The following is a 72089-nucleotide window of genomic DNA, read 5'->3' as shown; positions in this document are numbered from 1 at the left end:
TATCGCTGCACCATAAGAAGTGTCAAACACTGGTAGAGTTCAATTGTTACTTGTTTGATTGCGTGTGACTCTTGTCTGCTCCATCACTGTTTGAAATTCATTAATCCTAGGCATGGCCACTTGGAGAAAAGAAACTAAATGTTGGGTAGAGGAGCAAGCATGAGGAGACAAAACATTTTAAAACTTTGAATAAAGCTTTTGCACAAAGAGAAGTTTGGTGTAACATCTCTGCATATTCTCAAGTCATAAAGTGTTACACTCCTGTTGCTAATTTTCCTATGATCCCTGTTAAAAAAAAACTTTGATTTGATCTTCTGTCCAAGCTCGGCACAATTTAATTTAGCCATGGAATGACACAATGCTACATTTGCTCTGAGCAGCCTCACTAAATGAGATGAAAATTCATTCAGGAAACCAGTTCCTGATCACCCATCCATGAATCCTCCAGGAAACCGCATATATTTATGGCAAGGACAGAGCAGGATCTGATTGTGGTATTTTCCTTTGTCAAATAGCCTGTTGGAGATTTTTTATTCATTCACATGTGGAGACATGCTCAGGGTATAAATTTCTGAAACAAATCCAAATGTGAATCACAAACTTGAAAGGAGAGAAGAAAAAACTGAAGAAATGCAACCATGCATATTGTAATATAAATAATTATATTTTAACAATTACAACTGTGTCATGTTGCTTTGCCTGATCAACAAGCATTTACAGAAATACTGGGAAAAATACATTTTCTAATTAGTTTAATTTCCATATGCAAATTTAATCTAATTATCATGCATCATGAATACATTCATTAATTGACATATTTTGCACATTACAGATATCCAGTTTTTAAATTAGCACAATTTACATCTGCAAATTGGATCTAATTAGTAAAATTAATTTACCATTTCATCTCGTCAAGTTAATGTGGAAATGATGATCTAAAAGAGGTAAACTTTTGCCCCATCTTGTTCTTAGATATTGAGGTCACACGAATAAAATAAAAGTACCACGTTCCCATTTGTTTGAGGTTTATGATTTCATGCCTTTTGATCATTTCTGTGTTAGTAATTTTGAAGTTTCTGCATTTGAAAATTTCAAATCCACCTCAGCCTGAGGGGATTAAGATCTCCTCTTCACTGGTGTACAGTGCTTGGTTTACATTGAATGTATCTGAGCTTATTCACATCTGTTCAAAATGAGTAATGGAGCCTCAGCACTGAACTACTACTTCTTAGACTTAGACTTACAGTGTGGAAACAGGCCCTTCGGCCCAACAAGTCCACACCGACCCGCCGAAGCGAAACCCACCCATACCCCTACATTTACCCCCCACCTAACACTACGGGCAATTTAGCATGGCCAATTCACCTGACCCGCACATCTTTGGACTGTGGGAGGAAACCGGAGCACCCGGAGGAAACCCACGCAGACACGGGGAGAACATGCAAACTCCACACAGTCAGTCACCTGAGTCGGGAATTGAACCCGGGTCTCAGGTGCTGTGAGGCAGCAGTGCTAACCACTGTGCCACCGTGCCGCCCACAATGTGATCCTAATTGGCACTACATCAAAATCTCAAGGGTCAACACAAGATGGGAGGTGGTGTATTAGCACGGATTAATAATTGACTAACAAACAGAAAACAGATTAGGAAAAGTGGGTCATCCTTGCAATGACAGGCTGTGAACAATATACACCAATGATTTGGATATAGGAACCAAATGAAATATTTCCAAAATTTGCAGATCACACAAAGCTAAATGGGAGTGTGTGAAAGATGTAATGGGGCTTCAGAACAACTAGGACAAGCTTATTGAATAGCCAAGAACAGGCAAATGGAATGTAACATGAGCAAATATGAGGTCATTCATGTTGGTAGGAGCGACATTTCTTAAATGGCACAAGTTTGGAAAGTGTAGATGTGCAGAGGGACCTAGGTGTCCCTGTCGATAAGGTCATTCAAGACTAACATGCAGATGCGGCATGACTTTATTGCAAGAGGAGTTTAGTACATGAGTCGGGAGTCTTTCCTTCAATTGTGCAGGAGCTTGGTTAGACTTCTCCTGGAATGCCATGTGTAGTTTTAATCTTCTTATCTCATCAGACTTATTCCTAGGATGTTAGGACTGTTTAATGAGTAAAAATTGGTCAAACCTGCTGTAATCTCTGGAGTTCTGAAGAATGAGGGATGATCTCCTCAACACTTACATAATACTTAAAGGAATAGACAGGCATGATGTTTCCTTGGTTTGGAGTCTATAACCTAGGGCACAATTCAAAAATAAGGTCTGAAATGAAGAGATTTGTTTTTTTTAATTATTCAGAGGGTTGTTAACCCTTACAATTCTCAATCAGAAGGCTAAAGAAGTTCTGTCTTTGAGTATGCTTAGTGTTTAAGGCAACTGTAGGCCAGGTAACTGATCTCTGTTGTTGAGATTTTGGAGTCCGTTATTAAAAGGTGGAGGTTAAAGAGTACTTGGAAATACAGATAAAAATGGGGCTGAGTCTGCATAGCTTCATCAAGGATAACTGATGAAGGGCTTATGCTCAAAACGTCGATTCTCCTGCTCCTTCGATGTTGCGCTTTTCCAGCACCACACTTTCGACTCAAGAAAAAGTTATGCCTGACAAATCTACTAGAATTCTTTGAGGAGGTAATGAGCAAGTTTGACAAAGGAGAGCCAGATTTCCAAAAGGCCTTTGACAATTGTCACACAGGAGGCTGATAAGGTATGATAAGAGCGCATGGTGTTAAGGCAACGTACTGGCATAGACAGAGAGGATTGGCTGACTTGTAGAAGGCAGAGAATGGGAGATAAAGGGGTCTGTTTCAGGATGGCAGCTGGTGACTTATGTGGTTCTGCAGGAGTTGATATTGGGACCACAACTATTCACATTATACATTAACCATGTGGATGAAGGAATTGCAGACATCTATACCAAGCTTTCAGATGACACGAAGGAATGTGAATGGGTAAGTAGTGTTGAGGAGACAGGGAGGCTACAAAAAAACTTGGACAGGCTAGGAGAGTGGGCAAAGAAGTGGCAGATAGATTACTATGTGGGAAGCTGTGAGGAACTGCGGGAGCATGAATAGAGACATAGACTCTTTTTTTTAAAACAAGGAAAGCTTCAGGAATCTGAAACACAAAGAGATTTGTGGATCCAGTTCAGGATTCTCTTAAGATTAACGTGCAAGTTCAGTTGGCAGTCAAGAATGAAAAATGCAATGTTAGCATTCATGTCAAAAAGCTAGAATGCAAGAGCAGAGATGAACTACTCTAGTTAGACTGAATTTGGAATATTGTGAGCAGTTTTGGTCCCTGTATCTAAGGAGTTCAGAGAAGGTTTACAAGAATGACCCTGAGGATGAAGGGCCTGTCAAATGAGGAGCAGTTGAGGACTCTGGATCTGTACTTGATGGAGTTTAGAAGGATGAGGGGGATCTAATTGAGAATTACAGAAAATTGAGAGGCTTAAACAGAATGGATATGGACATGATGTTTCCATACTGGAGAGACTAGGAGACTAGAGGACAGCCTCAGATTTAAGGGACATCTTTAGAACTGAGATGAGGAGAAAATTTCATCAGCAAGACACTTATGAAAGATTAAATCTGTATTGGTTAGGGATAAAGGGTTATAGGGAGAAGGCAGGGTAATGGGTTGAGAAGCATTAGACTCAATGTTCCTCTCCCTAATTACCTTCCAAAAGGCAGCTCAAGGAGGGTGGATATAATCAGTGATTAAAGTTTAATGAGGTAAGTCAGACAATTACAAGAGAAACATGTCACAATTTCATGCTCGCGTTTTTAATGAGATATATACTTAAATATGTGGTGAACATTTTCAAAATTGTAAAGAAATATTCACATTGCTTCTGAGAAGGAAGCCCATTCATGAAGATAAACAGAGTGCGTTATCTACTGACACCTTGACCCACACCCCTCTACTCAAATTGTTTGAGATTTTCAGATTGGCAAATCCAATCCAGAGAGAATGGTTATCTATAAATTTAAAACTTAAAAACCCTTGTATTTGTCTGCACATCCCTCTGCTGCCTCATTAATCCCTTACTGTGTCACCTCTTCTGTCCCTCTAACCTCCCAAGAATTCAGTGTTACCCTAAACCTGGCACCTGATACATCCCTAAATGGCTTCACTGTAGACTATACTCACAAGCAATCTGTTCCCTCAGCTCTGAAATCCCTTCCTTAAACCTCTCTGCCTCTCCTATTAGTAAACCTTTCTCTTTGACCAAACTTCTGATCACTTGTCTTAATATCACTCTTTGAGACACAATGTCAAATTTCCTCTAATAAACACTCCTGTGAAACAGCTTATAATGTTTACTGTATTTAAGACACAGTTGTCACTGGGGTTAATTTTGCTGTCTATTTCTCTGCAACTTAGTGAAGTTTACATATCTGCTGAGCTATAAGTTTACACTTTGCTCAGGTAGTCTAACATAAGAAGTAGATTGCTGACATGTGTGGAGGTTTTATTTTTAGGTGAGGGGTGTTGTGTCCAATTGTGCTGTTTCATGATGTGAGCCGATTTATTATTGATGCTCACCAAGCTTGATTAGTTAAGCTTATGCGTGGAGACACAGTGGTGTGTGGAGACACACAGTTATCACTGCTGCCTCATAACACCAGGGATCCAGGTTTGATTCCAGCCTTGGGTGACTGTTTGTGAAGTTTGCATAATCTTCCCGTGTTTGCGTGCATTTCTGTTAGATGCTCCGATTACCTCTATCAGTCCAAAGGTATGTAGATTTGGTAGATTAGTTGTGTTAAATTGCCCTGTTGTGTGCAGGACAGCTGGTTTGGCCAGGGTAAATGCAGGATTATGGGAAATAGGATAGGGGTTTGGGTCTAGATGGATGCTCTTTGGAAGGTTAGTGAAACTGGAAAGGCCAAATGGCCTCTATGATGCAGAAAATTAAATGAAGCTTTAGAAGAGTTGGAAATCAGAGTTAAAAACCACAGAACAAAAATTTTAAGCCACTATAAAGTAACCCTTCCAATACAGAGAAAGTAGTGTCATCTCCGTATGGATATGAGATATAAAATAAGGTACAGTAATCATGTCACAGAGTACCATAAGAGACAACTGGTGAATTTAACCTGAGGATCACAACACTTCAGTCAAGGGGAAGAGCTTGAGAAGGTGGAAACTTCATGGAGATGTCAGTCAGTGTGGAAACTGGTGTCAGTCTGCATTGCAAACCAGCCGTTCAACCAACTGGATTGAGCTAATTAGCCCCAAAACATAAAACATACTTTGGTATAATGGTGGGGTATGTAGATTGGAGAACAATCACTCTTGAAAGATTTCCAGGGTATTAAATTGGCAGGACAGACACTTACAGGGGTGTATGGTGAAATTTGTGGCAGAATCAGATGACACATATGATGAGTCCCATTTCAACATTGGGAGCAACTTGTAGCATTGTTTCTATTTTTGCTGAGCAGCATGGCAAGTCTCTTGCTTGACAGCAGAATCTTGCCAATTAAGGATGGTTAAATACCTTATCATCAACCCAACTCCCTTAATAATACTCAGCTTGGTCTTTCTGTGGTATAGAGGTTGTATTCCTATCACTGGACCGGGAGGCCTGAGTTCAAGTCCCACCAGCTCCACAGGTAAGCAATAACATCTCTGAACAGGGTGATTAGAAAAATAAGTTAGGTTTAAAATAAATCTTAAGTTGCCAGCTTGGTGATGACTGTGACTAGCCTTCATGTTGCTTAGCATCCAAATCAGGGCACAACCTATGGTCACCAGGCACATCATATCTTGTGGATGGATATTTGCATTTCACATTTGCCAATTGCTCAAAACAATCATGACATCTCTCCAATATACTTGAAGCCACTAAGGAAGAAGACATGGATTGCAAGGCACATGCACTAGCAATGAAAGACTATAGAAGGAACATTTTGCATGCAGGGACTGGACCCAGCTCACAGACTGGAACTTGCTCTTACAGTGCTCACTCACTTAGTGCCTATTTGCATGCTCACAGTATCCTGCCTTGACTGCATTGCACACTGGTACTTCAGCCAGAGCCGAAAGGCCACCACATTTGCTGTACTGAGGTGCTTTTTTATGCAGACACACAGACTGGCAGCTTGTCATTAGGGATCACGTGGCTGGGTGGGGGGGCGGGGTCATCTTGCTATAATGCACAGTACTTTGGAAACTGTTCGGGGCTCTGTCCCATGGTTCAATCTAGGAGAGGTCACTGGCTAAAAGGGACTCAGTTCTACCATTCAGGAGGCTTGGACACGGTCCAGCAAGGACACATAGTGATGAAGGCATCAGTGGAGGTGAGGTGGCAGTGCAGCAAAGGGGGCTCATGTCTGGCCACTAGGCCCATGGCCCATAACAAAGCACTTAACAACAGGACAGACTGTAAAGTTGGGTACTTTCTTTATTGTTCTGCCTTTATTTTCTATGTTTTAGATCATCTTTCTGTGTTTTAATATGGTGTTGGAGACTGGTGACATGATACAACACTTTTCACTGTATTTTGTAACAAGATACATGTCACAATAAATAAATCAAATAAATTAAAACATGTTCAGATGGCTGGAGGGGAGGGAATGAAGAGGTTATTTGTGAAGGTGGGAAAAGGAGTGTCGATGGAAGAAAATTCAAAGTGTCTGAAGAATTATGTGGAACAGCATATGGTGTTGGTGGTGGTTACCTGATGATTAGCTGGGGCTGGAGCGGATTGTGACTGTTATGAATTGTGATCCATATCTTCACTTTCCATTCTCCAGATACTAACAGCAACTGGAAACTGGCTGGGATAATGCCCAGGGTGGGTCAGTGCACCTTAAAAGGCAGAAGCATAGGATCTATGCTTAGTGGGCATCAGGACATCGAAGGGTTAAATACAAAATGTATCCATTTGCAAAATCCAGCTACTTAAATTTGTAAACCTTTCTTCACACATGTACAATGCTTGGTGAGTGTGTCAAGCTTATGTGTCAAATGTTGATTCTAGGTTGATTGGACTCCAGCCTTTGATGCTCGTAAACTAACATTAACATCTTTGTGATGCAGGAATTAGCAGGAATAACTTAAATAAAGATTAATGCTGTCCAGAAATTCCACATCATTTGGGAATCTTCCAAGGGTGCCTTGAGACAAAACAAACAACTCTGCATCCAAAGCCTCCTTGTCGATGTCAGACTCAGTTGTATTAGGTACAATGAGTCAAATAGGACCTGACTGAAACTATTTCCAATCGATCTTAGCTAGGTCCAGAAGACCACCATGATCAGTTAAATTCAACAGGCCAGAATTCGGTTGGCATTACAGGAGCGACCTACTAACTTTGTTAGTTTCATTTGTATTGCCTTTTTTTCTGGCTGTCAATAAAGGCTTATCTTTTGAATTGTCCAATTGCTTGCCTGTATGTGACATAACTCTTCTGGACAATAATAAATTTTGAGTGTCCAGTGGGCATTCATAACCAAATAGTGATGACTTAGAGAGGTGTTTAGCTAGATTGGAACTAAAGATAGGTAAAGCATATGGGCTGGTGATTAAGCAACAACTCGGGTGAGAGAATGGCTTCTATGAATGGGAGAGTGTCAGCCATGCCAGTTATACCATGAATAGCTTAACTTTGTGGCAACTGTGCCATTGCATTGCTGGTAAGGGGCAATGCCTGGTTGACAACCTGTTCTGGTGCACAGCGGCTTTTCAAAAATGGCACGGGAGGCAGGGATGCCAGTCTTTCAGTGAATATCCTCTAAGTGATATGTTGTTCCAGGAACGGTTTGCAGTAAGGTGTGAGGGATGCCCTTTGGGTAAATAGTTATTTAGTGAGATTAGTTTGGTACAATATGGTGAGAAATCTCATTCCTTTGCAGGAATCTCGCCAAAAACCTCAATGCAATTCACACCTATCCAAAAAAATCTTTGATTTCAGCGTATTATGTGTGCATCAGCAGCATCTGTGCTCGTTTTGATTTTCAGACTGAAGAAAGGGAAATCAACTTGAAGGATCCATTTCTTATTGAACATATGAATCTCTGAAAACACTGTGTACCTATTGGCAATTCTCTCTGAAGCAGTTCAATATGGATCAGAAACATCACGAATGAAGGCGACTTCAGCTTTGAAAGGAGCTGTTGCAATCTATTAATGGTTATGTAATAACAAAGTTAAACATTGCATTACACCATGTTATAGTCCAACAGGTTTAATTGGAAGCAGTAGCTTTCAGAGCGCTGCTCCTTCATCAACCACCAGATGAAGGAGCAGCGTTCCAAAAGCGAATGTTTCCAATTAAACCTGTTGGACTATAAACTGGTGTTGTGTGATTTTTAGCTTTGTACACCCCAGTCCAACACTGACATCGCCAAATCATGTAAAAACAAGGTGTATAATAGTGTGCTATCAATCAGTTATAAGAATATATCTTGCTAGTCAGTAACAAGCAGGGATTACAAGAAATTGAATGTTTTTGATATATCGAAAGAACCACAGTAGGATTCAATGAAGAAGGGTCAGATAAGGCTCAGACAGGATTAAATCTTGGCAAACATAGGGTAGGCTGAACGGCCTGTTGTTATTTTGCTGTAAAATTCTAAGAAATTAGTAACAGTAGCATAAAGGATGAAGCAAAATGGGAAAGATTTTGAGAATGAAGTTCAAAATTAGAATTTGCTCGGATTAAAGTAAATTTGCACATTCTTTTGGGACGCCTATCACAATAAGGTTGGCTACATTGGATCACAAATGAAATAATGAGAGGAAGAGCAGTTACAGTTACTGAGCAGTGTAGTTCATTTGTTTGTATTCAATATATTGATCTTTTGTTTTCCCTTTAGCTTTAGTACAGCTATAAGTCATAGAAAACACTGCTGAACTGTTCATTTTGGTTCTCTGCAATACCATCATTATTACACTTGTAAAAACAAAACAGAACATGACAAAAATTAGAGTCCAACTAAAGAGCACAAATTGCTGTAAAGGTTATTGGCATGAATCCTATCTAGAATGCATCAGCACCTTGCATTTGTATATCACTTTTAACATAATGGAACACCCCAAAACACATAATAGGGTCATAGCTCAGTGGATAACATTCTTATCTCCGAGTCAGAAGGCTGTGTGTTCAACTCTGAATCCTGAGATCTACGCATAGAAATAAAGCTGATACTACATTACAGTATTGAGGGACAAATGTTCTGCTGGATGTGCTGACTTTCAGATGAAATATTAAACTAAAGGCCTGACTACATTCTCTCAGATGAGTACAAAATATAATATAATAATATGTTCAAGAAGAATATTTCATTTTCAAATGCCATTATCAATATTTATGCCTCGATTGATATTGCTAAAAGAGACTATCCATCTAGTTCTTCTACCCTTTGTTGTTATTGAAAACTTGCTGAATGCAGTTAAAAATCACACAACACCAGGTTATAGTCCGACAGGTTTAATTGGAAGCACACTAGCTTTCAGAGCGACACTCCTTCATCAGGTGATAGTGGCAGGCTCGATCGTAACACAGAATTTAAAGCAAAAATTTGCAGTGTGATGTAACTGAAATTATACATTGAAAAATTGATTGTCTGTTAAATCTTTCATCTGTTAGAATACAGTGATAGTTTCACTTCTTTCATGTGTAAATCACAAAACCCTCTTTTTAAAGTTGCATTCTCGGGTTAGTTGTAAACAATTGTGATAGCTAGACAATATGTTGAAGGTGGTAGCCCCCTGCGTTCTCTGTCTTTGACCTGATGTTTAGATTGATTCTAATCTAAAAAGTGAGATAACAGAGTTTTACATAAATTCATGCAATTTTTGAGCTCAGAGTTCTACATGAATGTATGCAGTCAAACTGCATACATTCATGTAGAACTCTGAGCTCAAAAACTGCATGAATTTATGTAAAACTCTGTTATCTCACTTTTTAGCTTAGAATGAATCTAAACATCAGGTCAAAGACAGAGAACACAGGGGGCTAACACCTTCAACATATTGTCTAGCTATCACCATTGTTAACAGCTAACTTGAGAATGCAACTTTGGGGAAAAAGTTTTGTGATTTACACATGAAAGAAGTGAAACTATCACCGTATTCTAACAGAAGAAAGGCTTAACAGGCAATCAATTTTTCAATGTATAATTTCAGTTACATCACACTGCAAATTTTTACTATAAATTCTGTGTTACGATCAAGCCCTCCACTATCACCTGATGAAGGAATGTCACTCCAAAAGCTAGTGTGCTTCCAATTAAACCTGTTGGACTATAACCTGGTGTTGTGTGATTTTTAACTTTGTACACCCCAGTCCAACACCGGCATCTCCAAATCATTGCTGAATGCAAGTAGTCTGCTCATTCTCTTGTACTACAACAGTGACTATATTTTTTTAAGAAGTTGCAAAATACTTCAGGACATGCTGAAGTCAGGAAAAGTACAATAAAAAGGCATGTGTTTCTTTCTTCTCAGAATCCTAGTGGATTAAAAACTGACATTGAACCAAAAAGGAGGCATACTGGAGGCATACAAGATTCTGGATCAGTGGTGCTGGAAGAGCACAGCAGTTCAGGCAGCATCCAACAAGCAGCGAAATCGACGTTTCGGGCAAAAGTCCTTCGTCCCACTGATCCAGAATCTTGTGTATCTTGTACACCCTTCACCTTACTATTGGCCTTCAGCTGGCTCATCTCCCTCAATCTCCCTGGTTCTTTATCTCTCTGTCTCCTTCAAAATCATTGTTGAAAGTCATTACTTTAACAAAGATTGTGAACATCCTCCAGTATGCCTCCTTTTTGGTTCATACCTAAGATACACAAGAGTCTAAGGGAAGTAAATTGCAAAGATTGTAGATTGGACAAGGTTACAGGAAATGGGAAGGGGCAATGTCTTGGAGGAATTTGAACATTATTTGAGCATCCCGTTTTAGCTGATCATGTCTGTGTGAAGGAATTATCTATGGTAAAGGTGAAAAATGTTGTTGAAAAGAAACCATTTAATCATTTCTTTTTGTGATATTTAAGCCTTTTATGTCTATATTTACATATATTGGGCTGAATAGTTTCCACTTAATTAGCTAGAAGTAGCTCCAGATATTTTGGAAACTATAAATGCTACCAAGTGGAAAGATAAGGTTAAGCAGCTCCAGGAAACTAAATACATAATTTTAAAGCCTTTTACATCATTTCCTTTTTAGAAAACCAAAATAAAGCCCTAAGCCAATGACACAGCAAATTAGCATTTTAAAAAGGACTTCAGGTAAATATAAAAGATTTCATGGAGCAAATTCATGGTGCATTGTCTTCCAGTTTTCTAGGTAACATTTATTCCTAAATCAACAGCAATGTTGGACTGAAGCAGGCCATTCTGTTCAATTACAACACTTTCGAAATAATTCAGATGTGCTTTTGTATGCGTTATAGATCCCTCCAACTTTATTGTTTTCCTTCCTCTTCATCCACTTGATCTCCAACTCCCATTGAAGGAATCAAAACGGTAAAGTCAAAGCCACCAGTGTATTCAGGCAAAGGTTGAATACCAAGATTATTTTCTTATACTTTCAGGATATGCTTCAAACATTTTATTCTTTTTTTCACTTTCAATTTTCTTTTGTGTATCCATGTGGCAGAAAACAAGACAATTTATGATTGTTGCAATAGCTGAGCAGATTATACAGAGTTCTGCTGGTTTTAGATTTGTACTAAGTAAATGCTGCATGTCAAGTGTGAGGAGCTGAGAGGATCTGAAGTGTCAGACTCAAATAAATGATGCATCCAGTACAAAAGAAACAACCATTAGGCCTCCTTTCATTTGAAGAGTACATGTTAGAAGCCCTATCGGACATCGAATAGACAGGTTTAAAATCATTTCTCAAATTACTACTCTTCAATTGGACAAAAAGGCAGTTGTTGATAGTGTGAGGATATGCAATGGTGGATCAGAGGAGATAATTACATATAATAGTAAACGGATGGAAGGAGATTCAAGATGACCAGTACAGAAACTAAGACTATATGATAACTAAAAAGAAGGAGTTGCAAAATTATGATAAGCGAGCGAGGAAATAGCTTCATTTATATTGCTGTATAAGTCGTTCCAAGGAATGGATGTCAGTCACCAATGTAATTGATGAATTGCTAATCACATTCAGCACCCTTCCATGCAGTTTTGAAATGTAAAACAACATTGATTTATTTTGCCTTGGTTTGCTGCGCATTCTTTTCCCATCAGAGTAGAGCTATAGGGCAAAATTTACAATGCAAGGTCTCTTAATGCTCACATTAACTCATCAAAAATAAGTGGATTGACACCTGGTTTAAACAATTCTCAGCAGATCTTGTGTCATGTCGAATGAAGCTTTTGGGAGCTGACAATGTTGTTTCTCCCCAGTGATGTATATCATATAAGCAACATCACATTCTACCATAAATTTGATTTGTGACCCACTAAACACTGTCATCAGCTTTTCTTGTCGCCTGAAAATACCTTACATATTGCATTTCATGTTGAATTTTGAAGAGGCTGAAAAGTGCATTCAATATTAAGATCAATTTTATCCCATGCCTTGCAGGTTATTAAAAGCTGAAAAATGTGTTGCTGGAAAAGCGCAGCAGGTCAGGCAGCATCTAAGGAGCAGGAGAATCGATGTTTCGGGCATAAGCCCTTCTTAAAAGGGGAAGGAGTACATTTTCCTCCTGGTTGTTAAATCATGGAGGAAGGATTGTCTTAATAGCTATTAGTAATTCAGCTAATTCAGTAATCGGACAAGTTTTAATTGATTGTTGGAATAAGCCTGTTCCTACATTCCTTTCATGTTAATGATACTCTTTATATGTGTTTTTTAAACTTAAATCCATAGGGAGAATGACATGGTGGCAATGCCACTGACCTTGTAAACCGAAGGTCCAGACTGATGCTTTAGGAATAAGAGTTGGCAGCTAGTGGAATTTGCATTCAATTAATCAAATTTGGAATGTAAAAGGCCAGTTCCAGTCGTGGTGACCACAAAGCAATGTTGATTGCTGTGAAAATCCATATGGTTCATCTAGAGAAGTCACTCAGTTGCATCAAAATGACCACAAAGCCAAAAGGAATGAAACCAAATGGAACACCTAGCATCAAAGTAGGTCTTCGTTGTTTCTGCATCAAAGTCCTGAAATTGTCTTGTTTGCAGTTTAAGAAGATAACTCTCCGTGATCTTCTCAAGTGAAGAGCAGAAATTTGGCCTAGTCAGTGATGCACATCTCTAAAGAATTATAAAAAAGAACTACTCCTTACAGGGAACTAAGATCCTTTAGAAATTAAGTATTAAAAACAAGCTTGGCATTGACCTAGATTGTGAGGCCCTATCATTAGTGAATGAAATAGATTTATCAAGTTAGGACATTGTACTTAAAGACATAGCAGAGAATGATACATTGCAACCAAGCTCCTAAAAGATCCAAGATGTAATACTAGCTCCTAAAAGATCCAAGATGTAATACTAAGTTGAATTTTACTAAATATTGACCAAGCGTCAGTTTTGGAGAGTTTTATGGAGAGTTTTTCTCTGTTAGCTCTAGCAACCTATCTCATGCAGTTCTCTACAGCTCAACTCATTATATATATATATCAAACCTCTGGTGCTACTCTCACATTATCTTGTACTCACCACATGGAGTGGAGTCCCATTGACACCATATTTAATACTCAGCTTTGCACAGAATCTTCCAGCCACAAATAGGTAAAAGTAATGTCATCATAGTACCAGAGAATCATAGGGCTATTCTCTCATTAGAAAGAGATGACTGGATAATGAGTTTAACCTGACGGTCACCATGCCTCAGGAAAGGGGTGAGTTTGAAAAGGCAAGACCTTCATAGTAGCTTCAGTGCTAAGGAATTAAGCCCATGTTATTGACATTACATCACAATTGAGCTGTTCAGCCAACTTAGCTCTGTGACCCCAAATAGCACTTCACAGTTTACATAGGGAGAGAGAAATTAAGAAGAAAAACATCAGAGGGTATAAGTGTGGCATAGATGACACTTGATAGGAAATAGACTATCACATATATAAATGTACTGCTATTCTAGATCACCATCTGTCTGCTTGATCTTTGTAACTGCAGCTGCAAGAATGAAGTTACACTGCTTGTCCGTCCTTAGTGCCATACCGTGTTAGAATCTGGTTCAAGGGAATATTACTCTTTCCCTAATGTCAAGCGTAGCATAACATCTCATCATTTCTCAGGACTGACTGTGGTTTACTCCCAAGACCAACTTAAAAAGTCAGTCCCAATCTATGAGTGACCAGACCCCTGACTGATCTCTCTGCAGATCCAGAGTGTTTTATCACAATCCTCTGATAGGTTACACCGAACCTGCAAGACAGACTGTGACCCACTTCCTACATTGTAATGATGGTGCACTCTGTAAATCTGACACTCTAAACACCTGACTGACCATGCTTGAGATACTGGACTGAGATTAGATACTTCTCTTGGCTGAATGCAGATGAATCGCCTGAGTCACAACCGTTCTCCTTGATTTGACTGAGATCCACTTTCCTTAGGCATTGAGACATTGCCATAAGGCCGAAGCACATGCAGTGCATTTGTTGTGTAAACTGCTGGCACATAATGTAGGGGTGACGATGTCTCATAACGGTACCATACAGCAACATGTCCATCTATTGACTAACCACATTTTAGCGCAGGATGTTGTGAACATTCAAGGAAATAGAAAATGGGTGAATGCTAAGAAAGCATATGAAAAGAACTGAGCAAGCAACAAGCTGCCACTACACAAAATTTCATATCAGGCATTGTCACTACCTAGTTTTTCTCTGCATTGTGGGAGATTAGCAACTTGTGAATAAATGAAGCAAGATTAAGTGATAATGAAATTTTAAGACATGTAAATATTACTCTTGCTGCTCACCAGCGAGATTTTCATCTTGCTGTAAAAACCTTTGATGAAAATCGGAATAGGTTTTGAACAGATATAACAACTTAATACTGGGAATCAATGAGGCACTGTGAATTGTAGCAGAATTGTATTCAATTCTACTCAACAACCTCATAGCCCACACACCATCACTTTAACATTTCAATCAAGCCAGGGGATCAGCCCTGGTTCAATGAAGAATGCAGCACCGAGCATACTTACAAACAATCTGCAGTCATTGTTTTTAGCGAGATGTTAACCTGGTGGAGCTATAAAACATGACAATTTGTGTGACAAACAGTATAAATAGTAAATGGGTGACAGGGCTAAGTGATTTCACAACTAACAGGTCAGATCTAAGCTTTGAAGTTCTGCTTCATCCAGAGTTTTCAGACTGGAGGCCTGTGGCCAGTGGTGTGCCACAAGGATTGGTACTGGGTCCTCTGTTTCTCGCCATATATGTATAAATTGTTTGGATGTGAATATAGGAGGTATAGTTAGTAAGTTTGCAGATCATACCAAAAGTGAAGAAAGTTACCGCAGAATACAAAAGGATATAAATCAGATGGGTCAAAGGGCTGAGGAGTGACAGGTGGAGTTTAATTTAGATAAATGTGAGGTGCTGCATTTTGGAAGGGTAAATCAAGGCAGGACTTATACACTTAATGGTAAGGTCCTGGAGAGTGTTTCTGAACAAAGAGACCTTACAGTACAGGTTCAGAGTTCCTAGAATGTGGAAGCCTAGAGCAACAGGATAGCGAAGAAGGTGTTTGATATGCTTGTCTTTATTGGTCAGTACATTGAGTATAGAAGTTGAGTGGTCATGTTGCAGTTGTTAAGGACATTGGTTAGACCACTTTTAGATATACTGTGTACAATTCTGGTCTCCCTGCTATAGGAAGGATGTTGTTAAATTTGAAAAGATTCAGAAAAGATTTATAATGATTTTGCAAGGGTTGGAGCGTTTGAGCTATGGGGAGAGGCAGAATAAACTGAGGTTATTTTCCCTGTTGTGTCAGTGGCTGAGGGGTGACCTTAGAGAGATTTAGAAAATTATGAGGGGCGTGGATAAGGTGAATAGGCAAGGTCGATTCCCTGGGGTAGTGGCGTCCAAAACTAGAGGGCATAGGTTTAAGGTGAAATGGGAAAGATTTAAAAGAGACTTAAACATAGAACATAGAACATAGAAAAATACAGCGCAGTACAGGCCCTTCGGCCCTCGATGTTGCGCCGACCAAAGTCTACCTAACCTACACTAGCCCAATAATCTCCATATGCTTATCCAATGCCTGCTTAAATGACCATAAAGAGGGAGAGTTCACCACTGGTACTGGCAGGGCATTCCATGAACTCACAACCCGCTGAGTAAAGAATCTACCCCTAACATCTGTCCTATACCTACCACCCCTTAATTTAAAGCTGTGTCCCCTAGTAACAGCTGACTCCATTAGCGGAAAAAGGTTCTCACCGTCAACCCTATCTAAACCCCTAATCATCTTGTACATCTCTATCAAATCCCCCCTAAACCTTCTTTTCTCCAATGAGAACAGCCCCAAGTGCCTCAGCCTTTCCTCATACGATCTTCCTACCATGCCAGGCAACATCCTGGTAAACCTCCCCTGTACTCGTTCCAATGCCTCCACATCCTTCCTATAGTATGGCGACCAAAACCGCACACAATACTCCAGATGAGGCCGCACCAGAGTCTTATACAACTGCAACATGACCTCAGGACTCTGGTACTCAATTCCTCTACCAATAAAGCCCAGTACACCATATGCCTTCTTCACAGCACTATTTACCTGGGTGGCAACTTTCAAAGATCTGTGTACATGGACACCAAGATCCCTCTGCTCATCCACACTAGCAAGTAGCCTACCATTAGCCCAGTAATCCATCTTCTTGTTACTCCTACCAAAGTGAATGACTTCACACTTAGATACATTGAACTCCATTTGCCACCTTTCTGTCCAGCTCTGCAACTTATCTATATCCCGCTGTAACCTGCCACATCCTTCTTCGCTATCCACAACTCCACCGACTTTTGTGTCATCCGCAAACTTGCTCACCCAGCTTTCAAGCCCCTCGTCTAGATCATTTATAAAGATGACAAACAGCAATGGTCCCAAAACAGATCCTTGTGGAACACCGCTAGTAACTGCACTCCAAGATGAACCTATTCCATCAACTACTACCCTCTGTCTCCTTCCAGCCAGCCAATTCCTAATCCAAACCTCTAATGCACCCTCAATGCCATACCTCCGTAGTTTTTGCATTAGCCTACCATGGGGTACCTTATCGAACGCCTTGCTAAAATCCATGTACACCACATCTACTGCTTTACCCTCGTCCACCTCCTTAGTCACCTTCTCAAAGTATTCAATAAGGTTTGTGAGGCACGACCTGCCCTTCACAAAACCATGCTGACTATCCTTGATCACATTATTCCTATCCAGATGTTCATAAATCCTATCCCTTACAATTCTCTCTAAGACTTTGCCCACAACAGAAGTGAGACTCACTGGCCTATAGTTACTCGGGCTATCCCTACTCCCCTTCTTGAACAAGGGGACCACATTCGCTATCCTCCAGTCTTCTGGCACTATTCCCGTAGACAATGACGACATAAAAATCAAGGCCAATGGCTCTGCAATCTCCTCCCTAGTTTCCTAGAGGATCCTAGGATAAATGCCATCAGGCCCAGGGGACTTATCTATTTTCATCCTTTCCATTATTCCCCAGACCTCTTCCCTACATACCTCAAGGCCATCCATTCTAATCACTTGTGACTCAATATTCACATCAGCAATAGTGTCCTGTTCCTGAGTGAATACTGATGAAAAGTATTGATTTAGTGTCTCTCCAATCTCCTCCGCCTCCACGCACAACTTCCCACTACTATCCTTGACTGGACCGATACCTACCCTAGTCATCCTTTTATTCCTGACATACCTATAGAAAGCCTTTGGGTTTTCCCTAATCCTACCAACTAAAGACTTTTCATGTCCCCTTCTCGCTGCTCTTAGCTCTCTCTTTAGATCCTTCCTGGCTACCTTATAACTCTCAATCGCCCCAACTGAACCTTCATGCCTCATCTTTACATAGGCCGCCCTCTTCCCTTTCACAAGGGATTCCAATTCCTTATTAAACCACGGCTCCCTCACAAGACCCTTTACTCCCTGCCTGACTGGTACATACTTATCAAGGACACCCAATAGCTGTTCCTTGAACAATCTCCACATATCATTTGTGTTCTTCCCTTGAAGTCTATTTTTCCAATCCACGCATCCTAAGTCATGCCTCACCGCATCATAATTTCCCTGCCCCCAGCTATAACTCTTGCCCTGCAGTGCACACTTATCCCTCTCCATCACTAAAGTAAAAGTCACCGAGTTGTGGTCACTGTCCCCGAAGTGCACACCTACGTCCAAGTCTAACACCTGGCCTGGTTCATTACCTAGAACCAAATCCAGTATAGCCTCACCTCTTTTTGGCCTGTCTACATATTGTGTCAGGAAAAACAACCTTTTCATGCAGAGGGTGATGCATGTATGGAATGAACTGCCAGAGGAAATGGTGGAGGCTGATGCAATTACAACATTGTATGGCTACATAATAGGAAGGGTTTAGAGGGATATAGGTCAAATGATGGCAATTGGGACTGGATTAATTTAGGATATCTGGTTGGCATGGATGAGTTGGACCAAAGAATCTGTTTCCATGCTGTACAGCTCTAAGATTTTATGAGATGAATGGTGGTTGACAATTAAACAACTCTCAGGAGGAGGAGGCTCCACAAATATCCTGATCCTCAATGACGGGGAACTAAAACATTAATATGCAAATAAGGCTGAAACATTGGCAACAATCTTCAGCCAGAAGGCCCATGTAAATGTACCATTTCTGCCTCCTCCAGAGGCCCACAGTATTACAGATACCAGTCTTCAGCTCATTTAATTCACTGCAAATAGTATCAAGAAATGGCTGAATGGACTGGATATTCCAAATGTTATGAATCTTGACAATATTCAGATAATAGAACTGAGGACTTGAGTTCCAGGAATTGTTGCATCCATCCATCATGCTGAGGGCCTTGAAGCCCTCCATTTCTTCCTCTCCTGACGTCCCCACCAATACCCTTCCACTGACACTCTCATTCCTTTGGTTGAACGGATCCTCATCCTCAATAATTTATCATTTGAATCCTCCCACTTCCTTTAGACCAAAGGAGTAGCCATAGGCAGTCGCATGGACACACTTATGCCTGTTTCTTCATCAGGTATGTGGAATAGTTCATCTTCCACAGCAACACTGCACCATTCCCCATCTTTTTCTCCATTACATTGATGACTGTATCTGTGCCACCTTGTGTTCCCGTGAGGAGGTTGAACAATTCAGCAACTTCACCAACACATTCCACCCTGATCTTAAGTTCATCTGAACCATCTCAAACACCTCCCTCCGCTTCTTGGACCTCTCCATCTCCATCGATGGTGACTGACTCAACATCAACATTTTCTACAATCCCACCAACTCCCACAACTACCTGGATTGCACCTCCTCCCACCCTGCCTCCTGTAAAAATGTTATCCCTCATTCTGAATTCCTCTGCCTCCAACGCATTTGCTTGAAGGAGGACCAATTCCACCATAGAACATCCCAGATGGCCTTCTTCTTCAAAGACCGCAATTTCACCTCCCACGTGGTCAGTGATGCTTTCCAGTGCATTTCATCCACTTCTGGCACTTCTGCCCTTGAATTCCACCCCTCCAACCACAACAAGGACAGAACACCCCAGTCCTCACCTTCCACCCCACTAACCTCCACACACATTGCATCATCCTCTACCATTCTGCCACCCACAAATGGATTCCATCACCCGGGATATATTTTCCTCCCCAACCCTCTCAGCATTCCATAAATACCATTCCTTTTGCAACTGTCTTGTCAGGTCCACACACCCACGCTCCTCTTCTAGCACCTTCCCTTGCCACCACATGAATTGCAAAACCTGTGCCCACACCTCCTCCCTTACCTCCATCCAAGGTCCCAAAGGAACCTTCCACATCTCTCAGAGATTTACCTGCACTGCCACACATGTCACGTACTGTACCCATTGCTCCTGATGTGGTCTCCTCTACACTGGGGATGCAGGACATCTACTTGAGGATCCCTTTAGAAGACATCTCTGGGACACACACATCAACCAACCCCACCGGCCAGTGGCCAATCAATTTAGCTCACCCTCCGACTCCGCCAAGTGGATGCAGGTCCTGGGTCTCCTCCACCACCAAACCCTAGCTACCCAATGTTGGGATGAAGAATGCCTAATCTTCTGCCTTGAGTCCTTCCAACCATATGGGATCAATTAGATTTCACCAGTTTCATCATTTCCTGTTCCCCCACCTTATCCTAGGTCCATCCTTCAAACTCAGTACTACCCTCTTGACCTGTCCATCTTCCTTCCCACCTATCCACTCCACCCTCCTCTCCGAACTATCACCTCCCTCCCCCCACCTTCACCTACCTATCACATTCTCAGCTTCCTTCCCTCCAGTCCCACCTCCCTTCCATTTATCTCTATCCCTTTGGCCCACAAGTCTCACTCCTGGTGAAGAGCTTATGCTAAAAATGTCAATTCTCCTGCTGCTTGAATATTACCTGACTGGTTGTGCTTTTCCAGCACCACACTGTCAACTTTGATCTCCAGCATCTGCAGTCCTCACTTTTTCCCTCATCAACAATGCAGACAAGCAGGACCTGATCAACAACAACCTGCTCACTGATACTCTGCTTGTGTTCTTTCAAGGCTGTTAAGATCCTAACATTCTTGCAGCCTTTGTTCAAACATAAACAGCTGACTTTCAGAATAGGATAGTGAAGAATGCGTTTGGTATGCTTTCCTTTTTTGGTCAGACCATTGAGTACAGGAGTTGGGAGGTTATTCTGCAGCTGTACAGGACATTGGTTCGGCCACTTTTGAAATATTGTGTGCAATTCTGATCTCCCTCCTGTCAGAAAGATGTTGTGAACCTTGAAAGGGTTCAGACAAGATTTACAAGGAGGGAGCAGGGTTGGAGGATTTCAGCTATAAGGAGAGGGTGAATAGGCTGGGACAGTTTTCCCTGGAGCATCAGAGGCTGAGGGGAGATCTGACATAAGTTTATAAAATCATGAAGGACATGGGTAGGGTAAATAGACAAGGTGTTTTTCCCTGGGATGGGAGAGACCAGAAGTAGAGGGTATAGGTCTAGGGTGAGAACAGAAGAATTTAAAAGAGACCTAAGGAACAACTTTTTCACTCAGGGGGGCACCTGCATGGGCCCCACGTTCTCTCCAAATCACTCACCATCCTGACTTACAAATATATTGCTGTTCCTTCCCTGCTGCATGGTTAAGTTTCTGGAAACCTCTTCCCAATATCATTGCAGGCACGCCTTTGCAACGTGGACTGCCGATATTGTGGAAGGAAGCTCACTGCCATCTTCACAAGAATGATTAAAAATGGACAATAAGTGCTAGCAAAGCGCTTGCCCCTGAATCAATAATTTACAAAACAAATTAATCTCTGGCCCTTTAAGTAGAGAACAGAAAAATCAAGATCCTGTTCACCTTCCAGTGGCTACAGTTATAACGATGGTGAAGATGGAATTCCATCTGAGTGCTATGGTTCAATGGTCTAATGTCACTCACTATCACACTGAATAAGTAAGAACGACCCCTTGATTGGATGTTATTGTTTGAGAAGTTAAAGTCTCATAAGTAGTAGGTTTGTTGTAATGGGTGACTTTAACTTTGCCAATATTGATTGGAACCTCCTTCGAGCAGAAGATTTGAATGGAGCTGTTTTTGTAAGGTGTGTTTAGGAGGATTTCCTAACTCAGTACGTTGACAGGCCGACGAGGGGAGAGGCCATTGTAGACTTGGTGCTCGGAAACGAGCCGGGGCAGGTATCAGATCTTGTGGTGGGAGAGCATTTTGGTGATAGTGACCACAACGGCCTCACATTCTACAAAGCAATGGAGAAGGAGAGGATTAGGCAAAATGGGAGGATATTTAATTGGGGAAGAGGAAACTATGATGCGATTAGACATGAGTTAGGAAGCATGGACTGGGAGCAATTGTTCCATGGTAAAGGCACTATAGATATGTGGAGACTGTTTAAGGAACAGTTATTGCGAGTGATGAGTAAATATGTCCCTCTGAGACAGGCAAGAAGGGGTAAGATAAAGGAACCTTGGATGACGAGAACGGTAGAGCTTCTCATCAAAAGGAAGAAGGTAGCTTACATAAGGTGGCGGAAGCTAGGGTCAAGCTCAACTCTAGAGGATTACAGGCAGGCAAGGAAGGAGCTCAAAAATAGTCTGAGGAGAGCCAGGAGGGGGCACGAGAAAGTCTTGGCAGAACGGATTAGGGAGAACACAAAGGCATTTTACACTTATGTGAGGAATAAGAGAATGGTCAAAGAAAGAGTAGGGCTGATCAGGGATAGCATAGGGAACTTGTGTGTGGAGTCTGAGGAGATAGGGGAAGCCCTAAATGAGATTTTTGCTTCTGTCTTTACGAAATAAACAAACTTTGTAGTGAATGAAACCTTTGAAAAGCAGGTGTCATGCTGGAATGGATAGAGATAGAGGAAGCTGATGTGCTGAAAATTTTGTCAAACATTAAGATTGACAAGTCGCCAGGCCCAGACCAGATTTGTCCTCGGCTGCTTTTGGAAACGAGAAATACAATTGCTTCGTCACTTGTGAAGATCTTTGCATCCTCGCTCTCCACTGGAGTCGTACCTGAGGACTGGAGAGAGGCAAGTGTAATTCCTCTCTTCAAGAAAGCAAATAGGGAAATCCCCAGCAATTACAGAGCAGTCAGTCTCACGTCTGTCATTGAGTAAAAAATGAGATCTGCAGATGCTGGAGATCACAGCTGCAAATGTGTTGCTGGTCAAAGCACAGCAGGTTAGGCAGCATCTCAGGAATAGAGAATTCGACGTTTCGAGCATAGGCCCTTCATCAGGAATAAGAGAGAGAGAGCCAAGCAGGCTGAGATAAAAGGTAGGGAGGAGGGGCAAGGGGGAGGGGCGATGGAGGTGGGATAGGTGGAAGGAGGTCAAGGTGAGGGTGATAGGCCGGAGTGGGGTGGGGGCGGAGAGGTCAGTAAGGAGATTGCAGGTTAGGAGGGCGGTGCTGAGTTGAGGGAACCGACTGAGACAAGGTGGGGGGAGGGGAAATGAGGAAACTGGAGAAATCTGAATTCATACCTTGTGGTTGGAGGGTTCCCAGGCGGAAGATGAGGCGCTCCTCCTCCAGCCGTCGTGTAGTTGTGTTCTGCCGGTGGAGGAGTCCAAGGACCTGCATGTCCTCGGTGGAGTGGGAGGGGGAGTTAAAGTGTTGAGCCACGGGGTGATTGGGTTGGTTGGTTCGGGCGGCCCAGAGGTGTTCTCTGAAGCGTTCCGCAAGTAAGCGGCCTGTCTCACCAATATAGAGGAGGCCACATCGGGTGCAGCGGATGCAATAGATGATGTGTGTGGAGGTACAGGTGAACTTGTGGCGGATATGGAAGGATCCCTTGGGGCCTTGGAGGGAAGTGAGTGTGGAGGTGTGGGCGCAAGTTTTACATTTCCTGCGGTTGCAGGGGAAGGTGCCGGGGGTGGAGGTTGGGTTGGTGGGGGGTGTGGATCTGACAAGGGAGTCACGAAGGGAGTGGTCCTTGCGGAACGCTGATAGGGGAGGGGAGGGAAATATATCCTTGGTGGTGGGGTCCGTTTGGAGGTGGCGGAAATGGCGGTGGATGATACGTTGTATGCGCAGGTTGGTGGGGTGGTAGGTGAGAACCAGTGGGGTTCTGTCTTGGTGGCGGTTGGAGGAGCGGGGCTCAAGGGCGGAGGAGCGGGAAGTGGAGGAGATGCGGTGGAGGGCATCGTCGATCACGTCTGGGGGGAATCTGCGGTCCTTGAAGAAGGAGGCCATCTGGGCTGTGCGGTGTTGGAATTGGTCCTCCTGGGAGCAGATGCGGCGGAGACGAAGGAATTGGGAATATGGGATGGCGTTTTTACAGGGGGCAGGGTGGGAGGAGGTGTAGTCCAGGTAGCTGTGGGAGTCAGTCGGTTTATAATAGATGTCTGTGTTGAGTCGGTCGCCCGAGATAGAAATGGAAAGGTCTAGAAAGGGGAGGGAGGAGTCTGAGACAGTCCAGGTGAATTTCAGGTCGGGATGGAAGGTGTTAGTAAAGTTGATGAACTGTTCAACCTCCTCGTGGGAGCACGAGGCAGCGCCGATACAGTCATCGATGTAACGGAGGAAAAGGTGGGGGGTGGTGCCAGTGTAGTTGCGGAAGATGGACTGTTCCACATATCCTACGAAGAGGCAGGCATAGCTGGGGCCCATGCGGGTGCCCATGGCAACTCCTTTAGTTTGGAGGAAGTGGGAGGATTGAAAAGAGAAGTTATTCAGGGTGAGGACCAGTTCAGTCAGTCGAAGGAGGGTGTCAGTGGAAGGGTACTGGTTGGTGCGGCGGGAAAGGAAGAAGCGGAGGGCTTTGAGTCCTTCGTGATGGGGTATGGAGGTGTACAGGGACTGGATGTCCATAGTGAAAATAAGGCGTTGGGGACCGGGGAAGCGAAAATCCTGGAGGAGGTGGAGGGCGTGGGTGGTGTCCCGAACGTAGGTGGGGAGTTCTTGGACTAAAGGGGACAGGACCGTGTCGAGGTATTGGGAGATGAGTTCGGTGGGGCAGGAGCAGGCTGAGACAATGGGTCGGCCGGGGCAGGCAGGTTTGTGGATTTTGGGCAGGAGGTAGAAACGGGCGGTGCGGGGTTGTGGGACTATGAGGTTGGAGGCGGTGGATGGGAGATCCCCTGAGGTGATGAGGTCCTGGATGGTCTGGGAGATGATGGTTTGGTGGTGGGAGGTGGGGTCGTGGTCAAGGGGGCGATAAGAGGAGGCGTCCGCGAGCTGGCGTTTGGCTTCAGCGGTGTACAGGTCAGTGCGCCAAACTACCACCGCGCCTCCCTTGTCTGCAGGTTTGATGGTGAGGTTGGGATTGGAGCGGAGGGAGTGGAGGGCTGCACGTTCTGAGGGTGAGAGGTTGGAGTGGGTGAGAGGGGTGGACAGGTTGAGTCGGTTGATGTCACGGCGGCAGTTGGCTATAAAGAGGTCGAGGGCGGGTAGGAGGCCAGCACGGGGTGTCCAGGTGGATGGGGTGTGTTGGAGGCGGGAGAAGGGGTCGTCAGAGGGTGGGCGGGAGTCTTGGTTGTGAAAGTAGGCACGGAGGCGAAGGCGGTGGAAGAATTGTTCAATATCTCGCCGCGTGTTGAACTCACTAATCCGAGGGCGTGGGGGAATGAAGGTGAGGCCCCTGCTGAGGACTGATCTTTCATCCTCAGAGAGGGGGAGATCTGGAGGGATGGTGAAGATCCGGCAAGGCTGGGAGCTAGGACCTGGTGTGGGACTGGAGCTGGAGCTGGAGCTGGGGGCGGGGTTAGGGGCGGGGACAGAGATCGAAGTAGGGGCGGAGTTAGACGTGGTGACGTTGCTCGACGTGGGGGCGGGGTCATGCGTAGTGACGGAAATAAGCGTGGGGGCGGGGTTACGTGAAGCGACGGGAGACGGCGTGGGGGCGGGGTTATGGGCGGGGTTATGCGTAGTGACGAAAGACGGCGTGGGGGCGGGGAAACCTGAGGATTTGTGCTCCTGCAGGTTAGTGATGTCAGTGGGGGCGGAAGTGGCTGCGCCGACGGAGGAGTGGTGGTCATTCCCGGTGGCCGCGTGGGTCGCGGGTCCGTCGGCGATCGTGGAAGCGGTTGTGTGTGTGGTGGTCACCGGGGCAGTTGTTGGGGCGGCGATCGCGGGGGCTCCGAGGTCGGTGGGGGCGGAAGTGACGTCACGGTCGGTGGCGGCCTTTGGTGCCGCGGGCGCTGTGGAGGCCACATGTGTAATGGCGTCCGACAGGCCTGTGGAAGATTCTGGAATAGTTGAGGGGCCACGAGTGTGGGGGTAAGTACATGAAAGTTTTTGGTACTTACTGTCTTTAATCTCTGATAGGGCTAGGAAGAACTGTTTGTTGAGTTTGTGGATTCTTCTGTAGATGACGTCTGTCATTGGAAAGGATTCTGACGGATAGGATTTATGACCATCTGGAAGAGCATGGCTTGATGAGATGCAGTTAACATGGCTTTGTGAGGGCAGGTCATGCCTCACAGACCTTATTGAGGTCTTTGAGGATGTGACTAGAAAATATGATGAGGGTTGAGCTGTGGATGTGGTGTATATGGAATTCAGCAAGGCATTTGATAAGGTTCCTCATGGTAGGCTCATTCAGAAGTTTAGGATGAATGGGATACAGGGGAACTTAACTGTCTGGATACAAAATTGGCTGGCCAACAGAAGACAACAAGTGGTAGTAGAAGGAAAATATTCTGCCTGGAAGTCAGTGGTGAGTGGTGTTTCACAGGGCTCTGTCCTTGGTCTTCTACTGTTTGTAACTTTTATTAAAGACTTGGATGAGGGGATTGAAGGATGGGTCAGAAAGTTTGCAGATAACACAAGGTTGGAGGTGTCATTGACAGCATAGAGGGCTGTTGTAGGCTGCAGCGGGACATTGACAGGATGCAGAGATGGGCTGAGAGGTGGCAGATGGAGTTCAACCTGGATAAATGCGAGGTGATGCATTTTGGAAGGTCGAAATTGAAAGCTGAGTACAGGATTAAGGATAGGATTCTTGGCAGTGTGGAGGAACAGAGGGATCTTGGTGTGTAGATACATAGATCCCTTAAAATGGCCACACAAGTGGACAGGATTGTTAAGAAAGCATACGGTGTTTTGGCTTTCATTAACACGGGGATTGAGTTTAAGAGTCGTGAGATCTTGTTGCAGCTCTATAAAACTTTGGTTAGACCGCACTTGGAATACTGCATCCAGTTCTGGTCGCCCTATTATAGGAAAGATGTGGATGCTTTGGAGAGGGTTCAGAGGAGGTTTACCAGGATGCTGCCTGGACTGGAGGGCTTATCTTATGAAGAGAGGTTGACTGAGCTCGGACTTTTTTCATTGGAGAAAAGGAGGAGGAGAGGGGACCTAATTGAGGTATACAAGATAATGAGAGGCATAGATAGAGTCGATAGCCAGAGACTATTTCCCAGGGCAGAAATGGCTAACATAAGGGTTCATAGTTTTAAGCTGGTTGGAGGAACGTATAAAGGGGATGTCAGAGGCGGGTTCTTTACACAGAGAGTTGTGAGAGGATGAAATGCGTTGCCCGAAGCAGTTGTGGAAGCAAGGTCACTGGGGACATTTAAGAGACTGCTGGACATGCATATGGTCACAGAAATTTGAGGGTGCATTCATGAGGATCAATGGTCGGCACAACATCGTGGGCTGAAGGGCCTGTTCTGTGCTGTACTGTTCTATGTTCTATGTTCTATAAGTAGCCAAAATCATTAATAGCCATACCCAATGAAAAACCAGAGATGTTTCTCTCCATTAAAGAGAGATTAAATTGATTGGGGAGCACCAGTTCATGTAAAAGACAGGACAAGGCAGGCATTGATGATTTATCACATTCAGACTAGGGATAGAACTTCTGTGTTGCTGTCATTCTGACGATACTCTAGTCAGCCAATTGACCGAGCTAACTGACCCTCAGAAGAATCAATATCATCTTTTGCTATTTACCTGTGGAAGTCGATGTTAAGTCAAACAAAAGGACATTTCACATCTACAGACGTTTATTGTGTCTGTTGATTATACGTAAACTGTACACTATTGACTGACACAATTTTGCATGTGAATGCAAAATGTTAACCTGCTGTTAGAAATCTGACAGAAATGCCAATGAAGGTTTTCAAGACATATTAGCCCTTTAAGTTGTGAAATCTATAAAATGTACTTTAATCATACAATGAACAGTATAATTTGTTTATAGTTTCATGGATCATTGCAGTCCACAAGCACCATTTTCCTTTTTGTTGGACTAAACCTTAAATTTCTCTGATTAGGATTTAACTTTTTGCAACATGCATGAATAAGAAATAAAGCTTTAAGTATAAGTTATTTATGCACATCAGTAATCAGAGCCCTTAGGAATTAACGCAAACTCTCCAGGATGATAAAAGTAATGTGCTCCTACTCCCTTTTTCTCAGGCAATGAATAGTGCTGGAGCATAACCCAACAAGCAAAAGTCACACTTGGTAGCTTTCAATAGTAAATGCTACACATGAGCTTGAGCAGTGAACAACATCACACACTTCGACTGTGAAACCCATGTTTCATTTGGCATATAGAAAGTCAAAACCTGTATGTCAGGTTCAATCATATGATTGTGATCAACAATATGAACATAACCTGATATTTTCCCCTTCCTTAAAAATTGCTGGGCAATTCTCAACAGATCATTGCTTACAGATCTGAACACAGCATTGGAAAGAGTATATTGATTATGGATATGCTGCAGACATTGTACCGGAGATAGATGAAATAATATGGAAAGATTACAGAAGCTGGGGATGTTGTCCTTCAAACAAAAAAAAACTTAAAAGACATTTAACAGGATTGTTCAATATTATGAAGGGTTTGGACAAAGGTATGAAGGAAAAAACTGACAGAATAGTTTTTAGCTGGTAGGCACTGAGTACAGGCAATTGGCAAAAGAAGCAGCTAAAATGGAGAATTCCTTTCGCACAGTAATTTGCTATGATCCATGCTCTGACTGAAAGGGCATTGAATTGAATTGAATTTATTGTCACATGTACTGAGGCACAGTGAAAAGCTTTGTTTTGAGAGCAATACAGGCAGATCACAGAGTTAAGTAGCATACATAATAAATAATAGGTAAACAGTGGTAAAGACAAAAACATAGTTACAGGCAAATGTTAAGAGTTTGTGAGTCCATTCAGTAGTCTAACAACAGCAAGGTAGCAACTGTTGTGAAACCAGGTGAAAGTGAGGACTGCAGATGCTGGAGACCAGAGTCAAGATTAGAGTGATGCTGGAAAAGCACAGCAGGTCAGGCTGATGAAGGGCTTTTGCTTGAAACGTCGCTTTTCCTGCTCCTTGGATGCTGTCTAATCTGCTGTGCTTTTTCAGCATCACTCTAATCTTGACTGGTGCGTGTGTTCAGGCTTCTGTACCTTTTCCTCGATGATAGAGGTTGTAGAAAAACATTGCCAGGGTGGGATGGATCTTTAATAAGGCTGGCAGCCTTTCCTTGACAGCGGGTAATCATAGCTTTAAACAGAAATTGGATAAGTATTTGAAAAAAGAAATGTGAGGCTATGAGGAAAGAGACAGTGAGACTACTTGGATAGCCCTTTCAAGGAGTCCCAAGGTATAATGGGCTGAATGGCCTATTTTTGTGCTGCAATGACTCTTTAGCCCAAACTTTCTGTTGTCACAGACTTAATCAGCTTCTGAATTTTTTAATTATAGAACATGTAAAATGTTTTAAGCTAAGTAGTTTTGTTTTGGTATAAAACTCTCCTCCATAATTTACATACCAAATGATGTATGACTCTGAATACTGTTGGGAAGAATCATTCTGATGTAAGTGTTGTGGTGCGCTGCCTTAGAATTTGATTAATGACCCCACCAAAACAAAGATACTGAGTCAGGGAATGCCTTTGTACTTTAATGCCAAAGATGGGCACTCCATACCAACATGAGGAGCATCTAGATGGGGACAGTGTAATGAAAAGACTGGGAAGTGCTGCTGAATAGTGGGTGATTGATTTTTTCCCTCCACTGCCCCCGTTTCCAATTTCCAGTTCCCTAAAAGCAGTTTTCCTAACACTTCCAAAAATGGTGCTTTTAAATATTTTTTTCTCTGAAATGAATTACCTTTTTCTTTCCTAGTGCATGCCTGAAACTAGACAATCATCATCTATCTTAACTGGTCTCAGCACCAGTAAAGTGGGCATTCCTGACTTTGAAAGCTCTTACCTCATCCTCCTTTATTTGGGACTGTGGTTTCGGGCATGACAAGATGTCATACAAGATACAGTCAAGGCTGAACTTTATCAAATCCATGACCTGACCCAATATGCAAATCTAATGGCAAACTCTTAAAAATGGCAAAGAGATGTATGAAATGTCATGGACATTTGTAGCCAATATATTATTTTCTTTGTTCTTGGGATATTGGCATCACTGACAATGTAAGAATTTTTGTTTACTCCATTTGTTTTTGAAAAGGTGGTCATCAGCTGCAATTACAATTAAACAATTGCAATTTTTATGTTGAGGACAGAGGTATTTTCTTTTCCTATACTGGTTTATTTGATATAACTGAGTGGCTTGCGTTAACAATTTCAGTGGACATTTAAAAGTCAGCCATATTGTGGTACGTTTGAAGTCACCGACAGAATAAAGCAGACAAAAATACTGGACATCCTCCCTTGATGGATATATGGCAAGCAGATGGATTTTATGGTATTGTGAATTTCATAAGGCATTTTATTTCAGATATTAGAATTGAAATTCTCCTCGCTCATTGAAGATCTTGAAACTCCTTCTCAAACTATACTACACGTGCACCTGTATCACTTGGACTGTAGCAGTCTAATGCAGTGATGTTGAGAAGGGCAGTTAGAGATGATACAATGTAATCAAGCCCAGCCAGCAAATCCAACATCACAACAGCGGGTGAATTAGAGAAAAATTCTGAAGAGTTTGAATTAAAACAAATCAATTTTTAATTTGTATGAAGTCAAATTTCTTATCCTTCTAGACGTATCTTGTGCAAGGGGATATAATCAGGTCTATGTTGGTTTCAAGGGGCCTTAGTTCAGTAAGGATTAAAACCAGGGAACAGTCTGTTTTTTTTAATTTGTCTTTGTCAGCTGGGTAATTGAAACAATCTTTCTGCTTCTAGTGCTATTTTCAGCATCATTACACTGATTTGGAAGCAGCTGCAAATGCAGGCTGTGCTACATTAATATTTCAGTAGAGTGCAACTAATGCAAAATCTCACAATACATACTAAATCCAAGAGAATGTACAGAAAGATCAGGAAAGGCAGTGCTAATGTCCCAGGTATGTGAACATGGATCCCATCAAGCAGGTAGCGAAAATTGAATTCAATAAGAATCTAACCATATAACCATTTGACATAAAAGCCCATCTGGTTCACTACATCCTTTAGAGAATGAAATGTATCATCCCTATCTGATCTGGTCTACAAGTGACTCCAGACTCAAAACAATATGATTAACTCATAACTGCACTCTGGGCAATCAGAGATGTTAACAAATGTTGACTTAGCCAGTGTGGCCATGTCCCATGAATGAATGCAGAGTAAAAGGTGGCTCAGTGGTTAGCACTGCTGCCTCATATCACAAGAGACCCGGGTTCGATTCCAGCCTCGGGCGAGTATCTGTGTGGAATTTACACGTTCTCCCTGTGTCTGCGTGGGTTTCCTCCCACAGTACAAAGATGTGCAGGTTAGGTGAATTGGCATGCTAAATTGCCCATTGTGTTAGTTAGGGGTAAAATATAGCATAGGGGAAATGGGTCTGGGTGGGTTACTTTTTGGAGGGTTGATGTGGACTTGTTGGGCTGAAGGGCCTGTTCCCATTCTGTAGTGTTATAAGATGTGGGTATACCTTTAAGAGAGTTAAAAGCAGCAGAACAACTGGACACAGCACTAAGTGTTCACAAAAAGGTAACGATGTAACACTGGGTCGAACAACTCGATTAGTTCATTGCTTGGAGACAAAAACAAATTTGAATTCAGCCAATCAGTTTAAATTATACCCGAAATACAACAAACTCCAATCAAGTTTGAATTCAATATATTGACAATCTTAAAAGCCAATGACACATTCCGATGCTCTGGAGTATAAGACCAAGGAAAATTGAACAGTTGAGGGGAAAAGAGCCACAGCCCATCACGTAAACAGACTGCTTGAAAATAGCTCTCTCTTGAATGTCCCTTTTTGATCAGTAACCCGTAACGCAGAAATTCCTAGCAAGGAGAAAAGAAGACATAGGAAGATCTGAAGACAAGAACCTAAGCTGCCTGGTTTTAAGATAAGAAGTGTTTTTTTGCAAAAGTTAATTGGGAGTTTTGTCGGACTAGTTTTATAGAAGGGAAGCTAAAAGATAGGTTAGAGAAATAAATTGTAAGTAATGGTTAGTTAATTATTGTCTGTTTTACTCTAAATAATTCTTGGCCACTTGACTTTTACAGATTACTGAACAGGATAAATTTTTTCTGTGTTGTTGGTTTTAAATTAAGCAGGAGGGTTTACCCAGTTTTGCAACATTAGGATCTGAATATTGAAAAGTATGTGACGACACAGGAAGAGAGGTAGCGAGGAAATCGTGGAGGAGTGGCTCTGTACATTAAAGATGATATTAGCAATATAGAGCGCGGTGAGGTACATTCAGGAAATCAGGATATAGAAGCAGTCTGGGTAGAGTTGAGGGATGACAAAGGCAAGGGAGTCACTTGTGGGAGTTCTGTATAGATCACCTAGCAGTAACCACAAGGTAGGACAAGACATCAAGGAAGAAACAAAGGAAGCTTGTCAAAAAGATATAGCAATTATCATGGAGGACTTCAACATACAGATAGACTTTAAGGTTTGCATAAAGATTTGTAGCTCGTGTGCTGGTTGCCATAGTTGTGGGTATGTTGGCCAAGTTGGGAAGTTCATTTGCAGATGTTTTGTCCCCTGTTAAAGTGATACCTTCAGTGCTTTGGAGCTTCCTATGAAGCGCTGCTGTACTGTGTCTTCTGGAATTTATTTGGCTCCATTCCTGCTGCTTCCAATTGCCATTTCCAGTTGTTCATTGTAGTGGCCGATACACTGGGTCTCGACCTATGTGTTTGTTGATGGAGTCCGTGGATGAATGCCATTCCTCTTGAAATTCTTTGGCAATCCTCTGTTTAGCTTGTCCTATGATCGTTGTGTTGGCCCAGTTGAATTTGTGGTCCTTGCCATCTGTGTGTATAGCTACTAGGGACAGCTGGTTGAGGGGTTTAGTGGCCAATTGGTGTTCATGAATGCAGATTCCTAGTTGTCTGCCTGTTTGTCCTATATAGTGTTTCATACACTCTTTGTATAGATTCTTGTAAATGATGTTTGTCTTGCAAATGAAGGGTACAGGGTCCTTTGTTCTGGTGAGTTGTTGTCTGAGTGTAGCTGTCAGTTTATGGGCTGTCATAAATCCCAGCAGATGGAGAGATCTGGCTGTCAATTTCGAGACTTTTTTTTTGTGGGACAACACAATGATCATAGGCCAAGCTAAACAGAGGACAGGCAGAGAATGTCTACAGGCATGGCACTCATCCAGAGACTCCATCATCAAACACATAGACTTAGGTCCAATGTACTGGCCACGAAAAAACTAACAACGCAACCAGCAACCAGTTGCTACAGGAATGGAACCAAATAAATTTTGGAAGACACAGTACAGCCGTGCTTCACAGGAGTTTCCAAAGCACTGAAGGTGTCACCTGGACTGGGGACGAAAAGACCATAAATCAACTTCCCAGCTTGACTAACTTACCCACAATTATGGCAACTGCTGCCTGAGCTACAAATGTTTATATAAATCTTGAACGCTTACAGATGAGACATGCTAAGACAAGCAAGGAAATGGGAATCCTGTGCCAACCACCTCAGCACTACCTATGAACAAATCTGATGCCTACATGGGTGCTGAAGGAATCAAATACTACCACCCTGTGTCAGATACCACCAATCAACAACCCACAAGCCAGAGAAACAGTCAGACAAAACAGTCTCAGGATGATCCAAGTCATGATTACGAACACACTCACACATAACAGACTACACAAGTACAGACAAGAAATTGCTCGCAAAAACAACCAATCAGAAGTGGACCACAACAATCAAGCACGCTGTCACCATAGGACAGAACAGAAACAAGCACAGAAAGAGAAGGGCACTATGAGACAAAATGACTAAGCTAACCAACAGCAGAGCAGACAACATGATAGACACCTGGGTAAGAAACCTCTCCAACAGACAGCTTACAGCCACAGAAAAACACTGCACTAACCAGGGGATTCATCTACAGCAAGGACGCAAAAACAACAGACTTCCTAACTGCAATATAGTATACTAACTGACTAACTGAAGAGACAGAGCAAACAGTCAGCCAAACCATTGTACCATTACCAACAAAGAAAAGGCAAATGAACAACCTCAACACCAAAGAGACAGAAGCCCTAAAAACACTCAAAAATGACAAGAACATAATCATAGTATGAGAGGATAAAGGCAGAATGACATTTATTACAAATAAGATTGAATATATTCAGAAAGCAGAGAAACTACTTGCAAATACTAAGATTTACCTACAGAGGCATGCCACAGCTAACCAATAAAATAAAGGACACCCAATTGAACCTATAAATAAAATTGACTAATAACCAGCATTTACCTACAAAGAATGAAACCAGAAAGCAACAACACCCCAAGTATTTATGGATTACTCAAGGTTACAAAAACCAGACATACCCCTTATTCCCACTGTGGCACTTCCAGGAGCTCCATCACAAACTGGCAAAAAGAATGTCAACAAAAATGGAAACATCTTATATATGGATCCAAACGTTCCATACAATCATCACGGGAATTCCTAGACAACATCAACAACATAAACATAGATAAGGATGAAGCAATGGTTTGATTCGATGTAATGACACTGTTCACTTCAATTGACAAAACTCAAGCCATACAGTCAATAATCTCCTGGACAAACAGAACAGATGACATGACAGGGAAACTATCAAAAAGGACTACAAACTCAAACTACTAGACCTGTGCTTGATGGCACACTTCACATTCAACAACCAAATATATGAACTGATCAATGGAACACATATGGGCTCACCCATCTCTGGGCTTATAGCAGAAACAGTGGTGCAAAGACTGGAACAAACAGCTCTCCCACGAATCCGACCCAAACTCTGGATCAGATACATGGATGACACTCTGGTAATGATTAAGAGAAAAGAAATTGGGAGCACACACCAGATTATCAACACCATGCTCACGAGGATCAGTTTTACAAGAGAGGAGGAAACCAACAATCAACCCCATTCCTGGGAGTGATGATAGAAAGAACACAGATTGGTGAAAGCACTACAAAAGTGTACAGGAAAGCCACACACATGGACCAGATCCTGAACTACAACAGCAGCCACCTGAACATGCACAAGAGAAGCTGCATTAGGACCCTGTTCAAAAGGGCTACAACATATTGCAACACTCCCGACCTACAAAGTGAAGAAGAATACCTCGACAGACTCTTCACCAAGAATGGATCTCCCCACAACTTCATCCACAGATACCTAATAGACAAACAACATGACGAGGACATGCCATGACCCAACGCACTAACCTCTCTATCTTATATAAAACATGTCTTGGGACTGACTGCCAGACCTCTCCAACTACTGGGATTCATGGAAGCCCATAAACCGACAGCCATGCTCAGATACCAACTCACCAGGACAAAAGGCCTTGTATCTTTCAGGTGCAAAACAAATATAGTTTACAAGACTTCATGCAAAGACTGCATTAAACATTATATAGGGCAAACAGACGGACAACTAGTGATACTTATCCACAAACACCAACTAGCCACTAAACGCCATGCCGAGCTGTTCCTAGTAGCTATACACTCAGATGACAAGGACCACATATTCAACTGGGCCAATACAACGATTATAGGACAAGCTAAATAGAGGATAGCCAGGGAATTTCAAGAGGAATGGCACTCATCCACGGACTCCATCAACAAACTCATACACCTGGATACTGGTCACTACAACAAACAATTGGAACCAGCAACAGGAAGCAGCATGAATGGAGCCAAACAAATACTAGAAGAGACAGTACAGCAGCACTTCACAGGAAGCTCCAAAGCTCTGAAGCTGTCACCTAGACAAGGGATGAAATATCTGAAAAGGAACTTCCCAGCTCAGCCAACATACCCACAACCAAGGCATACATATAGACTGGAAAATTCTACATGGGGGACCTATTGAATGTTTTTGGAACAATTTCTTAGACAAGCATGTTATGTCACCAGCAGAGGGCAAGTTATACTAAATCTGTTTTTGACTAATGATTTGGATTAATTGCTGAGCCATTGTGAAAATACACCGGTAGCAGTCTTAACATGACTGAATTTTACATACAGGTTAAGGGCAAGAAGTGTATATACAATACTACTATTTTAAATATAAATAAAGGCAATAATGAGTATATGAAAGCAGACTTAGTGAAAGTAAGCTGGCAATTTAATTTGAAGGACGAATTAATAGGGATGTAGTGGTAAACTTTTATGGGAATATTCTAAAAAATACAGAATAGAAGCAATGCAACAAAGAAGAAAAATTCTAAGGGATGGTCCCGCCATCTGTGTTAACAAAGGGTCAAAGAAAAGACATAATTTTGCAAAAATGGGTGCAGGTCAGAAGATTGGGCAGAATGTTACATAAAACAGCAAAGAACAGCTAAAACAAAAGTAAAGCTAAAATATGAGAGAAAGTTAGCCAAAATATAAAAACAGATAGGAAAAGTTTCTTCAGATATTTTAAAAAAGAGCAATGATAAGTGTTGGTTGTATAGAAAATGAGGCTGGGAAATTACTATTGGAGGAAGAAGAGATGGCAGACAAATTGAATAGATATCTTGCATCAGTCTTCACTAGAAAGGATACTAGTAGCATCCAAAAATGCTATAAACCAGGAATTAAAAGGGAGAGAGGAACTCAAGAAAATTACAATTACCAGGAAATTAGTATTGATCAAATTGTTGGAACTGTGAGTTGACAAGTCCCTCAGGTCCTGATGAATTCCATCCTAGGGTCTTAAAAGAAGTAGCCAGTGAAATATGATACATTCTTTATATTGGAAAATAGCTAATGTAACTCCTTTATCCAAAAAAGATTGAAGGCAAAAAGCAGGAAACTATAAGCTAGTTAGTTTAAGATATGAAAAATGTTAGAAGTTGTTATTAAAGACTTGATTACAGGGTATTTGGATAAGTTCAAGGTATTCAAGCACAGCGAACGTGGCTTTGTCAAAAAAGAAGTTTTACTAATTTTTGGAATTCTTTCAAGAATAAATTTGTGTTGCCAATAAAAGAGACGTTAGATTAGATTAGACTAGATTGGATTAGATTACTTACAGTGTGGAAACAGGCCCTTCAGCCCAACAAGTCCGTACTGACCCTCCGAAGAGCAACCCACCCATACCCCTACATTTACCCCTTCACCTAACACTACGAGCAATTTAGCATGGCCAATTCATGTATTATACTTATGCTTCCACAACGTATTTGATATGGTGCCACATCACAGACTATTGAGGAAAGTAAAAGCTCATGGTGCAGGAGATAGTATATTGACATGAATAGAAGTTTGGCTGTATAACAGGGAGCAGAGGATAAAAAAAAAGTTTGTCTTTTTTCAGATTGGAAGGATACCATGAACGTGCTATAGAGATCAGTACTGAGGCCACAACTCTTTATAACTTATATTAATAACTTGGATACAGATATTAAAGGTATAGTGGTTATATTTGCTGATGACACAAAATAGATAGGAAAGTGAGTTTTGAAGAGGTCACAAGATGAAAACAAAGGGATATAGATAGGTTGAGTGAGTGGGCAAAGATCTGGCAAATGGAATATACTGTGGGAAAGTGTCCATTTTGGCAGTAAGAATGAAAAAGAACCATAGTGTCAAAATGGTGAGCTTTGAATTGATATCCTAGTGCATGAATTGCAAAAGATTAGTGTATAAGTATAGCAGGTGATCAGGAAAGCTAACAGAATGTTGTGGCTTATTGCAAGAGGAATTTAATGTAAGAGCAGAGAGATTATGTTTCAGTTATACTGGGCATTAGTGAGGCTGAATCTGGAGTATTGTGTGCAGCACTGTTCGCTGTACTTACAGAAGGATGTTAATGTGTTGGAAGCACTCCAGAGAAGGTTTACGAGACTAATACCTGGAATGAACAGATTGCTTTCTGAGGAAAAGCAAGCCCTATTTCCTCTAGAGTTTAGAAGAATTATAGGTGACTTAATTGAAACATATAAGTTCCCGAGGGGGCTTGACCAGGTGAACGTGAAAGGATGTTCCCTTTCCTCTTCTAGCAGAATCTAAAACTCGGGATCTTAATTTTGAAATGAGGGGTTGTCCATTAAAAACAAAGATGAAGAAACTTGCTTTTTTCTTTCAGGGGACTGACAATCTTTGAAATTCTATTCCATAAAGAGATGCAGGATCTTTAAATAGTCTTAAGACAGAAGTAGAGAGGTTCTTGATTACCAAGTGGATAAAAGATTATTAGAATTATGCAGTCTTGTAGAATTGTGGTTAAAATCGGATTGGCTGTGATCTTACTGAATGGTGGAGCAGATTCAAATGGTCGAGTGGCCGCCTCTTGTTCCTTGTTTGAATGTGTCCTGGATAGTGTAGCCAAAGAAAAAGACCTTGAGGTGCAGGTTCATAGTTGTTTGAAAGCATAGTCACAGGTAGATAGGATAGTGGAGAAGTCATTTGGTACGTTTGCTTTTATTGATCAGTGCATTGAGTATCGGAGTTGAGATGTCATGTCGCGGCTGAAAAGGATATTGGTTAGGCCACTTTTGAAATACTGCATTCAATTCTCTTCTCCCTGCTTTAGGAGAGATATTGTTAAACTCGAATAGGTGCAGAAATGATTTACGAGGATGTTGTCAGGGTTGGAGGCTTTGTACTATAAGGAGAGGTTGAATAAGCTGGGACTATTTTCCCTGGACCATCAGAGGCTAGGAGGTGACTTTATTAAGGTTTATAAAATCATAAGGGGCATGAACAGGGTGAATAGCAGAGGACTTTTTTTTACCCCAGGATAGGGGAGTCAAAAATTAGAGGGCGTAGTTTTATGGTGAGAGGGGAAAAATTTAAAAGGGACCTAAAAGGCAACTTAAGAGGGTATTACGTGTATGGAATGAGGTGCCAGAGGAAGTGGTGGAGGCTGGCACAATTACAACATTTGAAAGGCGTCTGGATGAGTACATGTATAGGAAGGGTTTAAAGGAATATGGGCCAAATGCTGGAAAATGGGACTAGTTTAATTTGGAATATCTGGTCAGCATAGACGAGTTGGACTGAAGGATCTGTTTCCATGGTGTACTATTCTATGACTGACTCACAGTTAAGCTGTCCTGTCAGACACAAATGTGATGCTTCACTTTGTTATGCAGATCTGTCCCAGTTTCATAATATCACTGTCTGTGAAAAACTGCAGGTGTTTTCTTTTTTCCCAGTCTTTTATCTGTAGTTTGTTTCTTTGTCTTTTCAATTTTGTTCAGTAGTAGTATGCACAACACTGAATGTTCCTACGGATGTATTGTTTTTTTGTCAGGATCTCTGCATTTTTTTTCCAAGTCTCTTCAACACTCAGTCTTATCTCCACTTCTAACACCATATCTCATGCTCTCAAGACAGCAGTTTGGTCTGTGCTGTGACTTTATTGAAAGTGGCTACAAGGTGGTATCTCCCAGTCATTGGTTAATGGGATAGAGTTTGTTGCATTAATGCACAGATCTCAAGAACTATACCTGCAGGACAGCTGGATGACATGATGACATGTGTTGCTCTAGTACATGGTGTCTCCATCTGTTCATTCAGTCAGTCAGCCTGTTAGACAGTCAATCAGTCTACTAATTAACTTGTCAACTATGCAGGTAATATATTATCAAAAAATGTAAGCATTTCCAAGCCTGCATTTGTAAATCTGACTCTAACATATAGAAAACTATAAATAACATGATGATGACTGCAGTGACAGCAAATGGGTACTACAGGATGGAGATGACAAGTATACACTACAGAATGTTGATAACAAATTAGTTTTGAAGGTTGAAAGAAGATACCTGAAGTGGCAGGGGTGATGTTGTTTTCTAACTGTTAGCCATCATTTGTCCCAATTCGGAACTGAATTTCACATTTAACCAAGATTGACGCCTTCACCTGTAGTGAAGCAAGAAATATTGCTGTCTCTCTCTCTCTCTCTTTCTCTTGTTAATAAAAAAATGGACACCACTGCTAGTTTAAAAATGGAATTTTTAGAGCTACTGAATGACTTCCTTAATCCAAGAAAGTAATAATGCGGTAAAATACATTTAAACAACAAATCCAAGAGATAACCATGATGTTGCAGTTTGCACATTCCAGACAGACAGTCAAATTAACATTATCAGAAAAGGTGAAGCATTTACCTCCAACAAGTGATGCACCCAATATAAATGGTCAACATTTACTAAATGCTAAGACTGACACTGGAGCACATTTCAATAATACCCTTTTTTGCATAGGAAACTGGCACAGCATTGTGCACTTCATACATGATAAGATAACTTCTTAGATTAGATTATCTACAGTGTGGAAACAGGCCAGTCCACACTGACCCTCCAAAGAGTAACCCACCCAGTCTGACTAATGCACCTAACACTCTGGGCAATTTAGCATGGCCTATTCACCTAACCTGCACGTCTTGGGCTGTGAGAGGAAACCAGAGTACCCGGAGGAAACCCATGCAGACACGGGGAGAATGTGCAAACTCCACATAGTCAGTCGCCCGAGGCTGAAATCGAACCTGGGACTCTGCTGCTGTGAGGCGGCAGCAGTGTTAACCACGGAGCCACTGTGCCACCCCCTTTTTGTTTTTCCTGAAATTTCAATTCAATACAAACATTTATTCTGTGTGAAATGATTACCTTTAGAGTGATATCATTTTCATGTTAAAATTGTTTTACATTTGCTTTTCTGTATGTGTAAAACAAACAATGGAGGTACATCCATTTGTTCTTTAGTTCAACTAGTATTAAATTTTAAATAATTTTTATTTTATTACAAGAAAAAAACTGCATTGAAAATATTGAGATTTTTCCTTAGTTGCCAATGAACAATAATCACACAATATGATAACTCTTTTCTGTACCAAATGTTACTGACTCTATCATCTAATTATTTTCTTCCTAATTCTGACATAAATATCTAGATATTTATCATGATAAAAATTACATTAATAAAATTGACATGACTCTACAGAAAAACTATTGTAAGGAAGCTTACAACTCTTGCATTGTCTGCATTTTTGTATCAAAACAATTTTGTTCAACTGTTGCTGAATTTTTTTTCAATTCATAAAGCTACTTTTAATATTTTAATTTTCAGTTTATCAATTTTAATGAATATCCAATCAACATCAGAGTAAAGTGCTTTCAAAATGTTAAATCAATAAATCTGTCAGGATTCTAGAATCAATTATCATTTGAAATAATTAAACAGCACTTTAGCTTAGGCTTTGTAACAAGTGCAATTTTTAAAATTTCATCCATTATTTCTCAGTACGAATGCTACAATGTTAAAACCTGTTCATTTAGGTTACAATGGGTCCTGTATCCAATTCTTTTTTATTCATACTATTTTTCTAATCAAACAGTTCAAAGATATTATTGCATACTTTTGGAGCAGGTGGTTCTTGACCCCGGCCTCCAGGTCCAGGGGTATATCCCCCAGAATTCTGTTGACAAAGTGGATTATCAAATTGTTCTTGTACTTTATTTCAGTGGCAAATGACTAGAGCCGTGACTTCCTGTGCTTGTCCAGTGCAGAACAGACTTTTAAATATGGTGCAGGAGCAAGGGATGTAAGTAAATCCGAGTTATTGCTAAGTGGGTGACTTGTTCTGGGTTAGTTGCAACTGGAGTTGGTTGTGTGTGAGACAGCATAAGGGCTGGGTAGGGGCTAAGTGATCCCCTCTCCCCACCTTACCCCAGCTCCAACCTTCCAGCTCAGCATCATCCTCATGACCTGTCCTACCTGCCAATCTTCCTTCCCACCTGCCAATCTTCCTTCCCACCTACCCACTCCACCCTCCTCTCTGACCTATCACCTTCATCCCCACCTACCTATTGTACTCTTTTCTACTTCTCCCCAGCCCCACCCCCCTCCCATTTATCTCTCTACCCCAGAGGCTTCCCTGCCTTCATTCCTGACGAAGGGTTTTTGCCTGAAATGTTGATTTTCCTGCTCCTCAGATGCTGCCTGACCTGCCATGCTTTTCCAGCACCACTCTAATCTAGATGCAAATTGATGAGAGTTTGGAAGAAATAGTAGAAAACTCACTGTGTCTGACGGCAGAAATCTCTTCAAAAAAACCCAACATAACACGGACTTAGAGAAAACAATGTAAGATTCAGCCCCAATTCTCTAACGTACGTAATGTTTGGGCTGACAAAGAAAAGGAAAGATTACCTCAGAGCTAACTTGAGTATGGTCAAGAAAGAGGACACAGATTGCATTTCTATTCTGAACATTTCCTAAGTAAACATTCAGTGGATAAGAGTGTCGGACTGGTTGGGACTAGAAGCTGTGACTGTCACCTTCGAGCTCCTCAAAACAGCCACTTTTTCAGGGGCAATACCAACTGCCTGAATATTTCAATCACCTAAGGAAATTGAATGAGAAAAAAAAGCTATAAAATCATTTTTGTAATCAAATAAAATGAAAATCCTAAAATAAAATGATGCTTTGCCTTGATCACAGCAACCCACACTGAAACAAGCAGCCAATGGACTGCATTTTCCTGTATACATAATGTGGCATGTAACCTCCGCCCACTTGTGTTTGTAACTGACTGCATTTTCTTCCAGGCAAACTTCATCCATTAAGAATGTAGGGTCCCATTTTTGAATAGCTCTCCCTAAAGAAGGCACATCTGATTGTGTTGCATTCGTTTATAAGGCTTTACAGATTTGATTAGATTCCCTACAGTGTGGAAACAGGCCAAGGGCTTATGCCCGAAACGTCGAATTTCCTATTCCTTGGATGCTGCCTGACCTGCTGTGCTTTAACCAGCAACACATTTTCAACCTTTGGTCCAACCAGTCCACACCGGCCCTCCGAAGAGGAGCAACCCACCCAGACCCATTCCCCTACATTCACCCCGACTAACGCACCTAACGCTACAGACAATTTAGTATGCCCAATTCACCTAACCTGCACATCTTTGGACTGTGGGAGGAAACCGGAGCACCCAGAGGAAACCCATGCAGACGGGGAGAGAATGTGTAAACTCCACACAGATAGTTGCCCGAGGTGGGAATTGAACCCAGATCCCTACCACTCTGAGGCAACAGTGCTAACCACTGAGCCATCGTGCCACCTACAGTGGCATAAAGCATTGCAATTTAAAGAGGCATAAAGCATTGCAAGTTAATGAAAAAGACATTGCAATTAAAAGCAACGTAGAAACTCTGTGCACAGCACAATTTCAGTGTCCTATTTCTTAAAACATCACAAGTTGTGCCTTAGCTTCCCAGTAAGGTGAATAATTCCAAAATACAGTTTAGCAGGTTGCAATGCTCATTAGCTGGAGACAAAACAAACAAATGAGTCTTTTCACCAAGTAACACCTTTATCTATTAGTTTCAGCTTTTATTGATAAAACGGTTGTAAGGAAGTAATCTTGATCAATAACTTACTGGGCACTATAAATGCTTTGTTGCAACCTATCTAATGCATTTGGTGACAGATTTTTCTGTCAGTACTGCCTCAAAATCAGTTGAAGGCATTATTTAAGTAGTGTAATTTAAAACTTTGTATCTCAATAAAATATTTGTCAGTGGTGTTTGTTGAAGTCAGCAGGCCGATTAATTTCTAACAACATTGCATACCAAACATCCGAACCTCAATGTTCTAAAGTAATTTACAACTAAAAGCATTCTTCCTGTTACTCCCTCAGAGTGACAAGGATGCTTATCACAAAATCCTAGAATAGAGAGGGAGGGAGAGAGAAAAGAAAGAGGGGAGGAAAGGCAGTAAGGGAGTTAAATCAAGAAAGTAAAAGGACGAGGGAGAATCAGCAATAACAAAAAAAACCCAGATCTACATTTCACATTAGCAGTCAGTCAGGAGTCAATCTTTTGGTCAGTCTGTGGTCGAGGGGCAATTGCAAGCTTTCTTGCTGTCATGTCTTCTGCTGTTGTCATCTATTTCACTTCAAAGCAAGACACACCTTGGTGAAACAATTCTCTTCAAAACCAATCTTAAAGCCGGAGTTCAGAGTATCTTTGAAATAGTTCCTTTAGCTGCCCTCTTAATCCTTGACCCATTTTGAGCTGGGGGTAAAGAGCATCCGCGAGTGCTTGGCTTGCTGATGCAATGGCATGCAGTTGCCTCTCAAGAATGGTGTAGATGCACTGGTCACCTACTTCTTGCAGAATACAAATGTGTGTGTCGTAATCCATCCACATGATATGTAGGAACATCCATAGGCAGCACTGTTGATACATCATCCAAGGTTCACAATCAGAGAACAATGTTGAGATCAACACAGCGGAGGCACAGTGGCCGGGTATTTGGGGGGGAAACACAATGGCACAGCGGTTAGCATTGCTGCCTCACAGCACCAGGGTCTCTAGTTTGATTCCATCTTCAGGTGACAGCCTGTTTGGAGTTTGCACATTCTCCCTGTGTCTGAATGGATTTCATCTGGTGCTCTGGTTTCCTCTCACAGTTCAAAGATGTGCAGCTTAGGTCAAATGGCCAAGCTAAATTGCCCATAGTGTCCAGGAACATGTAGGCTCAGTGGATTGGCCATTGGAAATGCAGGGTTATAGGATTAGGAGGGATGCTCTTCAGTGGGTTGGTGTAGACTTAATGGGCCAAATGGCCTGTTATCACATTATAGGGATTCTATGACAACTCGGCGAAAGTGAAGACTGCAGATGCTGGAGATTGGAGTGGTGCTGGAAATGCACAGCAGATCAGGCAGTATCCAAGAAACAGGAAAATCTACATTTTGAGCAAAAGCCCTTCATCAGAAATGAGGCTGAGACATGTTGAAACAAAAACAGATATAGCTGGTAAAACTCACCAGATCTGGCAGCACCTGTGGACAGAAATCAGATTTAACATTTCAGGTCGAGTGACCCTTCCTCAGAACTCATTTTCTAGTGGGTGTGAATTTCAGAAGCAAAATACCTTACTGTAACTGCTATTGTTACTTATGGTGATTAGTGGGAATAGTGAAGCTCCCATTCTGACGGGGGTGTGTGTGTGTGTGTGTGTGTGTGTCGGTGGGGGGGGTGGGGGGTGGGGGGGGGGGGGGTTCTGATGTAAAGATCAGGAGTATTACCATAGCACAATGGGAGCAAATGTCAGGATCTTGACAAGGCAGACTTGGAAAAAGTTGTTTCCCCTTGTGGGTGAGCCCAGAATTAGTGGATACTGTTTATAAGTTCAGGATTGTTCTTTTAGATCAGAGATGAGGAGAATTTCCTTCTGTGTGACTTTAGAACCCTTTGCCTCAAAAGGTGGAGGAGATTAGAGCATTAAATATTTTAAGGGTGGGGGCTGGATTAGTTCTACTGCCTGACAAAAATCTAAGATTTTTGGGATTAGGTGGAAATGTGGAATTCGAAACATAAATGGATGATCTATGATCTTTTTGAACAGTGGAGCGGGATCCAGAGACTGAATGCCTACTTCTGCTCAGAGAATATTCATGCAGACCATGTTACACCTGACCGAGGGGCAGTTGGAAAATATGAAGATAAATTTTGAACTGATAAAATTCTATCAAATGAGTAATTGTGGCTCAGGAGATATTTTTACATCTCTCTACTGTGCATATCCTTGAAGTTATTATACTTGGAAAAATAACCATCCTGTCCTCAGTAATGTCAATCCTGTCCTCGGTAGTACAGTGGTTAGTATCCTTGCCTGTCATACAGGAGACTGGGATTCAATTCCCTGCCGAGGAGGCTCCTGCATTTTGTTCTTATTTGAGCTATAGGGAGAGGCTAAACAGGCTGGGGCTATTTCCCCCGGAGGCTGAGAGGTGATCTTATAGAGGTTTACAAAATTATGAGGGGCATGGATAGGATAAATAGGCAAAGTCTTTTCCCTGGGGTTGGGGACTCCAGAAATAGAGGGCATAGGTTTAGGGTGAGAATGGAAAGATATAAAAGAGACCTATGGGGCAACATTTTCACACAGGGTGGGACGTGTATGGAATGAGCTGCCAGAGGAAGCGGCGGAGGCTGGTACAATTGCAACATTTAAGAGGCATTTGGATGGATATATGAATAGGAAGAGTTTTGAGGGATCTCGGCCGGGTGCTGGCAGTTGGGACTAGATTAGGTTGGGATATCTGGTCAGCGTGGACGGGTTGGACTGAAGGGTCTGTTTCCGTGCTGTACATCTCTATGACTCTATAATTGTCAGGTGTAAAACAGTTTGTAAACACTCTATTGTACACTCATCAAAGTTGTACATGGCCCAAATTTACATCACGGAGTGGATTTTAAGGCCGGGGAATATTACACTCTATCCCCACCACAGTGAAAATGTTAGACTGCACTATGCGAACTCGAATCTGGCTACCTTACAGTGATAATACACAGGGTATGGACTTGATGACTTGAATGCGAGACTTTTGCACATCAGGTGCAGTAAGCCTGCTCTTAAAGCCTGTCACACAATTTATCCCACCAGAGACAAAACTTTCCCCTGGGCACTGCTAAGACTACAAGAAATCCCGTGAAAATCTGACGGTGCCTCCCAGACTTAAGCTGAATCTAGGCTCTTTATGTCAGCCAGAGATTGGAAATGGATTGCAGCATTGGGGCAGCAAAGCAGTTGTTTTTGAGGTGGGGAGAGGACAAAAGGCAGGCACCATTTAAGGAGATTCCCTTAATGGACATAGAAGCTCCCTGAAGTGAATTCCCACAACCCCCCCCCCCCAACACTCCTTCAGCCAGTGCCAGGCTGGTTCTCTTCTTTCCTGTACAGTACATATTATTGTGGCAGATGAGGTAGTAAAGGGCATCAATAGGTCTGAGAATGGATTGATTGCTTGATATCTTACCAAACCCTTTTGATGGTGTCCTGGGGGGACATGGTGACAGCAGGCCAGCAGAGGGTTGGAAGGTGGTGGGCTGACCATCTGCTTTATTAGATGTGTATCCCACTTTCATGTGTTGTTAAAAGGGAGCAAAAAACTCTCCCCATGATTCTTTCATCCTCACTGATGTTCCTCACCTGACAGCTGTGCAAATTCATGGTAATTTGAAAAGAATGAGGAATCGGTAAAAGAAAATACAGGACAAATTGAAAGAAAGAAAGTTAGAAAGAAAGAAAACAGAAAAGAAAACTAATGTCAAAAATTTAGCTTCAAAACCTTGCATAAATTAATGTAGGGTAATTTAGGTTAACAAAGTTTTTTCCTGAAAATGATGCTTATATTTTCAGTTTGCATAGAAATCCAAAAATCCATATCCAACATTGACCATGATACAATGATTAAGAACCTAGTTGGATTGATTATGTTGGTTTGTTTGTTGCTCTGTATGGTGTTTGTTATGATACTGAATTCATCTTACCCGAGCTTGCTTTGTACCAAGTTTATTTCATTTCTATTAAGTTTACTCAAACTAGTTTTTCAAATATGTTTTTGAAAAACATGATACCAACCAATAATGTTTGCAGACTTGATACAATGCAATTGCAAATCCTAATAGACTCGCCATTGAAATATTTCACAATATTTTTACAAAATTCAAAATGCGGGGCAATTAATTTCATTAATTTAACCAGAGCCTTAAAGAAAAATGTACATGTCTCCTTTGTATGTTTAATATCAGTGTGCTTATCTTGCTATTAATCTTTTGCTGGCTTTGCAGATGATGGATCCATTGCCATCCATGCTTTAATGGCAAAGGTAAATCACATTTTCTTATTATCCTTTAATATGTAATTTATTTTGTGACTGTCTATCGGTTGGCCCAGTGAGGAACATCCTTCACTGATACTCTAATGTTGACTGTGTAGTTTGTTCCTTAGCTGTCTAATGGTAGCTCAAGGTGGTCAGTTATTTATTGTTTCTTTAGAAAACCTCAATCATTTTCTTTGTATTAAAGGTTGGGATGAAAGGCAATGGAGAACAAGAGGGAAATAAGATTCTTAGCTCTCTCATAGACAGTGGCAAGCAGCATTCACAAGACAATGGGAGAGAGTCTAACTGTTTCCCCATATTATTCAATTTTATTAGCATTATTGAATCTTCCATCAGTGACATCTTGGGGCTCACTGTTATTAGTCACTTAGTTGTACCATTCACTTAAATAAAGGGGTAAAAAATGAGGTCTGCAGATGCTGGAGATCACAGCTGCAAATGTGTTGCTGGTCAAAGCACAGCAGGCCAGGCAGCATCTCAGGAATAGAGAATTCGACGTTTCGAGCATAAGCCATTCATCAGGAATAAGAGAGAGAGAGAGCCAAGCAGGCTAAGATAAAGGGTAGGGAGGAGGGACTAGGGGGAGGGGCGATGGAGGTGGGATAGGTGGAAGGAGGTCAAGGTGAGGGTGATAGGCCGGAGTGGGGTGGGGGCGGAGAGGTCAGGAAGAGGATTGCAGGTTAGGAGGGCGGTGCTGAGTTGAGGGAACCGACTGAGACAAGGTGGGGGGAGGGGAAATGAGGAAACTGGAGAAATCTGAATTCATACCTTGTGGTTGGAGGGTTCCCAGGCGGAAGATGAGGCGCTCCTCCTCCAGCCGTCGTGTTGTTATGTTCTGCCGGTGGAGGAGTCCAAGGACCTGCATGTCCTCGGTGGAGTGGGAGGGAGAGTTAAAGTGTTGAGCCACGGGGTGATTGGGTTGGTTGGTTCGGGCGGCCCGGAGGTGTTCTCTGAAGCGTTCCGCAAGTAAGCGGCCTGTTTCACCAATATAGAGGAGGCCACATCGGGTGCAGCGGATGCAATAGATGATGTGTGTGGAGGTACAGGTGAACTTGTGGCGGATATGGAAGGATCCCTTGGGGCCTTGGAGGGAAGTGAGTGTGGAGGTGTGGGCGCAAGTTTTACATTTCCTGCGGTTGCAGGGGAAGGTGCCGGGGGTGGAGGTTGGGTTGGTGGGGGGTGTGGATCTGATGAGGGAGTCACGAAGGGAGTGGTCCTTGCGGAACGCTGATAGGGGAGGGGAGGGAAATATATCCTTGGTGGTGGGGTCCGTTTGGAGGTGGCGGAAATGGCGGCGGATGATACGTTGTATGCGGAGGTTGGTGGGGTGGTAGGTGAGAACCAGTGGGGTTCTGTCTTGGTGGCGGTTGGAGGAGTGGGGCTCAAGGGCGGAGGAGCGGGAAGTGGAGGAGATGCGGTGGAGGGCATCGTCGATCACGTCTGGGGGGAATCTGCGGTCCTTGAAGAAGGAGGCCATCTGGGCTGTGCGGTGTTGGAATTGGTCCTCCTGGGAGCAGATGCGGCGGAGACGAAGGAATTGGGAATATGGGATGGCATTTTTACAGGGGGCAGGGTGGGAGGTGGTGTAGTCCAGGTAGCTGTGAGAGTCAGTCGGTTTATAATAGATGTCTGTGTTGAGTCGGTCGCCCGAGATAGAAATGGAGAGGTCTAGGAAGGGGAGGGAGGAGTCTGAGATGGTCCAGGTGAATTTCAGGTCGGGATGGAAGGTGTTAGTAAAGTTGATGAACTGTTCAACCTCCTCGTGGGAGCACGAGGCAGCGCCGATACAGTCATCGATGTAGCGGAGGAAAAGGTTGGGGTTGGTGCCAGTGTAGTTGCGGAAGATGGACTGTTCCACATATCCTACAAAGAGGCAGGCATAGCTGGGGCCCATGCGGGTGCCCATGGCAACTCCTTTAGTTTGGAGGAAGTGGGAGGATTGAAAAGAGAAGTTATTCAGGGTGAGGACCAGTTCAGTCAGTCGAAGGAGGGTGTCAGTGGAAGGGTACTGGTTGGTGCGGCGGGAAAGGAAGAAGCGGAGGGCTTTGAGTCCTTCGTGATGGGGGATGGAGATGTACAGGGACTGGATGTCCATAGTGAAAATAAGGCGTTGGGGACCGGGGAAGCGAAAATCCTGGAGGAGGTGGAGGGCGTGGGTGGTGTCCCGAACGTAGGTGGGGAGTTCTTGGACTAAAGGGGACAGGACCATGTCGAGGTATTGGGAGATGAGTTCGGTGGGGCAGGAGCAGGCTGAGACAATGGGTCGGCCGGGGCAGGCAGGTTTGTGGATTTTGGGCAGGAGGTAGAAACGGGCGGTGCGGGGTTGTGGGACTATGAGGTTGGAGGCGGTGGATGGGAGATCCCCTGAGGTGATGAGGTCCTGGATGGTCTGGGAGATGATGGTTTGGTGGTGGGAGGTGGGGTCGTGGTCAAGGGGGCGATAAGAGGAGGCGTCCGCGAGCTGGCGTTTGGCTTCAGCGGTATACAGGTCAGTGCGCCAAACTACCACCGCGCCTCCCTTGTCTGCGGGTTTGATGGTGAGGTTGGGATTGGAGCGGAGGGAGTGGAGGGCTGCACGTTCTGAGGGTGAGAGGTTGGAGTGGGTAAGAGGGGTGGACAGGTTGAGTCGGTTTTGTGATATGGCCTAGTGGTATTATTGCTAGACCTTTCATCCAGAAAGTCAATTAAATTTCCAGGGAGCCCGATTCAAATCCCACCATGTCAAAGAGCTGCATTTGAATTCAATTTTTAAAAATCTGGCATTTAGACTCTACTGACGACCATGAAACTATTGCTGCTTGTCAGAGAAGGAAATCTGCCATCCTCTGGTCTGGACCACATGTAACTCCAGACCCATAGAAATGTGGTTGACTTTCAAATACCCTCTGAAATGGCAGAGCACGCCCCTCAGTTGCATCGAGTGATATCAAGTTGTATCAAGTCTCTTGTTGTAAATGATCAAATTACATCTTAAACACAGCATCTTACACACTTGTCTTTAAATCAGATAAAAGTTAAGCTATCTTCTTGATATATTTGAAGGGGGTTTGGTTTGGTCTATAACACCACATGGACTACATTGATAGCAGTTCACCAAGGCAGCTCATTATAACTAAACAAAGTCTCAGCAAAGGAATAAAACCATACAGACCACCTGGCACTTACATAGGAACTGGACAACAGTAGGAACAGCCCTGTCGACTCTGTATCTACCCGACAATGTGGATAATTATCCAGGTATGTCCTGTACAAGAAAAGCAGAACAAATCCAACCTGGCCAATTACTACTCCATCAGTCTACTCTCAATCAGCGATAAAGTGATGGAAGGTCTCGTTAATGGTGCTCAGCATTAACCTGCTCAGTGATGCCCAGTTTGGGTTCTGCCAGGGTCACTCAGATCCTGACCCCACTATAGCCATGATTCAAACATGGACAAAAGAGCTGAATTCCAGAGGTGAGGTGAGGTTGACAGGCCTTGACATCAAGGTCACATTTAATCAAGTGTGGCATCAAGGAACTCTGGCAAAACTGGAATCAATGGTACTGGTGGCAAGCTCTCCTGGCACATAGGAAGGTGGTCATGGTTGTTGCAAGTCAGTCATCTTAGCTCCAGAACATCTATGCAAGGTTCCTCAGGATAGTGTATTTGGTCCAAACCATTGTCAGGATTGGAGGATTTGGGCTATAGGAAGAGGGTGAATAGGCTGGGGCTGTTTTCCCTGAAGCTTTGGAGGCTGAGGGGTGATCTCAGAGGTTTATAAAATCATGAGGGGCATAGATAGGATAAATAGACAAAGTCTTTTCCCTGGGGTGGGGAAGTCTAGAACTAGAGGGCATAAGTTTAGGATGAGAGGGGAAAAATATAAAAAGGAATTAAAGGACAACTTTTTCACACAGATGGTGCGTGTATGGAATGAGTTGCCAGAGGAAATGGTAGACCTGGTACAATTGCAACATTTAAAAGGCATCTGGATGGGTATATGAATAGGAATGGTTTAGAAGGATATGGGCCAAGTGCTGGCAACTGGGATTAGATTAGGTTGGGATATCTGGTCGACATGGACAAATTGGACCAAAGGATCTGTTTACGTGCTGTACCTCTCTATGACTCTATTACTCTATAACCTTCCTTCCATCATAAGATCAGAAGTTTGCCAATGATTGTACAATGTTCAGCACCTTCATGACTTCTCAGATACTGAAGCAGATCATGTTCAAGTCCAACAAAATCTGGACAATATCCAGGATTGGACTGACAAGATCAAGTAACATTCATGCCACATAAATGCCAGGCTATGACCATCACCAATTTAATCACTGGCCTTTGACATTTAATGGTGTTACCATAACTGAAATCCCTCCACTATCAACATCCTTGGGATTACCATTGACCAGGTTTACTAATGTTCTTTAAGGAAGGAAACTGTCCTCCTTACTATGTCTGGTCTACATCTGAGTCCAGACCCACAGCAAAGTGGTTGACTCTAAACTGCACTCTGGGCAGTTAGGGATGGGCAGTAAATTCTGGCTTAATTGGCGATGCCCTCATCCTGTGAATGGATACAAAATAAAAGAAACTCATCTGGTCTCAACACATTACCACATTGGCTACAAGAGCAAGTTAGAGGCTAGAAATACTGTGGTGAGTAACTCACCTTCGGACTCCCCTAAGCTTGTCCACCATCTATAAGGCACAAGTCGGGTGTGTGATGGAATACTCCCCACTTGCCTGGATGCATGCAGCTCCAACAACACTCAAGAAGCTTGATGCCATCCAAAGCAAAACAACCTGCTTTATTGGCACCACATCCACAAGTATTCACTTCCTCAACCATCAGCGCTCAATAGCAGCAGTGTGTACCATCTATAAAATGTACTGTACAAATTCATCAAAGATCCTTAATCAACACATTCCAACCTCATGCAAAAATTTTGACATCTTTTAGTTTACAAATGCCCACAATGCTTTCAAATCATTCTGCAGACTTGAACTCACAAAGTTAGAGATGATATTTGCTGTATCTTTATTTGAGAAACCTTGCCATAACATTGTTTGAAAACACCAATGAAACGTTTCTCAACAAGCAAATTAAAAGACAAAAAAAGAAATCTTGCTTTTATATAGAGTTATAGAGATGTACTGTATGAAAACAGACTCTTTGGTCCAACTTGTCCATGCCGACCAGATATCTTTAATTATCTAGTCCCATTCCAACACTTAGCCATATCCCTCTAAACCCTTCTTATACGTATACCCATCCAGATGCTTTTTAAATGTTGTAATTGTACCAGTCTTCACCACTTCCTCTGGCAGCTCATTCCATACACCCACAACCCTTTGTGTGAAGACGTTGCCACCTAGATCCCTTTTAAATCTTTCCACTAAACCTATGCACTTTAGTTCTGGACTGTCCCACCACAGGGAAAATACCTTGTCTATTTAAACTATCCATGCCTCTCATGATTTTATAAACATCTATAAGGTCATCCCTCAGTTTCCAACAGTCCAAGTAAAACAGTTCCAGCCTATTCAACCTCTCACTATAGCTCAACCCCTCCAACCCTGGCAACATTCTTGTAATCTTTTCTGAACCTTTTCTAGTTTCATAACATTCTTCCTATAGGAGGGAGACCATGATTGCACACAATATTCCAAAAGTGGCCTAACCAAACGTCCTGTACAGCTGCAACATGACCTCCCAACTCCTATACTCAATGTTCTGTCCAGTAAAGGAAAGCCTATTTAGTGCCTTCTTCACTATCTTATCTACCTGTGACTCCACTTCCAAGGAACTATAAACCTGCACTTTAAGGTCTCTTTGTTTAGCCATACTCCCCAGGACCTTAACTTTAAGTGTATAAGACCTGCTCTGATTTGCTTTTCCAAAATGTAGCACCTTGTATTTATCTAAATTGAACGCCGTCTGGCACTCCTCGGCCACAGTTACAGTACATTATTGAAGGAGGTCATTCAGCCCATTATGTCTGTGCCAGTCAACAAAGATCTGACTAACTAATCTTGCTTTCTGGTTCTTTGCCCCTGGCTATGGAGCTAAGGCAATACAAGTGAATGTCTGAATTTTGCTTAAATATTATGAGAGTTTCTGACCCAATCACCTTGACAGGCAATGAGTTCCAGACTCCCACCAAACTCTGGGTGAAAGTCTCTCTTCTCTTCGTGTTCTACCTGTTACCTTAAATCTATGCTCCCTGGTTATTGATCCATCTACAAATAAAAAAAAGGGCCTTTCTAACCAACCTATGTGTGGCCCTCATAATTTTATGCACTTCCATCAGGTCCCACCTCACCGTTCCAGTAAAACAATCCCAACTAATCAATCTTTCTTTACAGCTCAGATGCTTAGCTCAGGCAGCATCCTGGTAAATTTCCTCTACACCCTCTCTACTGTAGTCACATCCTTCCTATACTATGTTGACCAGATTGCACACAGTCCTACAGTTGTAGCTGAACCCGTTTTTTAAATAGATTCACAATTGCTGCCCTGCTTTTGCATTCTATGCCTCAGTTAGAAAAGGTAAGTCATAGAGTCATTGGAAACAAACCCTTCCATCCAACATGTCCATGCGACCAAGTTTCCCAAACTGAATAGTCCCACTTGCCTGTGTTTGGTCGATATCCCACTAAGCCTTTCCTATTTATCTAACTGTCCATGTATCTTTTAATTGTTGTAACTATCAACATCTGCCACTTTCTCTGGCAATTCATTCCACAAATGAACCACCCTCTGTGTGAAAATGTTATCCTTCACGTCTTTCTTAAATCTTTCTTCTCTAACCTTAAAATTATGCCCCCTAATTTTGAACTCACCCACCTTAGGGAAAAGACCTTTTCTATTCACCTTATCTATGCCCCTCATGATTTTATAAACCTCCTTTTAAACAAAAGTATCCACCTTCCCTGTTTTGTTCAGATATCTAAAGATAGGAACACCAAGGTCCCTCTGGTCTTCAGTAATTTCCAGGGTCTTACCATTTACAATGTAATACTTTGTTAGCCCTCCCCATGAACATTACCTCACACTTTTCCAGATGAAATTCTATTTACTGCCATGTTCACTTGACCAACAATGTTCCTTTCATGTGCCACACAGGACAATCAATGTCTGCACCCTGATCACATTTTTGGCTTCCGGTTTCAGAAAATGAGAGGCAATACTATAAACTCCTGCAGTTTATAGCTATCCACCTCACTATTTAGCACTCTGCCAATTCACATACCATCCACAAACCCTTTGATCATATCCCTTCTATTTGTCCAAATCATGAGTGCACAGCAAGGTTCTCAACACTGAGTCCTAAGCAGACTTCCAGTCCCAGAAAGTTTCTTCAGCCATCATCCTCTGCTTCCTACCTCTTAGCCAATTTTGGATCCAACATACTGTTTTGCTTTGAATCCTAAGGGCTCTTATTTCTTTGACCAGCCTGCTATGAGGGACATTACCAAATGCTTAGCTGGAACCCATGTAGAACACATCAAATGCATCACTTCATCAACACTCCTGGTTAGGTCCTCAACGAATTTGATTAAATTTGGCATATACAACTTTGCCTTTAACGATCCTTACTGACTATCTTTGATTATCCATGTTTCTTCTAAGTGCTAATATATTATGCCCCTTCAAATTCAAGGAACCTTGGGTTCATGTCACACTACAGGTGACCACCATTGCACTATACACACACACACACACACACACACACACTCCTATACACACACACCTACACTCCTAAACACACAAACACAGAGACACACACACAGACACTCACACACACTCCTACAGACACACACTCCCACACTCACACATGCACCCTCTCACAGATTTAGACCACTTTACACTCATACACACACATATACACTCTCTCTCACAGACACAGACAACCCTCCACCACCACACACACACACACACACATATATATGTTTGTGGGGTGAATTTGTACTTAGATTAGAATCAGTCTAAACATTGTGGCACAGACATCAGAACACAGGGGCTAACACCATCAACATCTTAACATCTTATCTGGGCTGATGCCAATTGTTGCAGTTAACCTGAGAATGTAACTATTAAAAAAGTTTTGTGATTTACATCTGAAAGAAGTGGAACTCTCATGGTCATTCTAACAGATGAGAGACTTAACAAACAATCAAGGTATTTTTCAAGGTATAATTTCAGTTACATCACACTGTAAACTTTTATAAATTCTGTGTCTTACAATTGTGCACTCCACAACACTTGATGAAGGAGTGGCGCTCCAAAAGCTAGTGCTTCCAATTAGACCTGTTGGACTATAACCTGGTGTTGTGTGATTTTTAACTTTGTACATCCCAGTCCAACATCGGCATCTCCAAATCACAAATTCTTTCTAATAATGTCCCAATTATGTTGGACTGACTGACCTGTAATTTCTTGATCTAACCCTTGTTTTTAATCATGGGACAACATTAACAGTCCCCAGTCATCGGATACTTCTACTGGGGCCAGAGAGAATTTGAAAATTACTGCGAGGGCTATTGCTATCGGACTTTTCACCACTTTCAATAGCCAATTAATCCGTTCATTCAGGCCTGCAGATTAAACCATCTGTAAGACTACTCAATCTAGTAGAATATCCTTTCTTTCAATGTTTTTTTTCTATTATTTCACTGTGCTTCACCTTGATATCAATACCAAGGTAATCTGTTTCCATTGTGAACATCAATGCAAAGTGATCATTGAGGACTATGTCCATGTCTTCCACGTCGACACCACTATTACACCATATTACACCACTAGCACAGTCAACCAATTCCGTTTTCATTTTGCTTGCCATTTCTCACATAAGATCCTTCAAAAATTCCTTCATCATCAGAAACATATGACACAAGACCATAGGGTGTGCCAGCATCTCTGCAATATTTTCACTTTTCACCTCGTTCCATACACACAACACATTTAAAAATGGCATCATTGGGGGGATCCAAGATGGCTGCGATCTAAGAAGATTGCACTTCAGAGCTCCACGTCACAGCACAAACGGGACAAAGTTTCAACATGTCCAACCCGGACCATCGTAATATTCGTGGAGTCTCAGGAAACTTCTAAAAGTTAACTTAACTGCATTTCCAGCCATCTAGAGATGCCAAGAAAAGGAGGAGGAGCATCTGAGGCCAGACCTCAGGATCCTTGGAGTCTTTTACTTTCCAGGCCCTGATGAACAAGCTCACGAAATCTCACGAGATGCTGGGAAAACAGATTGAAGAGAAGCTGACTCCAATCTCTCTCATGCTTCAGAAGCATGAGCAGTAGCTGGGAGACCTGGAGAAGAGGACGGATGAGGTGGAGTACAGGGTCACAGTGGTAGAAGCTGATGCCAATTCATCCAAGGGTAGGATCCGAGCCTTGGAGGTGCTGGTCCATAATTTCCGCAACCAAGTGGTTCTCCTTGAGAATAGGGGCAGGAGAAAAAAACATCGGTCTGCCTGAGAGTAAGGAAGGTTAGCAGCCTATGGAATTTGTTGAGACTGGCTGCCGAAATTCCTTGACTTGGATGCTGGCCTGAGAGGATTGAAGATAGAGAGGGCTCATTGGGTAATGGCGAAGAGATCAGGTCTGGGTCAACATCTTTGTCCCGTTCTGGTGTGGATCCATCATTACTGGGATAAGGAGAGAGTCGTGGATGCTTCCAGCCTCCACGGGAAGGATCTGAAGGCCCTAATTTACAAGGGCTCTACGATCATGTTCTTTCAGGACATTTCAGCGGCGGTGATCCAGAAACAAAAATCTTACAACGGTGTCACGGGAAGACTGAGGGAGCTTGAGATTCAGTTCTCCCTAAGGTATCCAGCGATGCTTCGGCACCTTAGATCTCTTTGACATGTCAGAGAAGGCAAGAGACTTTGTGGACAAATTAACCTAATTTGAACAATTTTAGTGTATAAATAGTGTTGTTTGGATATGTCCTTATCGTTTTGTAAAGGAAACGGAGGAAGTCCAGTTGGAGCTTTATTTTTCTATTTTTTACTATTGATAATAATTTGGTTTAAACTATGCTTGGGGGTGGTTGAGATGTATGTTTTCAATTTCTAAGTTAGGATACACCAAAGGATGGGTGGTATATATATTCCTTTTTAAATTTTTTTTATTCATGTTGGTATTCTATGGTGTGTTTACTCTTTTCTGCTTGTGTTTGTTGTACGGCTCTAGCTGAGAGAAGTGAAGAGGGCTGGAATGGTTAGATGCCTACTTATGGGCAGATTGAGATGGATAGTTGTCCCCTCTGGACAGGGGGTAAGTTCTCCTACTCAGCGCTATTGGTGTTTTATATGTTGGTTTGTTTTTTTGCTTTTCATTGTTTTTAATTTTTAATAGTTTTGTAGGTTTGTTAAATATAGTGTTTATAGTTTATGTAGTTTTTATATTTGGTGAGATATTAAGGCTCAGCAATTTGTGGTTTAGGCTCCTCCTCTCTGGAATTTAAATGTTATTGCAGAAGATTATAGCTAATGACTTGATTAAATGGTGTACCTGGAACATCAAGGGAAGACACTCACCAATTAAGAAGAAGGTACTCTTGAGTCTTAGAAAGGAGGAGGTGGATATTCCTTTGTTACAGGAGACACACTTGGATGACAAGGTGTATCTGAAATTACAGCAGAACGGCTTTGACAGAGTTTATTTTTCATCATTTAATACCAGAAATAGGGGAGTGGCTGTATTGGTTTAAGTTGATAGAGTGTGTTAAAGACATACACGGGAGGTTTGTAATTCTTAAAGCCTTGATAAATGGGAAAGAATATGCTGTTGTAAATATTTTTGCCAAAGCATTTTTGGTAGATGCTTTGTCTAAACTGATAATAGAGTCATAGGGTCATAGAGATGTACAGCATAGAAACAGACCCTTCATTCCAACCCATCCATGCCAACCAGATATCCCAACCCAATCTAGTCCCACCTGCCAGCACCCGGCCCATATCCCTCCAAACCCTTCCTATTCATATACCCATCCAAATGCCTCTTAATTGTTGCAATTGTACTAGCCTCCACCACTTCCTCTGGCAGCTTATTCCACACACATATCATCCTCTGTGTGAAAAACTTGCCCGGTAGGTCTCCTTTATATCTTTCCCCTCACACCCTAAACCTATGCCCTCTGGTTCTCCCCCACCCCCGACCAATAAAGGAAAGCATACCAAACGCCTTCTTCACTATCCTATCTATCTGTGTCTCCACTTTCAAGGAGCTATGAATCTGTACTTCAAGGTGTCTTTGTTCAGGAAAACTCCCTGGGACCTTACCATTAAGTGTATAAGACCTGCTAAGATTTGCTTTCCCAAAACGCAGCACCTCGTATTTATCTGAATTAAACTCGATCTGCCATTTCTCAGCCCATTGGCCATTATAGTCAAGATCCTGCCGCAGTCTGACGTAACCCTCTTCACTGTTCACTACACCTCCAATTTTGCTGTCATCTGCAAACTTACTAACTGTACCTATTATGCTCGCATCCAAATCATTTATGTAAATGAATCCAGCACTGATCTTTGTGGCACTCCACTGGTCACAGGCCTCCAGTCTGAAAAGCAACCCTTCACCACCATCCTCTGTCTTCTACCTTCGAGCAAGTTCTGTATCCAAATGGCTCATTCTCCTTGTATTCCATGAGATCTAACCCTGCTGATCAATCTCCTATGGGGAACCTTGTCAAATGCCTTACTGAAGTCCATAGAGATCACATCTACACTCTGCTCTCATCAATCCTCTTTGTTACTTCCTCAAAAAACTCAATCAATTTGTTGAGACATGATTTCCCATGTTGACTATGTTGACTGTCTCTAATCAGTCCTTGACTTTCCAAATACATGTAAATCCTGTCCCTCAGGATTCCCTCCAACAGCTTGTCCACCAGCAACATCAGGCTCACTGGTATATAGTTCCATGGCGTGTCCTTACCACCCTTCTTAAACAGTGGCACCACGTTAGCCAACCTCCAGTCTTGCGGCATCTCACTTGTGACTATCGTGATACAAATATCTCAGCAAGAGGCCCAGCAATCACTTCTCTAGCTTCCCACAGAGTTCTTGGGTACACCTGATCAGGTCCTGGGGATTTATCCACTTTCATATGTTTCAAGACATCCAGCACTTCCTCCTCTGTAATATGGGCATTTTGCAAGACATCACCATCTATTTCCCTACAGTCTATATCTTCCATATCGTTTTCCACAGTAAATACTGATGCAATGTACTCATTTAGTATCTCCCCCATTTTCTGCGGCTCCACAAAAAGGCCACCTTGCTGATCTTTGAGGTGCCCTATTCTCTCCCTATTTACCCTTTTGTCCTTAATGTATTTGTAAAAACTATTTGGATTTTCCTTAATTCTATTTATCAAAGCTATCTCATGTCCCCTTTTTTCCCTCCTGATTTCCCGCTTAAGTATACTCCTACTTTCTTTATACTCTTCTAAGGATTCACTCGATCTATCCTGTCTATACCTTACACATGCTTCCTTCTTTTTCTTAAGCAAACCCTCAATTTCTTTGGCCATCCTGCATTCCCTATGCCTATCAGCCTTTCCTTTCACCCTAACAGAATATACTTTCTTGTTATCTCACTTCTGAGGGCTTCCCATTTTCCAGCCATCTCTTTACCTGTGAACATCTGCCCCCAATCAGCTTTCGAAAGTTCGTGCCTAATACCGTCAAAATTGGCCTTTATCCAATTTAGAACTTCAACTTTTAGATCTGGTCTATCCTTTTCCATCATTATTGTAAATCTAATAGAATTGTGGTCCCTGGCCCCAAAGTGCTCCCCCACTGACACCTCAGTCACCTGCCCTGCCTTATTTCCCAAGAGTAGGTCAAGTTTTGCACCTTCTCTAGTAGGTGCATTCACATACTGAATCAGAAAATTGTCTTGTACACACTTAACAAATGCCTCTCCACCTAAACCCTTCACACTATGGCAGTCCCAATGATAAATCTGGAGTCCCGGTGCATAATTTTAGGGGCAGACTTTAACTGTCTCATGGATCCCACAGTAGATAGGTTGCCCAAAGATCCTTCGATACTCTCCGTACAAACTAACCAGTTAGTGGATCTGTGTGGGGAGTTAGTGTTGGTGGATGTCTGGAGGCATCTCCACCCTACAGGCAGGGATTTTACGTTTTTCTCCAATCTGCACAGATGTCACACGAGGATTGATTTTTGTCTGACCCTTGCGGTAATCCTGGATTTGGTGGTATCTTGAACGATTGGTAATACTACCATCTCTGATCATGCTCCAGTGTACACTATGGTTAAGATGAAGGACGTTACAGTGGGTTTGAGGCACTGGTGAATGGATCCCTCTATCCTCAAGGATAATAAGTTTGTGGAGTATTTCTCTAGGGAATTTTGGGCGTTCCTAGGCATCAAATTAGGCTCGGTTGGAAGTTCTTCCGTCCTCTAGGAAATTGCCAAAGCCTATGCAAGGGGGTTAGTTATTTCATATTCCACCAGTTGGAAGCGGAAGAAGGGTGAGCAGCAACGTTTCCTTGAAACACGGTTGCAGGCAGCCGAGAAGGCCTACTTTGACAGAAGATTACAGCCGAGAAGGCCTACAGAAGATTACAGCGCTGCGGTCTGCATTGAATTCCATGCTCACGCAGACAGCAAAGAAGGAGCTTGCTTTTGCAAAGCAACGGTTATATGAGCACGGTGACAGGCCAGGCAAATAATTAGCATAAGAAGTGCCTCATAAGCCATTATGGCGATTAGGGAAGGGTCTGGGAACCTAATGTCTGATTCTAAAAAGATTAATGTGACGTTCCAGAGATTTTATTCTAATTTATACTAATCTGAGGATTGTGAGGAGGGGCAGACCAAAATGGAATCTTTTTTAAGGATCTGAAGCTCCCAGGCATCACTCCTGACGAAGAGTCCTTTCTCAATGCCCCTTATCAGAGCAAGAAGTGCAGGAAGCTGTGAGGCAGCTTCAGAGTGGAAAGGTCCTGACGGACTTCCCAGTAAATTCTATAAGGAATTTAGAAATATATTGTCAGGCCCAAAGCTCAAAATGTTTAAAAATTCATACAATCATGATTGTCTCCCACCATCTCTGAGAGAGGCTAATATTTCACTTATTCTTAAAAAAAGGGAAGGACCCGGAAAACTTTGCTTCATACAGGCCCGTCTCACTCTTAACTGTGAACTTTACAATCCTCTCTAAGACTCTGTGTTAATGCTGGAGACTGTATTACCTTCTATAATTAAAGGCTTCATAAAGGGTGCCAGATCCTCCAATAATATTAGGAAGCTGCTTAATGAAATTCAAGTGTTTCAACAACAGTCAATACGGGGACTGGTGATTTCTCTAGATGCAGAGAAGGCATTTGACTGAGCTGGGTGCCGTACCTTTTCTGTACTCTGGAGCAGTTTGGTTTGGGCGAAGTCTTTATAAGATGGATAAAGGTTCTCTACAGTGGCCCTCTTGTGGCGAGCATCACCAATGGGGTATGATCAACCAACTTTAACGTTTTAGGGGCCCTATTCGCCATTGCTTTTTACGTTGGTGGTTGTATCATCGCCAGAGGCCATTCGTGGGGATTCCAATATATCAGCTCCAGAAGTGGGATCAAAATTACATAAGATTTCATTGTGTGCAGACGATGTCCTATTTTTTTTTGACAAATCCAGCAATTTCTGTGCCTCGCCTGATACAACGCATTCACGCGTTTGACGTTTTTTTTGGGGTACAAGACTAATTTTGCAAAATCAGAGGCTACACCTATGGGTGGTCTTACAAAGGAGCTAGGTCTTGAGGGCAACTATAGATTCCCATTTAAATGGTCACAGGGGGTTTTGTGTATTTGGGCATATTCAAAACTCCAGTTCTGCATCGCCTGTTCAAACCAATTTTATCCAATTATTTGATAAAATTAAAGACCTTTAAAGGTGGTCTTCCAGTCTTGAGGTTGTGTCAGATAGCACTTATTAAGGTGAATATTCCGCCCCGTTTATTGTACCCTATACAGGTGCTCCCCCAATTTTCAATAAGCAAACATTCAGGAGACTGAACGGCTGGTTCAGCTTTTTTATTTGGTATTATAAGTGGCCCCTCATTAAATTAGCTAAACCGCAACTGCCTCACACAGACCTTCTGGATATTAAAAATTACCTACTAAGCTTGCTTTTGTCCTACTTGAGTGCTTTGGCTTGTAGGGATCCTCTTTCAATATGGTTAGATGTTGAAGCCTCCCAGGTAAGGTGCTCCCTTACCAGCTTGCTGTTTTTGGACAAAATGAGGTAAGTTAGGGCATATTGCCATAACCCAATAGTCATCAATACTGTTTAAGCATGGAGGACAATTCAGCAGAGGGAAGGCAATATTGGCAAAACATCTTTGTTTACACCTTTAGTGGGTATGCCAGGTTTTCAACCAAGGAGGGTAGTTTCAGGATTTAAATGTGGAGCAGCTAGGGGTGTGTCTTGCATGGATGATTTATTTGAGGGAGATGTAATGGTGTCCTTCGATCAAGTATAAGGAAATACAAGTTATCTAATAGAGACCTCTTTTTTTATCAAGTTAGGGATTTTATTCAAAAAAAGACTACACTTTTGTATCCTACGAATCCGACATAGAGAGGGACGTGTTAAGTGCTAAGAGTACACTTTCTGTCAGCACTTTATACATCAATTGGGGCGGTGCCCCCTCAGATGAGTTTGATTGACTCTGCAGGGTGTGGGAGAGAGAACTGGGTGTTGAAGTTTCCTCAGAGGCACGGGAGGATATTTGGGAGAATGCATCAAACTCTCAGATTCCATGCCAATTCTTTAATTGAGTGAGCTATCATTGAGAAAAGACTCTTGTCATTTTTATCTTCCAATTACAGTCCTCTGCCTTTTCCAGAGATACAACATTTGTACATGCATGATCCAAGGTTTCAAGCTTAGGAATATGAAGTATTTGACACCATTCTAGGCTTTTATCACTCTCGGATTTTACAAATTACTCTCTTAGCTTCCAATTTAGGTTTTAATGTCTTGGAATATTGACAAACCATTAAATGAAATGCTGCATCAGCTCTTTGCCATTCTCACCCTTTTCCAGTTTTCTGCAAATTTCTATTTTCTGTTTCAAAGCCAAAGCAACATATTTTTGGTTTAGTTCTTACGTGGGAAGTCTTCTTAAGTGACAGAGTGGACTGATGGGTGAATGGTTATGTTATATTCGAAATCCCAAGTCCAACTAGTTGCTACTGTAATGGTGCCTGACTGAGGGAGGAAACTGGTCAGAACTGCGAATGGCGGTTGGGAGAACCAACACGTGGCAGGTGAACATCAGAACTTGATGCATCAAGTTCAAATAGGCTTTTCTGAAAAAAAATTATAATAGTAATTTATCTTTGACACTTTGCTGCATGTAATAACATTTTGGATGCTCGGATGATAGGGATTTTTCTGTGTGACCTTTGAAGTCCTACTTTTCGATTTCCCACCTAACTTCCTGAAGTATGCCTGCGTGATCTCATTTCTCTTTCTTTCTATCTCATTGACCTCAACATGGACCACAGCCCCAGGCTGTTCACTCTTTCCTTCAGAATACCCTGCAGTTGTTGTGTGATATCCATGACCCTGCAACCAGGGAAGCAATATACCATATTGGGGTCACAGCTGGAGCCACAAAAGCACTTTCTATTTCTTCCCCTTCTTCTTCCTCCTTGCTCCAAACAAGTGGACCATGTCCTTGGGTCTGGATGCACCCCCCCCCCCCACCCTCCAAAGAGAAACTTTCACTCTTACTGTTTCCCAAGGACGAAAAAGGAGTTGCAAATGAGAGATGCACTCAGGCCAGTTCCTCATTACGTACCTTCTTCTGTCTGATGGTCATCCATTCCCTGTCTGCCTGTCTAACCAGGTGCAGAGACTTGAGTTTCACAGACTCAGGATGACTAGGGAGAACTATACAAATGACAGAGCTAGAAGGATCCTGATTTTTGATCCCATCCTCAGGCCTTCTGACTTTCAGGTGTGCTTTTTACAGGCACAGCTGACTCAGGTCACAAATCCATTCCTTGAACTCTTGACCTGGTCAGCTCCATTTGAGCAGGCATATTATACTGCTCTGCAATTTTCATGGAGTTGGTCCAAGATTAATAAGTGACATGATTCACTGTGCATTAGTGCTGTCAGGAATCACAGAGTATATGAAGGTATCTTCTAAATGGCAAGTTCAAAAGGTTTTCCTCATGCCTCCATAATGAAGGTAGGCCTCTACTTCCATGGCTCCCTCATGCCCTATATGCCATACTATCACACTATGATGCCCATTCACCACCAGGACACAGTAAAGAAGCCATTAATCCTAAGGCGAAAGTTGGATATGCAACAAAAACTTCCAAAATATATGTTTCATTGTAAAGTTTCCACTTTTTAAATTTTTTAAATTCTCCTACTTCTTACAGGTTAATAGAAGTGTCAGTCATCAGGATCCTTTAAAGTTTCTTAAATCTGTGAAACATCAAAGCATGGGTGACATCTACTGAATATACATGCTCTGCCTAAATAAACATTGTGAAATAAACGTTAAAAACAGGGACACAGATATTTCAAGAGAGTAATGGCTGACTATACTCTCAGATAAGAACATATGATGTCGCTTCTTTTTAACATAACAAATTTATTATTGAATTATTTTTAATTAAGCGCTTTATATAATTTATATAGATTTCATTACTTCTCATAATAGGCATTGATACACCATACCTGCCATGAGGGCGTGAGTGCCCATAGGTAGTGTGATTGGAGGAGGATAATCTGGCCTAGCAGCTTAAGAGTTGGGAGGAGAGTCGTGGACTGGCACAGGGTCAGGAGGGGAACGTGAGGTAGCATGGATGGATCTTGGGGAATGCATGGGGGAGAGAGTGGTTGAAAAGCTGTGAGAGATGGGGGCCTTATTGTTTTAATTGTTACTGGGACAGAGTCCCACAGTACTGTGATAGATCTTTTAAACACCCACCTCAGTATGCAGCAGCCTGTGTGGCTGCATCCTTAACATTATCAGGGCCTGACTACAGCTCGCAGACATCACTCAGAAGTGAGAAAACAGTGTTCATGGAAAATGTTTCCTGAGGCAGTTGGGCCAAGCTGGGACTGTAAAACTCAGCTCTATGTCTCTGAATAGAAGTTACTTTGCTCCTTATTGAAATCAGTGCAATGAAAGTGTTTACTTTCACTCAGAGGGCAGATAGAGCCTCCCACAATGTAGCACTCCCTCAGTCTTCAACTAAAATTTCAGATTTGATTTTTTTTCTCCCGCACTTCAATGGGATTCATGAGATCAAGTCCTGATTTCTTTTCACGACACCATTGTGGGAACATCAACAGAACCATCAATGGTTCAAGAAGGCACATGATTACCTTCTTACAATGAGCAGAGATGGAAATGAAATACTAATCTTCACTGAACAAAACAGTTCAGTAAGTGAGAACTTGAATGAGGTTGTTGTTGCCTGATGATCTCTTATTCCTGACTTTAAGAGCTATCTGATTTTAAGCGATCTCTTACTATCTGGAAAGGAGCCTATTATGCAAACAGCGAAAAGACCATTTGTCAAATCTGCTTCCTCTGTTCCTTAAATGGAGCAGTAAAAATGTACTAAAATGAGAAATACACTTCAGAACTCATCCACAGAACAGACTCTAAACTTGTCAGCTTGTACTGAAAGCTGTTCATTTTCTGTGCTTGGCAATTTGATATAGCTTGAGAATTCAGTCAGCTGCTTATTAAGCCTGGAGAGAGAGAGGGATGAGAGCTCACTTTTCACAGAGGAACATTCTAATCAGGTCAGAATATTCACTCGATTTAGGCAATGCAGCATTGTGTTCAAAGCATGGCTGATAAACAAAGACATGCATTTTTAAACACTTTTCATTATGTCCCCACACACTTAGCAACTAATTAAAATCCTGAAGAGTAGTCACTGTTCAAATATAAGAAACACACAAGTCAATTTATACATGGCAAGCTACCACAAACATCAATATCATATTGACCAGCTAAGCTCTTTTTTTGGAAATTGATTCATGATTACATTTTGATTGGTAACTAGGGAGAAATCATTTTCATTTGTTCAAATGTGGCCATGGGACATGCTTTGTCTGCCTGACAAGTTTAATGTCCTAAATGAAAGACAGTGCCATCAAACCCTTCAATACTATCCCAATATCAGCCCCGGTTGTGCTCCAGTGTGGGATCTGCAGCATAAACTGAAAGGCATAAAATTTGGAGAAAAGAGTCCATGAGCTGAATCAATGACATATTGATATGTTTTCCTGAATTTGACTGGTATACAGGGCTGAATCTTACATTATTTGGATAAGTCAGAGTTGTATTGAGTTTTTGCAAGATATTTCCACCACCAGGTCCAGTGGGTTTTCTTCTTGTATCTAACAAACTTATGTCTCCTACTACTGACTAACTACCCTACACAATGGCAATCCTCATGTCCGATTCCAGTCTCATCTTATCATATGTTGTTTCCAGCACAATTCACCACTCAGTGGATAGCCTGGAAATCACTGGCTTCCCTCGCACCTTTGTGTGATTTTTAGAATCATGTTGTTTACCCAGAGAAGCACCATCAGTCTGGAGTTGTCCTGCACGGTTCCTGACATCTGCTCCAGAAATGGAAATTGGGGTTGATCGATGCCCTACTGTGCAGGTATTGACCTGGACATCCTGATTGGGTGGTTTAAAGCAGAGGCTGAATTTACTTTTCCTCCAGGACTGGCAATGGGGACCACAATACCACATCATGTCCATCTGGTTCAAAGTTGTCACCTAGGATAAGTTAAAAATCACACAACACCAGGTTATAGTCCAATAGGTTTAACTGGAAGCTCTAGCTTTCGGAGCGCTGCACCTTCATCAGGCGGTTGTGGAGTACACAATTGTAAGACACAGAATTTATAGCAAAAGTTTACAGTGTGATGTAACTGAAATTATACATTGAAAAGTACCTTGATTGTTTGTTAAGTCTCTCATCTGTGAGAATGGCCAGGTTAGTTTCATTTCTTTCATATGTAAATCACAAAACTTAAGTTTTCCAAAAGATTGTTATTCCATGTTCCTCTTTTTTGATGTATTTTCACGTTAGTGCTTGAATAAATTGTGTTCTGCTTAACAGCAAGTAGCTTGGCTGATCAAATTGCATCTGAAATGCAACACCTTACATTTACCTTTAAAATTTAAAAAAAATAGTTAGGGTCTAGACTATCTTATGAATATTTTGGGGGCATTTGGTCTGGTCCATAACACAGTTGAAATGAAAGCCTGTCAATGACAATGCAATACCACTTAAAAGTGAGGAAAAGGTAAGGAGAAAGGAAGGGAATTTGTTTTTAAAAGTCCAATGAGTATCAAATTTTCTCAAGCAACTCTTGCTGTTCTGTTTGACTCTTAAATGAATCTACATCCTAATACTGACAGAGATAATCAGAAAACAATTTTCTTTCCATTTAGGACATCATTGATTGGAGTATTATCTTATAATTCATTTAAAAGAATTCAAAGTCCTGTATTTTCATAATGAGTTTCTCTGTGTAATTTTCTTGAATAAAATAATGGAAATTTTAAAAATAATATTTCAACAGTGCGATTGCAGAAGACATGCAGTCATTAAATTGGTGTTTTTAATCTGTGCAGGATATGAGAGTGTGGAAAGCTTGTATCCTGCACAATAAGGTAAGAGTGACTGAGCAGTGAGCAGGACAAGGTCAAAAGGAAGGGAAGATCTGCACTACGGTGGTATTTTCGGGAATGAAGTGACAGAAATGATAGTTTTACGGAGGCAAAGGAAATGATGACATATCAGGATAAGGAATAGGATGTGCCCTGCGCACGTATGCTGCTTTTGGAATCAAATACCAAAGAAAAGTTGAATCATACAAAGAAAAGGATATAAATAGGCAGTAAGTAGTAATGTCATTGTTGAACTTGATGTTGAGTGCAGAAGGCTGTGAGGTGCTGATTACGAGAGGTTTAAAAGCTGGCCACATGTTTCAATACATGTATGTGTTATCAGTACGCACTGTACTTGTACACAAAAGCCTGTTTCCCTCTATTTCATCCCAGAGGCATATGATAGGTACATCTGAAAATTGAGTGAAACATACTGCCATTACAATTTATGTTAAAACATCTCCCAGTCTTACAGTTTATAAATACTTTGGATGCTAACAAATTTAACACTACTACTTTTGATAGTTATTTTAACAATAAATTTGTAAAGAAAGCACCTTTTATATCAAAATGCACACTGTTTGGATTAGGAACTAATATTTAATTAAGAATGCAAATGTTCCAATTCCAGCAAATTGGTTTCTTGCGAGATTCTTACTGGAATAACTCAACATTGTTGCCTAATCAGTTTTGTTCTGCTTGATTTCTTACAGATTTTTGTTTCGTTACTTACTAGCAATGTCTATTGAATTGACCTCATCCTCAGTTTGATATTGCAATAAGACAGAACTGATTCTGATAATAGATGCCCTCCAGAGGATAATAGCTCCAAGACCTGCTGCATGCTGTCTAAGATTTCTGCCATCCGTAGTACAGTCCTGCGAATCTTGAAGAAGGGTTATACCCAAAACGTTGACTTGTCCACCTCCTGATGCTGCCTGGCTTGCTGTGTTCTTCCAGCCTCCTGCCTGTCTAATCTGCAGTACTTTGTCTTTCATTTTTGAGCCTGCTCTGTTACAGGAAGCTTGAAAGTAGAATTAAGTTTAATTAGTGTCAAAAACACTGGATGTTGCTTGCAATTTAATAGAACAAAAAAAAATCTCCAAGTCAAAATAGTGGCTCTTGCTTATGTGTCACATATCAACCTGAGCAGCTCACTGTAGAGGTCAACTTCTTTCCTTTACAGGTCAGCTTCTTTTAATGTCAGTGTCTTAATGCAGCATATAATTGAATACCGAGCAATGTGTATCATAAGGTAAAATAATGCAAACCCCTTAGGGCGGCACGGTGGCACAGTGGTTAGCACTGCTGCCTCATAGCGCCAGAGACCTGGGTTCAATTCCGCCTCAGGTGACTGACTGTGTGGAGTTTGCACATTCTCCCCGTGTCTGCATGGGTTTCCTCCGGGTGCTCCGGTTTGCTCCCACAGTCCAAAGATGTGTGGGTCAGGTGAATTGGCCATGCTAAATTGCTCGTAGTGTTAGGGGGGAGGGGTAAATGTAGGGGTATGGGTGGGTTGCGCTTTGGCGGGTCAGTGTGGACTTGTTGGGCCGAAGGATCTGTTTCCACACTGTAAGTAATCTAATCTAATCAAACTGCAGCTGTTGGAGATTTGAAACAAAGACTGAAAATCCTGGATAAACTCATTAGATCTGGCAGCATCTGTGGAGAGAAAAATAGAGTTAACGTTTTAAGTACAGTGCCTCTTCATCAGAATTGAAAGCAAAGGAACAAGAACAGGAATGGGCTATTTAGCCCCTTGAGCCTATTTCACTATTCAATGAGGTAATGGTTGATCCAAGGCTGTATTCCATTTATCTGCCTTTGCCCTATATCCCTTAATACGTTTCGCTTAACAAAATATTATCTATCTTAGATTATAAATTAACAACTCATTCAGCATCCATTGCTGGTCATGGGAGAGTTTCAAACATCTACTACCTCTTTTGTATCGAAGTGCTTCCTAACATTCCTCCTAAATAGTCTGGCATGAATTCTTGGACTAAGCCCTCGATAGAAGTGATGATATTTAGACTGATGAAAAGTAGAGAATGAGGTGCTGATATGAATAAGTCGAGATGATGTCCAGAGAAAGGAAAGAACAGTGAAGGACATAAAGGATTGCTAATAGTTGTAAATGCTGAAGAGGTGATAATGGGAACAATGAATAGTTGAAAACAGAAGACTAACCCAATACAGAACAGGATCTGGGAGGTGGTAGGGGTGGGGTTGGAGGGGGTGGGGGGTGAAGTGGGGGGGGGTTGGTGGGGAGGTAAATGAACATGGAGGAGTGTATTTATGGTCTGAAATTGTTAAGGTACCATAAAATATTCTGTTCAAATCCTGCTTTATACTGAATTAGTAAGTTTCCACTCTGACTGCAATTATAAAATTACATCCAAAATGTCAGCTTCTCCATCTCCTCATGCTGCCTGGCTTGCTGTGTTCTCCTAGCCTTCTGCTTGTCCACATTATAAAATTGTAAGCTTTTTTTTCCCCTCAATTCATACAGTTACAATCCCTGAAGAGATTGATCATTTTTAAAGAGAAGTGTATTTGTTAGTGATCGATGAAGATGTCTAAATGACTGCTGCTGTAACAAACAAATGCAAGTCAACATAGATCAAATGGTTCTTAGGGTAGATGACTAATACCGAATGTATTTTCAATCAAAACTGAAAGAACTGCGGATGCTGGAAATCAGAAACAAAAACAGAGTTCGCTAGAAAGGCTTAGCAGGTTTGGCAACATCTGTGGGGAGGAATCAGAGGTAACATTTTGGGTTCAGTGACCCTTCCTCAGAACTAATATTTTCACATTAACTATCAATCCAATTGACATTTGACTTGGCTACTTTTGGAAGATGAATGCTATTACAGGAACAGTTTCAAAGTATCTCTGAGTTACAGAGATCTACAGCAGAGAAGAAGGCACTTTGACCCATCATGCCCACGTCAATCTAAAACAACCACCTAACTATCCTAATTCCATGTTTCAACTTTATACACCTTGGCATTGCAAGTACCTGTACACATCTAAATACTTCTTAAATGTTATGAAGCTTTCTACCTCTATCACCCATATTGGCAGTGAGTTCCAGATTCCGGCATCCAAGATGAAAAGGTTTTGTTTTCTACAGGGAGGCACGGTGGCTCAATGGTTAGCACTGCTGCCTCCAAGCACTAGGGACCCAGGTTCGATTCCAGCCTTGGGTGACTGTCTATGTGGAGTTTGCACATTCTCGCCATGTCTGCGTGGGTTTCTTCTGGGTGCTCTGGTTTCCTCCCACAGACCAAAGGTGAATACTAAATTTGCTTGCCCATAAGGGTAATGCGTATTAGTCAGGGGTAAATGTAGGGTAGGGGAATGGGTCTGGGGAGGTTACTGTTCCGAGGGTTGATATGGACTTGTTAGACTAAAGGGTCTGTTTCCACACTAATTCTAATCTCCTCGAATCCTTCTACCCAATACCTTAAGTCTATGCCCCTGCTCATTTATTCCCCCACCAAGGAGAAATAGGTTTTTCCTGTCCACCCTATCTATGCCTCCAGCTATCTCCAGCAGGCACACAGCTCCACTCAGTTCAATGTTTCTGGATTCAGTTTTAAAGGTCAACACTCCCTGTTCTTTAAATCTCCACACAACTCTAGTCTACTAT

This window comes from Hemiscyllium ocellatum, chromosome 2, assembly GCF_020745735.1.
Source record: "Hemiscyllium ocellatum isolate sHemOce1 chromosome 2, sHemOce1.pat.X.cur, whole genome shotgun sequence".
Taxonomy (NCBI): domain Eukaryota; kingdom Metazoa; phylum Chordata; class Chondrichthyes; order Orectolobiformes; family Hemiscylliidae; genus Hemiscyllium; species Hemiscyllium ocellatum.
The sequence above is the reverse complement of the archived record's forward strand: the minus strand, read 5'-3'. Positions refer to the sequence as shown.